The sequence below is a fragment of the Papio anubis genome, chromosome 9 (assembly GCF_008728515.1).
Source record: "Papio anubis isolate 15944 chromosome 9, Panubis1.0, whole genome shotgun sequence".
Classification (NCBI taxonomy): domain Eukaryota; kingdom Metazoa; phylum Chordata; class Mammalia; order Primates; family Cercopithecidae; genus Papio; species Papio anubis.
This window is the reverse complement of record NC_044984.1, coordinates 81,575,215-81,647,303: the sequence shown is the minus strand read 5'-3', so window position 1 is coordinate 81,647,303 and position 72,089 is coordinate 81,575,215. Positions and strand designations below refer to the sequence as shown.

Here is a 72,089-nt window from a genome sequence, read left to right as displayed (position 1 = left end):
CTATGTTCTGACTTTTGACCTACTAAATAATATAAGAAATAATTTAAGAAGGAGATAGTGATGGCATTTTTTTCTCAAAACATTCCCAAACATATTTTCCATTAGGTTATTTGGAAACTGATTTCAAGTTATAACAATCAGTTGTATTGCATGCTGGTAAACTCACTCCCTACAAAAGCAAATGAAACCTTGACTTGTAGCACTGAGTGATTTCCATCATGTAAATTTAAAAATACTGACATTTAAATGATTAAATCTTTTGTACTGAAAAGCCAGCTCAGCACACCACTGTTTGCTACTATCTAATCAAACTATTTTTTTTTGTTTACATTTAAATTAATTTATTCTCCTTACTGATTTCTCAGGAGCAAAAGAATATTTTTCTCACTACTCTAGTAATCTGCAGCACTTTCTCTTTACCAAATATCTAATGTTTCCCTCCATAATTCACATAACACAGTGTCTCTCATATACCTTTGCACTAGTCAAAGTAAACATATGTGCCATTTTCACTTTGCTTTTTCTCCTGATATATCAAGTTGCCATTACTCCTTTCTAATCCATGGCTTTCTCTACTTTCAGAGTTCATTTATAGGCTTACTACTTTCCTGAAATTGTTCCAAATAGCTACGTTTGTTGTACTTACCAAGTCACTCAGGAATTCCATTCCTCCTTTCAAAAATTCTTTTAAAATACATAGCACTTTTGAAGCTCAGTGCAACTAGTTTATTTTCAAAGCTTTTTCACATTGTTATATTAACATGTAATAAAAATAGAATTTTGTTTGGGGCACATGTGTATAGAAAGTATGTTACGTGCTTTTATGATATATGCTTATACCTTTATACTTGTATATGTATTATTTTAATCTGCTTTTGGGTTCCTCCTTTGATTAAAACTCCTAGAGGCAAGTGTTTCTCAGCTAAAACATTTCCAAAAATATAGTCTAATGTTGTGTTCACCAGAGGATTCTAAGTAATTCTCTGACTTTCTCTAAGTGTATATTTTTTCGTTTTCTTTATCAAGCTGAATAACCTATGCTGTTCATAAATCTAATTCCTGTTCATAAGCCCATTAGACTTTATTTTGTTCTCTGTTATAATATTTATTTAAGTTCCCTAGGAAAATTATAACATTTCCAAAGAAAATATCTGATTTTCTTATTTTAGTTTCTTGAAACTCTGAATTGACTCTGTTTTCATACCTGTTTATTTTGTATTTTACCTTGATAATAAACAGTAAGAAAACAACACCTCACAAAAGACAAGATTAATACCAACAGAACAACTAAACAGTGTATCACATCTGGTTTAATTCTAAAGCATATGATTAAATAGAATGCATCAAATATATTTTATGCAGTTTTATCCAGACTAGATTTTTATATTTTTACAAATAAAATATTTTCTGTTTCAAGAAAAGCTCTGGTCTGCAAAAGCAGCTTGGAAAACCACTGGCCCAGAATATCTGATTGGTAGTGGAAGCTAAGAGGCTTGTAAAATGCAAATTGGGTAAGCACTAGGAAGCATAGTGTTGATTTAGGACAAATGTCAAAATTATTTGGAGGCCCTTAACATCAGGGAAATACTAAACACAACCACAGAAACTGAGACGACTACGTTCTTCACATCTTTGAGATGAGTTATGCCACTGGATCAGTAAGAACCATATAGAGAGATGCGATACTGGATTTCAGCACGTGACACTGGAAATGAATCAGGCCAAAAGCTGTAGGGGAAGATTCTGATATTCAACAGTACGAAGAGACAACTAAGCTGCCAGTTATTCTCCTCTGAAAGAGACCATAGACCTACAGGGACAAAAGTGTATACAGATCCTGCAGAACTGATTTCAAATTCTGCGACAACCATTTAGCAACTGCGTGATATAAATAGGAGTGGTAGGTAAAACATAGAACACCCAGTTCAGTTTGAATTTCCGGTAAAAAATGGAAGATTATTTAATATAAGAATATCCCAAGTACTTTTACATTAAAAAAATGTGCCGGGCCCGGTGGCTGACGCCTGTAATGCCAGCATTTTGGGAGGCCAAGGCAGGCGTATCACGAGGTCAGTAAATTGAGACCATCCTGGCTAACACGGTGAAACCCTCTCTCTACTAAAAATACAAAAAATTAGCCGGGCGTGGTGGCGGGCGCCTGTAGTCCCACTACTCCGAAGGCTGAGGCAGGAGAACGGCGTGAACCCGGGAGGCGGAGCTTGCAGTGAGCAGAGATGGCGCCGCTGCACTCCAGCCTGGGCTACAGAGCGAGACTCCGTCTCAAACAAACAAACAAACAAACAAACACAAATTCATATCTGAAAGTCAAATTTAGCCAGACATCTTATATTTTTATTTGCTAAATCTGGCAATCCTGGACCTAGGCAAGTTACATAATATCTCTAAGTCTGATTTATCTTATCTATAATAAAGTAGCAATCAATATCAAATGAGACAAAAGTTATGAGGATGAGTACATGTAAACATGTAAATACACACAGGTTCAAATGATATATAAAAATATTTGGGTGATGCTTGATACAAAGGAGTTCTAATTCTTACTTAAACAAGCACTGTTTAATCATAAAAAGACTTCAATTTTTTTCCCCTTACACCTTGATGTTTATTCTCTGACACTAGTTCTTCACCATACTTTGGCTGATATCTAGGCAAATGCTATTACTGTATGGTCAATTCATGGTAGCATTTCTCCAGGCACTATTAAATATCCAGTTCTCTTAGTAGTCTTGAGGTAGGTCTTGGTTTCACTTTGAAATCCCTCCCTTTCAGCTTGGTTTTTGCCTTAGGTAGAAGCTGGGAATGATGGGCTTTTTTTTTTTTTTTTTTTTTTTTTCCTTCATCATCTCTTTGTTTCTAGTCGCTTTCTTTCCATGTTGCAAAATTGGTGTCTGACAAAACTAAGTGAAGTGAGGGTGGGAGGGAGTTAGAGATGAGAACTAGGACTGTCTGGAAGAAATCAAAGTGGAAGATTTTGAAAGACCTTATTTAACTGATTACTGTCCTATTGTTATGTAGACTATTACTCCTCTTATGAACACTTTCAAAAGCTGTTTTCAACCACTGCAAAAATTTATATGCCCATTCCAGCGTATCTGTTACTGTCTCTTCCATCTCTTATTTTACTTACATATATTATTTTAATAATGAGGCTAAGGTCTCACATGTAAAATTTCATATTGAGGAAAAAACATTTAATAAATTCAAGATCTGATAATTATTGTTTATTGTGGTATGGTATTATAAAAACATGCATCTTATTTTAAATAACATACTTTTTGCTTTGTTAGTATATCACCAATAAATATCATTTCATTTGTATATAAAAATTCTAAAATAGCACTTATGTTTCTTAAAGAGAAATATTTCTGATAGATTTCACCCATGCTTAAAAAGAAAGTAAAATCATAAAGATATGGTTTATTATATAATATTACCTTAATTCAGTGTCAGCTTTCTGACTTTCATTATTCTTAAAGTAGAAAATTCAACTCCTGGCATATTTTGAGGCGTTAAGGTATTGAGTTCTAAATAATAGATGAGTTTAATTCATTTAAACAAAGACTAGTAGAAGATGTCTTTGCTTGGGCTACTATAACAAAATACCATAGACTAGGTGGCTTAAGCAATAGATATTTATTTCTTACAGTTCTAGAGGCTGGGAAATCCAAGATCAAGGCACTTGTGAATCTGACTTCTGGTGAGGGCTTTCTTCCTACCACAGAGGTAGCTGGCTTCTCACTATATCCTCAACATGGTGGAGGGGGAGAAAAATACAGCTTTAGTCTCTCCTTCTCTTACACAGTTGTTAATCTCATCATGGAGGCCTTACCCTCATGACCACATTTAAACCTAATGATCTCCCAAAGAGCGCACCACCAAATACTATCACATTGAGGGGTAAGTCTTCAATATACGAATTTGTGAGAAACATTTAGTTTATAACCAAAGGGATATTTTACTCAGTGACACAACATGAATAAAGGAATTCTGAATTTTCAGTTTGATCTGTTCTTACAATCCAAGTCACATGGGATATCTGCTAGAAAGGTGAATGGTTTAGAGTTTACCTATTCTTTTACTGCAGGTCTCTTGCAAAAGGAAGAATAATAGGGCTCATTAAATATTTTCTGGCCAATAAAGGCATATAAGCATGAAAATGTGAATGGATGAATAAAAGGATGGATGATTCAGCCGTTTAGGCTTAAAGTTAAATAGAAATAAATCAACCATAATTGATTTTAAAATAATTATTAAAAGGTTTCTATTTACTTGTAAAAACATTTTAATTAACATTACATAATATTATTTGTATATGTATATATATTTTTGCCATATCTCTGCAAATATTATCTTTTATTCAGGTATTTAGGTAGTTTGTTTTTCCTCTAAGGTAAATTAGTTTCCTTTGACCTCAATACTAAAACTTATCTTGTTGACATCCTCCTACACTTTACCTTGTCAGGTTATTAAAATTTTATCCTATTCTCTAAGGTGCCACCAATCTCATCCAAATTAATGTTGTCAGTAATTTAATGAATAAGCTTTCTGCTCTACAATCCCCAAACTCTGAATATATTTCTCACAGCAAACATCTACCTGAATGGCAGTAAAATGACCTCTAATCAATTATTTTAATGACAGTGTGGAGTCAACACCTGTATTTCATATTTCCAGGTTATTTTCTCTCATAGGTGAAACAAATATAAGTTGGACAGAGCCCAACCTCACTCTAATGCCTCTTATTGTGTGATGTCTCTTGTTTACGACCAATATGTTTTCAGTTAATGCAGAAACAGCATTTGAGACTGTCCCTTATTCACTTAGCAAAGCAGATGTACTGACAGGATGTTTCAGGCACTTAAAGAACAGATATAATCAGCCTTAATTCCAAAGCTGTATTTAAAAATAATATTGCAAATAACTTTCATTGCATTAACATATAATCACTCAACCTTGGAAGTATTCCAGAATCACTTTATATATAGAAAGGTAATAAAATTTGTGTACAAATTAGGAAGTAGAGACTTGATAATGCTTTATTAAGCTTACTCTTCTGAAACTGGAAAATAATTTTGTAAAAACACAGAAGGATAAATTTTGATGCTACAAGACTGATAAAAGGAAAAAAATACAATTATATAATAAGCTTTCTTTAGAGTCCTTAAAAAACAATATGACACTGAAGATTTTTTAAAGGAAATGTTATTAGACTAATGAACAAGGAAGAATTTGTACTTCTGTAAATTTAAAACATTAAAAAATTATACCATGAATACATGTGCACATGAAAAAAGCCAGTTTATAAGTAATCTTGTATTCATGAGATTAGGATCAGTGACCTCTAATGTTTCAACTAAAGCTAGTATTTGTGATTATTTCAACAGCTTAGATAGTTGAAATAATTACCATAAACATTAAATTGCGAATTGCTGAAAGATTTTTTTAAAATTATTTCTTCCCCATTTCCTACTGGATCTTTGAACGCCGACCAGAAAAGATAGTTTAAAATAATTAAATTTCTAAAAACCTTCCTATTGTAACTTTTATGAGTCTACTTATATTTCTGTTTTGAAAGTCAATCAATCATTCTGCAAATATTCACTATCTGTTTACTTGAGCTTTGCCAGAGTATAATTGGAAACAAACATAACCAGGTACTGCATAATGAGTGGGAAATGGAAAATGATCAAAGTTGCAAAGCCTGATTTATATATTTATGAAGCTTAAAATCAAGTTAATTGAGATAAAATTTTGAAGTAATTATGAAACAATTAGGAGAAGAACTCTAAGACTGTAGTTGATGTGAAGGATAATATCCTGTAGTTAGCTGGATACAGATGGAGTAGGGAAGCTCACTGCCTTGGTTTACCTTCTGGCTTATCTGCTTACTGGCTGTGTGATGATCTTGGATCAATCTACTCAGCTTCTCTGTGACTCAATACATCTTACCAAGTTGTAGAGTACTCAGGCCAGTGATCCACGTCGTGATCTTAAAGTGTTTGTTCCTGTTGTAGGGCATGAAGTCTTACAGTTTGTTTTATAATAGTGGTTTAAACTAAAGATTGGGAGTAAAAATATTCAGTCTCTGAAAAGTTATTTGTAACTCGAGTGAAGCATTTTGTTTAGAATATGAATTTATTTGTTAGAAAAACTGAAATGCTAGATGTATAAGAGAGAAAGAGTGAGAGAATGGCTTATTGCTTTCATTATACTGATTTTTTAAATTGTAGTAAGAATGCTAAACATGATATCTACTCTCTTAACACGTTTTTAAGTGTACAGTACAGTGTTATTAATTATAGATGTGTAGTATTCATTACTTTTCAAAGTATTCAAAACACTTTCGAAAAATTATTTCTTGAAAAATTAAATTATTTCTAAAGAAATAAAAATAACCCCTATCTGTATGCATATTATGTATATTAAGGCAAAATAAAAAAATGAGTTTTTATATTGTTTTCCTAAACATAGGCAGAATAATTATGCCTGGGACATATGCAAGTCTTAATAAGTTTCTTAGTCACATCTGTCTCTAGCACCACAACACTGGTATTTTTCTGAAAAAAGTATTTTTTTAAAATATGGGCACATTATTTTTGTTTCAGGTAAAAATATCTGCAACACTTTTCAAAATTTTATTCTATGATTAATAGATTTAAAATTTGAAATTTCTAACACCTTCAACTGATCTTTCTTGAAAGACTAATATTTTGAGATAACATTTTCTGTATCGTTGCTGAAGAAATTCAGCTAAATGGAAAATATTTTAATCATACATGTGTTACTAAATTTTATCAATATTTCAGCACAATTGTTTTAAAAAATATCTATTGCAAATAAAATGGTTTACATTATTTCTATTAGGATTTTTAAATGCTATATATAGATGCTGTAAAATTAGATTTTTTTTCAGTTTTTTTTTCTATCAGGTTCCAGTTACAAATTTATCCAATTAAAAACAGGAGTTCCTTCTTACTGTAGGTTGAAATATTAAAACTTAATTACAGACTTTCAATTTAAATCATGTACATTGTATACATTCTCATTATTAATTCTTTTCAGTTTCATCCTTGTTTTAAAAGAATAAATTTCTGTAACTTCTTGGCAGAGTTTGTTTTAAATAATTACAATTTAATAAAAGATTCAAAATCTGAAGTGTTGAGGCTTCTTTTCATTGATTACTTTGATTAAGCATTTCCAACTGATTATAAATAAGATGTAATCAACCCTAGTGAACTCTTTAAATATTTAGTACCATTGTTATGGAACTGCTGATTTACAAAGCAGTTCTTCAAAGGCTGAAACATTTCTGAAACCTCTCAGTGATAAGTAGCAAATAAAGAAAGCACTTGTCATGTCATTCTTTTTTAAAGTTTAATGTTAGGTTTTTCACACTTAATTTTCTAGTTTAATTACTCTGTAATTATACTTTTAAAAAAATCCAGGCTTCACGACTATGCAACATATCCAGGTAAGAAAACTACCCTTGTGCCCTTTACATTTACAGAAATAAAAAAATAAAGAAAAAAAGTCAAATGTACAAAAAAAAATTTTTTTTTAATTTTATCTTCTATTTAGATTGATAGGCTATTCCAAGTTCGATTGTTGCAGTCATAGATTATATATAACCCATGGGCAATTCCAACTACATTTCTTAACCACTTTCATCTAAATTAGTTAAAAAAAAGTTATATGAAAATAATCTCCACCAAAATATGTGTTAATAATGCATAAATCTATTTCAATACAATTGGATTTGGAACATTGACCTAATGTCAAAAATTTTACCTTTGAAATATTGGACTTTGAAAAGTATTATTTATTTCTATCAATTGGATGAGAAAAATAAAATCTTTATTAAATTAACTTCAGTGATTTTCTTTCTTAATTTTAATTTTGTGGATACATAGTATGTGTATATATTTATGGAGTATATGAGATATTTTGATACAGTCATATAATGCACAATAATCATATCCGGATAAATGGGGTAGCCATCACCTCAAGCATGTATCCTTTCATTGTGTTACAACAATCCTCTTAGACACTTTTGATTATTTTAAAATATATACTAAATTATTGTTGACTGTAGTCACCTTGTTGTGCTTTAAAATGGTAGATCTTATTCATTCTAACTATATTTTTATACCCATTAACCATCCCAACTTTCCCTCGCTCACTTTTGTATCCTCACTACCCTTTCCAGTCTCTGACAACTGTCATTCTACTCTCTATCTCTATGAGTTCAATTGTTTGAATTTTTAGCTTCCAGAAATAAGTGAGAACATGTGAAGTTTGTCTTTCTTTGCCTAGCTTGTTTCACTTGACATAATGTTCTCCAGTTCCATCATGCTGTTGCAAATGATAGGATTTTATTTTTATGGCTAAATAGTACTCCATTGTGTATATGTACCACATTTTCCTTACATGTTCCTCTGTTGATGGACACGTAGGTTGCTTCCAAATCTTGGCTATTGTGAATGGTGCTGCAATAAACACGAGAATGCAGATATCTCTGATATACTTGTTGCCTTTCATTGGGATTTCAGTGGGATTGCTGTATCATATAATAGTTCTATTTTTAGTTTTTTTTAGGAACCTCCAAACTGTTCTCCATAGTGGCTGTACTAATTCACATTCTCACCGACAATGCATGAGGGTTCTCTCCTCTCCACATCCTTGTCAACATTCGTTATTGCTGGTCTTTTGGATAAAAGCCATTTTAACTGGGGTGAGATGATATCTCATTATAGTTTTGATTTGTATTTCTCTGATGGTCATTGATGTTGAGAACCTTTTCATACAACTTTTTGTGAGTTCCATGTCTTCTTTGAGGAAACATCTATTCAGATGTTTTGTCCATTTTTCAACCAAATTATTCTATTTTTTCCTATAGAGTTTGTTGAGTTCTTTATGTATTCCGATTATTAATCCTTTGGATGGATAGTTTTCAAATATTTTCTCCCATTCGGTGAGTTGTCTCTTTGTTGATTGTTTCCTTTGCTGTGCAGAAGTTTTCAATTTGATGTGATCCCATATGTCCATGTTTACTTTGGTTGCCTGTACATGTGGGATATTACTCAAGAAATCTTTGCCCAGCCTAATGTCCTGGAGAGTTTTCTTAATATTTTCTTGTAATAATTTCATAATTCGAGGTCTTAGATTTAAGTCTTTAATTCATTTTTTGTATGATTTTTGTATATGACAAGAGATAGGGATCTAGTTTTATTCTTCTGAATATGGATATGTAGTTTTCCCAGCACCATTTAATGAAGAGACTGTCCTTCCTTCAATGTATGTTCTTGGAACCACTGCCAAAAATGGGTTCATTGTAGACATATGGATTTATTTCTGGGTTCTCTATTCTATTCCATTAGTCTAAATATCTATTTTTATACAAGCACTATGCTGTTTGGATTACTGTAGCTTTATAGTATAATTTGAAGTCTGGTAGCATGAGTCCTCCATTTGTGTTCTTTTTGCTCAGCATGGCGATGGCCATTCTGGGTCTTTTGTGGTTCCTTATAAATTCTAGGATTCTTTTTTCTAATTATGTGAATAGCGTCATTGATATTTTCATGGGGGTTACATTGAACTTGTAGATTGCTTTTGGTAGTATAGACATTTGAACAATATTGATTATTCTAATCCATGAACATGAAATATATTTTCTTTTTTGCTGTCCTCTTCAATTTATTTGATCAACATTTTATAGTTTTCATTGTAAAGGTCTTTCACTTCTTTGATTAACTTTATTTCTGGGATTTTATTTTAATTGTAGCTATTGTAATTGGGATTACTTTGTTAATTTCTTTTCCAGATTGTTCATTGTTGGCATACAAAAATGCTACTAATATTTGTATGTTGATTTTGTTTCAGTCAAATCTACTGAATATGTTTATCAGTTCTAGTAGATTTTTGGTCAACTCTTTAGGTTTTTCCAAATATAAGAATCATATCATTTGCAAACAAGGAAAATTTGACTTTTTCCTTTCCAATTTGGATGCCCTTTATTTCATTCTCTTGTCTGATTATTCTAGCTAGGACTTCCAGTACTATGTTAAATAAGAGTAGTGGAAGTGGGGATGTTTGTCTTGTTCCAGATGTTAGAGGAAAGGCTTTCCTTTATTTTCTCCTGTTCAATATATTAACTGTGAGTCTGTTGTGTATAGTTTTTGTTGTGTTGAAGTATGTTCCTTCTATACCCTGTTTTAATGATTTAATGATTTTTAATCATAATGAAATGATGAATTTTATCAACTGCCTTTTCAGCATCAACTGAAATGATCATGGGGTTTTGGCTTTCATTCTGATATGATGTATTACATTGATTGATTTGTGTATGCTAAACTATCCTTGCATCCCTGGGATAAATCTCACTTGGTCATGATGAATAATCTTTTTAATGTGTTGCTGAATTGGGTTTGCTAGTATTTTCGTGAGGGTTTTTGCATCAGTGTTCACCAGGGACATTGGCTTGCAGTTTTATTGTTTGTTTTTCTTTTTTGATGTGTCTTTGTATTGTTTTGGTATCAGGGTAATACTGACTTCAAAGAATGAATTTAGAAGTATTTCCTAATCCTCTATTTATTGGAATAGTTTGAGTAGGTTGCTATTAGTTCTTCTTTTAATATTTGCTAAAATTCAGCAGTGAAAAAAGTAGGTCGTGGACTTTTCTGGGAGGTTTTTTGTTCATTACAGCTTCAAGCTCACTATTTGTTATTGATCTGTTAATGTTTTGAATTTCTTCATGGTTCAATCTGGGTAGGTTGCATGTTTATAGGGATTTGTACATTTCTTCTAGGTTTTCCAATATATTGGCATATAGCTCTTCATAGTAGATGCTAATAATCTTTTACATTTATTTGATATTTGTTATAATGTTTAATTTTTTCATCTCTGATTTTATTTGTGTCTACGCTCTCTCATAGTCTGGCTAACGACTTGATAATTTTGTTTATCTTTTCAAAAGTCCACCTTTTTATTTCATTGATCTTTAGTATTCTTTTCAATTTTATTTTTTTCTCCTATCTTCGTTATTTCTTTTCTTATACTAATTATGGGTTTGGTTTGCTCGTGCTTTTGTAGTTTTTAAGACACATTTTAGCCTGTTTATTTGAAGTTTTGTTAATTTTTTGACGTAGGTGCATACTGGTATAGCTTTCCTCTTTGTATTGCTTTTGCTGTATCCTACGGGTTTATGCATGTTGTGTTTCCACTTTTATTTGTTTTAAGAAATTTCAAAATTTCCTTTTTAAATGTTTCATTGACCCACTGGTTATTCAGAAGGATATTGTTTAATTTCCATGGGTTTACATAGTTTTTAGATTTCCTCTCATTATTGATTTCTAGTTTCATTCCATTGTAGTCAGAGAAAATACTCTATATAATTTAAATGGTTTTTAAATTTTTTAAGATGTATTTTGTGACCTAACCTATGGTCTATCCTGGAAAAGCATCCATGTGCTGAGGAGAATGCATATGCCACAGACACTGGATGAAATGTTCTTTAAAATATCTATTAGGTACATCTGTTCTATAATGCAGATTAAGTCCAATGTTCCCTTGTTGATTTTCTGTCTGATGATCTGTCCAACTGCGTCCAGAATTGGTGGGTTCTTGGTCTCCTTGACTTCAAGAATGAAGCCACAGACCCTCGCGGTAAGTGTTACAGTTCTTAAAGATAGTGTGTCCAGAGTTTGTTCCTTCAGATGTTCAGATGTATCCAGAGTTCCTTCCTTCTGGTGGGTTTGTGATCTCGCTAGCTTCAGGAGTGAAGCTGACAACCTTCGCAGTGAGTGTTACAACTCATAAAGGCGGGCGGGGACCCAAAAAGTGAGCAGCACCAAGATTTATTGCCAGGAGCAAAAGAACAAAGCTTCCACAGCCTTGAAGAAGACCCCAGCAGCTGCCTGCTGGCTCAGCATCCTGCTTTTATTCCCTTATCTGACCCCACCCACATCCTGCTGATTGATCCATTTTACAGAGAACTGATTGGCCCATTTTACAGAGAGCTGATAGGCCTATTTTGACAGGGTGCTGATTGGTGCGCTTACAAACTTGAACTAGACACAGAGTGCTGATTGGTGCATTTACAATCCTTTAGCTAGACACAAAAGTTCTCCAAGTCCCCACTAGGTTAGCTAGCCACAGAGCACTGATTGGTGCATTTACAAACATTGAGCTAGACACAGGGTGCTGACTGGCGCATTTACAATCCTTTAGCTAGATACAAAGTGCTGATTGGTGCATTTATAATACTACAGCCAGGCATAAATGTTCTCCAAGACCCCCCTCACTCAGGAGCCCAGCTGGCTTAGCCTAGTGGATCCGAGGCCGAGGAGATGCCCGCCAGTCCCCTGTCGCATGCCTGCACTCCTCAACCCTTGGGTGGTGGATGGGACCGGGTGCCATAGTGGGTAGGGCAGGCTGCAGGTCCCGGGCCCTGCCCCACAGGGAGGCGGCTGAGGCCTGGTGAGAATTTGAGCGTGGCAATGGCGGGCTGGCAGTGCCAGGGAACCCAGTGCACCCTCCGCAGCTGCCAGTCCGGGTGCTAAACCCCTCATGGCTCGGGGCCGGCAGCACCGGCCGGCAGCTCTGAGTGTGGGGCCGGCCAAGCCTGTGCCCACCTGGAACTAGGCCAGGGAGCGCCATGCGCAGCCCAGGTTCCGCTGGCGCTTCTCTCTCCACACCTCCCTGCAAGCAGAGGGAGCCGGCTCCAGCCTCTGCCAGCCCAGAGAGGGGCTCTCACAGTGCAGCAGTGGACTAAAGGGCTCCTCAAGCACAGCCAGAGTGGACCCGGAGGCCGAGGAGCTGCCGAGAGTGAGGAAGGGCTACTAGCACGTTGTCACTTCTCACAGAGTTGGAAGTAGGAGGTTGAAAGTCTTGATATACAATTGTACTGTTGTCTATATGTCTTTAATAATATTTGCTTTATATATCTAAGTGGTCCAACCTTGGGTGCGTATAGATTTACAATTGTTACATCTTCTTGCTAAATTGACACCTTTATCATTATATGATGACCATCTTTGTCTCTTTTTATAGTTTTTGTTATGAAATCTATAGTGTCTGAAAAAAGTATAGCTACCTCTTCTTTATTTTATTTATATTTGCGTTGCATATCTTTTTCCATCCCTTTATTTTCAATCTATTTGTCTTTGTAGGTGAAGTGTGTTTCTTGTAGGAAAAAGATCCGATTTGCTTTTCTATTCAGCTATTCTGTCTTTTGATTGGAGAGTTTACATGTGATGCTACTATTGAAAAGTAAGGACTCCTGCCATTTTGTTATTTGTTTTCTGGTTATTTCTTCTGTGTTTGCTTATTTCCTGTCCCTCTTTTAGTGAAAGTGACTTTTCTAGTGGCATGTTTTAATTTATTCCTTTTTGCTTTTTGTGCATCTGTTGTAGTTTTTTGATTTGAGGTTGCCTTGGGTCTTGCAAATAATGTAATACATTACTTAAAACACATGACAACTTTGATTGCATAAACTTATAAACAAATTAACAAAGAAGCAACAAAGTAATAAAACCTCTACATTTTAACTTCATCTGCCCATTTTTTAACTTTTTGTCATTTCGATTTATATTTTATTGAACTATGTCTTAAAAAGTTGTTATAGCTGTTATTTTGATAGTTTAACTATATATTCCTTCTACTTAAGATGAGTAGTTTACATACCATAACCACAGCACTTTAATATTTTGTGTTTTTCTGTGTACTTACTATTACCAGTGAGTTTTCTACCTTCAGATTATTTCTTATTGCCTATTAACATCATTTTCTTTCAGAATGAAGAACTCCCTTTAACATTTTTCATAGGACAAGCATGGTGTTGATGAAATCCTTAACATTTGTTTGTATGGAAAAGTCTCTATTTCTCATTCATGTTTGAAGAATATTTTCACTAGATATTCTATTCTAGGATTAAAGGATTTTTTCCTTCAGTACTTTAAATATATCATGCCATTCTCTCCTCACCTGTAAATTTTCCACTGAGAAGTCTGCTGTCAGACACATTGGAGCTGTTTTGTATATTATTTGTTTCTTTTCTCTTGTTGACGTTAAGATCCTTTTGTTATCTTTGATTGTTGGGAATTTGATTATTATACATCTTGAGGTAGTCATATCTGGGTTAAATCTGTTTGGTGCTCTAGAACAATCTTGTACTTGATATTGATATCTTACTCTAGGTTTGCTGTTATTATCCCATTGAATAAGCTTTATGCCCCAATATTTCTCTACCTCCTCTTTAATAAACGCCAATAACTCTTAGATTTGTCCCTTTGAGGATACTTTCTAGATCTTGTATGTGTTCTTCATTCTTTTTTTCTTTTGTTTCTTCTGACTGTGTATTTTCAAATAGCCTATCTTCAAGCTCATTATTTTTTCTTCTGCTTGATCAATTCTGCTGTTACATCTCTGATGAATTCTTCAGTATGTCAATTGCATTTTTCAGCTCCAGGATATCTGTTTGATTCTTTTTAATCATTTTAAGTTATTAGTTAAATTTATCTGATAGAATTCTGAATTTCTACTCTGTATTATCTTGAATTTTAATGAGTTTCCTCAAGACAGCGATTGTGAGTTATCTCCCTGAAAGTTTACATACATCTGTTGTTTTGGGGCTTGGTCACTGGTGCCTTAAATAAGTTAAAAAAAAAACAAACTAAATAATTTGGTGAGGACACGTTCCTAAATGGTATTGTTGCTTGTTGTTCATTGATGTCTGGGAATTGAATAGTTAGGTATTTATTGTAATCTTTGCAATCTGGGCTTGTTTGCACCTGTTCTTCTCAGGAAGGCTTTCCAGTATTGAAAGGGACTTGAGTGTTGTGATCTAATTTGTTGGTCACTGCAGCCATATCTGCATTAGGGAGAACCCCAAATTAATTAATGCTGTGTCTTTTCCAGACTTGTAGAGTTACCACCTTGATAGTCTTGGATAAGATCCAGAAAAATTCCCTGGATGCCCAGGCAGAGACTCATGTTCTCTTCTCTTATTATACCTCAAACAAATTGACTCTCTCCCTCTGTGCTGAGCTGCATGGAACTGAGGAAGAGTTGACATAAGCACCTTTGTGGCCATCACCTCTGAGACTGTTCTGGGTCAGACCAAAAGCCAGCACAACACTGGGTCTCATCAAAGGTCTATTGTGACCTCTGCCTGGCTACTGCCTATGTTCACTCAAAGCTCAAGGACTCTATAATTAGCAGGTGATAAATCCAACCAGGCGAATGTCCTTCCCTACAGGGCAGCACATTGCCCCCAGCTCTCAGCTGGTCTACATATGCTATCCAGTAGCCAGGACCTGGAGTTGAGAACCCTAGGAATCTACCTGGTGCTCTATTCTACTGTGGCTGAGCTGGTACCCAAGCCACAGAAAAAAGTCCTTGTCACTCTTCCTTCCCTTTTACTGAAGCAAGGGAGTCTCTCCCTATAGTCATACTGCCCCGGGCCCATGGGAACTACTGCCTGGCAACCACCAATATTAACGCTAGGGCCAAAGGCTCTTCAGTCAGTTTTTGATGAATGCTGCCAGGCCTGGGTCTCTCCCTTCAAGGCAGTGGGCTTCCTTGTGGCTCAGGGTCCAAGGCTTGGAATCAGGGACCCCAGGAGCCTGCTTGGTGCTCTACCCCACTGTGGCAGAGCTGGTACCCAAGCTGTAAGAAAAATACCCTTTTTTTTCTTCCCTCTTCTTTCCTCAAGCAGGAGTCTCTCTCTGTGGCTACCACAGGTGGGAATATGCTAGGTCACTCCAGAAGCCAGCAAGACTCTGAGTCTCAGTAAAGGCCTACAGGGAGTACTGCCTAAGACTGTTCATTATTCAGGGCTCAAGAGCTCTTTAGTAGGTAAAGAGGCAATAAATCCTGCCAGGACTGGGTCCTTCTCTTCAAGGTAGTGGGATCCCTTCTGGCCCAGGATGTTTCTAGAAATGTCTTCTGGGAGCTAGGACCTGGAATGGGGGCCTCTAACTGTGCCTGCTGCCCTATGCTACTGGGACTGAGCTGGTATCCAAGTTGCTGTGCTGTCCAGTGTTGGAAGAGGTGTGACACAAGCACTACCTCGGCCACTGAGGATGGTGTGTTACTAGATCATATGTACCCTAAGTCCAGTGGCTCTCAGTCCAGCACAACATGAGGACTTGCTCAGGAATGGCAGTGCCTATGCCTGCCTTTCAAGTTTACTTAGGACCCAAGAGTCCTTTAGCTTGTGGTGGTGGAGCCTGCTGGGATTTGGGTTCTGAACCCTGGAACAAACAATTTGCCTCTGGCTAGGGCTGGTCTAAATGTAGCCTCCATGGGCAGAGACTGAGTTCTGCTACCACATTCCTTTCTACTGTGACAAGACAGCACTGAGTTTGTATGCAAATTCCCACCTCCAGGCATACAGATTCTCTCTTGAAACCACAGGGCTGCTCTCAGGGACGGGGAGAAGGGGAGAGAGGTAGTTTAGGTGATTCAAAACTGTTTTTCTACCCACTTCAGTGTCTCTTTTCTAAATATGATATTAAAACTAGGCACTGCGATCACTCATCTGACTTATTCTTCTTATAAAGGCACTTTTTGTATGGATAGTTGCTCCATTCGGTGTTACTGTGAAGGGCACAATTATTGGTTTGTTTTATTCAGCAGTATTGCCCCACTCCCCTCCTGCTTTTCTTTTGAAATATCTAATGACACAGATATAAAACTGCTTTTCTTTAGAAAATTTTAGTTATGACCTTCTTTATTCTTTAGTAAATACTCCAATACACATATACACACTAAGGAATTTGATGTTTTCATAGTTATTTCTATGTTCAGCCCTGAATATTTTGAGATGGTATGAAGTTAAATGCTTGCAGATTAAAACCCACTTACAGTGGCATCAAGCGGTGAGTGTTCTCTTTCTGAGTGTTGATTACTGAGAGTTACTTGGAACACACTGGCTGAAAGCCCACTTATCTACTGTGGAAACCTCCCCATATATAAGGAAATGACAAAAATATTAATACAATTTGGTTTTATTTTCCTTTTATAGAAATTGGAGGGCAGAGTTTCCATGTTCAAATAATTAGTTCCCACCTTTTTTTGAAGCTATATATATCCTTATACATGTAATCTTAAATTTATTCTTCCTGGAAGATAGACACTGAAAAACACTTCCTTTTTTAGTTTCACAGTGTCACCGACTGTCATCTAATCATGTTCATATATTTCTCTGAAAAAAGAAAACACATTTAATCTTTAAAACAACCTGCAACCTATAATCAATCTCAAATGGTAGGTAATTCAGTTCAACTTTGATTTCTGAATGGCAGCCTTATTTTCTCTTTCTGCTCTTCCCTCCCCTTGGGGTTGTCAATTCATTCTTCTTCTTTTGTGCTAATTTTAAATGAAGCATGGAATCATCTGTGACATATTTCATGTGAAAACTCTGTGAAATAGTTCATTTTGCTGCATCCTTACAGAGCCAAATTACTTATTTTAGGTATGAATTAGCATCTGCCTTCTTCTATCCTGTCTGGGTCAGTACTTCTTGGTCTTTTGCTGTGCCTGTTCATTTTGGCATTGTAGACGCAATTTGAGTTTTTCTATAGCATCTGTTTTCTCAGAACTCTTAAGGCTAACTGTTTGCATAGAGTTTTGCTTAAGTCGGCACCATCTTTCATTCTCCTAATCTGTATATTGATAGGAGTTAGATTAGTTGAATCTTAGGTCCTATCTAGATTTTAAAAAATAAGAAAATAAGGAAACAATAAGGAAGGAAGGGAAACAAAATGAGAAAAAAGTATAGTAAAAACTAAACAAAAATGTGTAAATGTGTATTCTGAAATACTAAAATGGAAATCTGTAATACTTTTAACAGAGCAGCACTAATCTTAGGCTCAGGCGAAGTTGTGCCCTCTCTGCCTCATTCAGAGTGTCCTCTTAAAAATTTTTCATCCGGGCTACCAGATCCCAAGTACCTCTTAAAAAGAGTGCCCAAAGGTCAAACCTGATTCTTACTGGGTGCTGGATTCTTACTGGTTGGTGAAAATGCCAACCGAGAAATTATTTAACTTCCCAGCTAACTTCTGGAAGCTCTGTGGTTCATCTGTGACACCTGGATAGAATGCTTTAAACCGCACTGAGTTCTGTGTGAACCTATTTCTCCCCTTCAGGGCACTCTGTGACTCTCCACATTGTTTCCTAACCAGCCTGCACATGCCTTCTGTTGACCTGATACACTGGGGAGATCCAGGTCTAGTGCCCATAAAGATGTCACAAGTCCTGAGGCTGAGCCCTTTTCCAGGAGCAAGCCTAGAGAGGATCATGCCTGCTAGAGGGAACCTTTTTTTTTTTTTTTTTTTTTTTTTTCACTCTCAGAATGGTGCCAATGACTTGATTTAGGGTCTCTCATTCTCCCTGGACTCAGGATGAGTAAAGATGAATCTTACTTTCCATATTTTGCCACCGATAACCAATAATACTTGTTCTTTTGCCTCGCAGTGCCTCTGAAGTTACCTTAGGTGTATAGTACCAACAGGTGGAAATTTTTCAACCTGTGTGCCTCCAGACACTGACACCAGGGTTTTCTTCCCATCTCCTTTACAGGATCCACACCATGTGTCAGGCATTCTTCTGGAGTGGCTGTGACTCTATGGTTTATAAGATATTCACTTCACAATGCCAGTGGACGCTTCCAATATATTTTATCTGTTGCTTCTCTGCTATGTGGTAGCATCATGCTCTCCTGGGTGAGAAACATTCTTTTGGCAAATTGGGCTGTTCTTTTGATTCAGCTTCTGGGCCTCTTTCTTATTCTACCTACTAATGGTGGTAAAAAGATGGAGTTACCACTGGAGATTATGTTCCAGGGGTGAAGTGATTGTAGTCTAAAACGTTCAAGAGAATAAGATATGGTTGGAGGATGTGTTATACTGTGTTTACACTACAGAATCCCCAATAACAAATTTAACATAATACTAAAATGAATTATAATTTACTTTTTTTTTTTTTCTGCAAAATCTGGATAAGACTTGCATTTTTGGTTATCATCAGCTGTCTATCAATGAACAGTTACCACCTTGGAGAGTCACTGAAATCCATTATTACTGGCAGCATAATAAATGAAGCAGTCATAAAAAATGACACTAAATAAATCATATTAGGGTAATACTAATATATAGAAAGTATATTATTTCAATATAAACAGATTCCAAAGAGTCATTTCATTGTGGACATTAGCACCATTATTACCTTTTTCTTACAACAAAGATATGAAATTAGACAAAAATGGTGCACTTGTCAGTAAAGTAGGTAAAGAGATGGTTGTCCTAGGTATTAAGGTGAAGAGATGGGGCCCAGACAACATAAAGGACCTTCATGTGTACTAATAAGGCAAAAAAGCAAAAGGGCAATTATTTATTTCCTACTAATTATTCTCCCATCATTCTAAATCCTCATTGATAAATTACTATGCTGCATGTAGCCCCATGAACTTTGAAATATTTTTAAAAATCAAATTGTATATATTGACAGGGGCCTCACAGAGTGAGTTTTATCCACTATGTATACCATACAATTCAATTGAGCTACCTTTAATCATGCATTTGTTTTTTGTTGTTGTTTTGGTTTGGTTTGGTTTAGGTTTTGGTTTGACGATAGGCTGAAATTCTAGTAATTCAGTTGTATTTAATGTGTTTCTAGGGATTGAAGAACATCTTTCTTCTTAAGAAGGGTCACATTGGATCTTATTACAATCTCCTTGTTAGGCATCAAGGACATTTTTCTTATTACACTTATTATTGGAAGAAAGCAAACTTGGAATTGCATTAGAAATTTCTGAGTTTACTTCTGCAGATCTAGAACAATGTCAACATACACTCAGAACTCAGCAAATGTTCACTGATGATATTGTGAACACATTTAAAAAACACTGAACATAAATAATGAAAGAATGTTGTCTTTTTATAATATAATGTTTATGATGCCTGATTATTTTTATAATGCTTTGGGTTCAATAAAATCAGAATAAGAATGTATTATTTCAGTGCAAGGATTTAGTTATATTACTTGGAGTCAATAGTATTCCTGTTTTTCTAATGTGCAGAGACTTCCTGCTGAGGGGATTCTGGCTAAGCACAAACTCTGTTTTTCTTGTTTGCTTGTGTTTATTTTACCATTAATGAAAGACATATTTTAAAACACATTTTTTACTAAGGCACTTCAAAGAGAAAGAGGAATAGAAGGAAATCAGGGGGAGGATGTAGAGATTCTACAGGAGGCTGGTTGTCTATGCTTCGAATATGAACAGAAACCAAGAGATGTTCTAGTGTTTGGCATTATAAATTATATACTTTTAATCTTTCACATGCATGGGTCCTTTCAGAGGAACCATCTGGCTCAATGCTGACTGTTAGTGTTGTACAGTATCTCAATTAATTATGGCACATTTATCTGATAACCAACAGTTGCTTCTATTTTGTGTGTCAGAACTCAAACTACAAACACTTGTAGTAGACATATGATTTACAAAGTTGATCATACGTCTATTCTCTGAAAATATCCATGGGTAGTTAAAAGTACACTAGGATCTCCTGAGTTTTCAAGCTTTCATTATGGAAAGCAATGAAAAATGGGTGGCTGAAATTGTTCTACTGAGAAGATCACACAAAGAAGAATCATCCATAAATAAAGATCTGGGAACTGAGAAGTTGGGAGTGGGGGAAGGGTATGGGTTTTGGCCAGTCAAAAATATGACAGATATAAGACATAGAAGGCAAGTTTGTCTAATTAAACTCTGTATTTAATTTTAGGATGCTTGAGTCCTACACTGCATTCTACCACTGATTGGAATATTACTTCATTTTCTAAATCTCAGTTTTCTAATATTTGAAAAGAAGGAAAAGAAGAACAGGTAGGAAGTTTGAATTAGATGCTATCAATAATAAATTCCACTTCTAAAATGGATTCAGTTTTATGTAATCTTTTCACCTTATATTTTCCAAACCCATTCTTGTTTATCACTTAATGTCAACAAAAAGAGCAGCAGCTTCTAAGATTAAATTTATTCAGAACAAAAGCACATCAATGCAACTTTAATTAAAGGTGAGATCTTATTTGCACATGCTAACATGAACAAACAGTGAAAGATTTCTGCGGCCAAGCTACAAGATGTTGTTTTACCTAAAGGGAAAAAGTCTTCTAAAAAAATGCATCAGTGACTGTTCATTTAATCTCTATTATTTGAAAAAAGAATGTCAAGGAATTTTGGAGCTGTCAGAAAGTTTATGATAGTGGCAAGCACTGTATTCTTGAATAGCCTTTGCAAACTCTCTGAGTTTTGCTTATATTTATAGTACAATTATAGTAAGTTGTATTTAGAAATATGTTGATGTAGAATTTTTTTTAGTCCTAGTGCGAGCTTAGTATATAGAGATACTCAACATATATCTGTGGAATAAATGAATAAATGCATTCAAAAGGGTAAATCAATGAGTGTTTAAAATTTTGATTTAGTTATATATTCTGGATGCAGAGCCACACAATTTTGAAAATATTTGGGTAACAGATTGATATTCAGGTTTCATCTGGATCCTCTTCAGTATGTAAACTTCAGAATGAGTGCTACAAAACTGTTGTTCCTTATACAACTATTTAAAAAATTCATTGGACAAATATTTAGTAAGAATATTGTAGGCAATGGGGAAATGAAAACAGTAATGCTCTTTTGCAGTAGAAATAGCATGAACTATGTTCAGGATCTACTCCTTATAAATTATTCCAAGATTAAGAAGCCCACCAAGGAAATCATTGGCAAATGCTATAATTCCTTACTGAAAAGTTTGTCATTATGAACAGACAGAGCCAAGAAGCATGAGAACAGATGGTGAAATGCCAAGTATGAATAAATTCATGCCTCTCTCTAGTATCCTAAGCCTAAGGACTTGGATATGGACCAACACATACTGCTGTGGGCCCAGTGAGGAGCAAAAATTATTCAACAATCATCACAGTTAGGAATGGAATCCTGGAGAGTAATAGCAACACTTCAGCTATCTCCATTACAAATCCTTCATGGTCTCTAGAAGGCCATTTGTAACACCGGAAGCCTGCCAATGCCCTTACTTAACGTTAGCTACAACTTCTGAAGAAGCCACTTGTAGGGCTGTTCAGAACCTTTGCTTTTCTTTTTCCTTTTAAAAATTTTCTTCTCATCTATCCCCATACATTATTTTGAGGATTAAATTAGGTAGTTAAATACAATTACTTTGAAAGATTTATTAATAAAATGCTAGTTAAGAGTTATTTGTATATGCTACTTTATATTATCATAAGTTTATTAATTAAACTCCAATTTTTGTATCTGTGGAGATGTCTCAGTGATGATGTTTGCACAAATGTTATTTTCTCTTTCTTTAAAATAAATATTGGTTTAGATAAAAATTCCAAATATTTTCTAGAATAAAACTGGAAATGTACTATTTCACCAGACGACTTGTCTTTTAAGTTGATTATGTTTGGTAAATTTTATCAATATTATGTGAAACAAGCCAGAATTTTGATTCATGGGATTCTGAAATAGATAAACTACATTAGAATCACTTAATTTAAGATGAAACATAGTAACATAAGCTTAAATGATCAAATGCAATAAACAATGATTATATAATGAGGGTTCGCCTCATGAAAACTAGACCCATCAATGCAAAGTATATAAATTTAAAATAATTTTCCAAATTGGACCAATAATCCAATATTGAAATTGAGTGCTGCTATGTAAATAGGAAAAAATAATTTATCCAGGTAGTTTTATCTAAAGAAACTGAAAACTTAGGGTTAGAGATTTCCCATTAACTACTGAATTTAATAATTTTTAGCCACTTAGCAAATGACCCATGTCTAGGGATATGGCTTCAAAACATTTGCATATGTTTGAATATATACAAAAAAGAAACTATGGTATATAACCTTTTAATATTATAGAAAACATAAAAGAAACATCAATAAATTGAATAAAAATACTTTCATTAGAAAACATAAAAGAAACATCAATAAATTGAATAAAAATACTTTCATTTTTGTATAATGTATTACAGTATTTCTTAATTTATTATTTATAATCTTATATTCAAAATTAATATTAAAGGCTTATTTTGGAGTAATTTAACAATATTAATTTTACCTTATTAAATGCAAAGCAAAATTTTATAAGATTGAAAAACAATTATGGATTTCTATTAATTTTTGTAAGCAGTTTGTGTTAAACTACACTGGTACACAGTCAGTTTGTTATACAGTGGCACATTCATGTAACAAAACTTTATAAAATATTCACACATACCAGGTACTGTGCTGGGCAGTCCCAAAGATAAGATACTGCCCTCAAGGAGTTAATAGCCTAATTGGATTTACTAATGTAGCATGAAATATATAAAGCTAAACAAAGGAATTGCGAAATACGCAAGTTGGGCAATTAATAGTCAAGTTATCTAAAGACACCATTTCATTAATTAAATAGTAAACTGATCCATCAGTATATAATATCAATTAAAAATGAAGTTTAAGAGTTCTCAGTAGAAATGCTTATGAATTTAAAACACAAATGATTATTGTTTCCATCAGTGGTATTTGTCCTCTGCATATTTGTATTAACATTAAACTTTGTTAATTGATTTTTTAACAAGGTTGGAAATCTTTAGGAGATGCTAAGAAATTATTTTTGAGTTATCTTAACCCTTTAAAAAAAAGAAGAATGCATATTGCTGAGTTTCATACTACTTTGTCATTTTTTTCCCAAAATTTTCTTATTTCTGGGAAGACAATCATAAAAATACAATATTTGTTCACAGCCAAAGACAATATTGAGCCAGATGGAATTAATATAGACACATGGCATATGATACAGTCAAAATTTGTACTAGTTCCTTAACAATCAGAAGACTAGGAACAATGACATATAATAGTTTTCTTCAACTTACGAAACATAGAAAATAAGAAAATTATTTTTATTAATGTTGTTCTTTCTTGTTCAATATGGTTCCCCAAAATAGAAATAAGAATTGTCTTCCTTCTTTGGATTATTTAGACAGTTAATCATAAGTCCTTGCATGTATGTGTGTATGTGTATGTATTTGTACATGTGATGTATATAATACTTATGTACTGTAATATATATTATATGTAACGTATATATTGCCCCCACACACACGCAGATAGGCCTTGGCATGTGTATGTCAGACAATAGTACATTATTGACAATATATCACAATTCTAATTCACTTGAATGTGAAGATACTTTATCATTAGTACATTAAAGTATTCAAATTTGTTTATTTAATCATTCAATCATCCAAATTACATTGACCATCAAATTAGTGCCAGAATTAAGTTAGATATGGTACAAAGATGAATAAGAACTAGCCTGGGTCTTCTAAGACCTTAACCTGTTTTTATAACAGCAACAAGGACATTATAGTGTAATGTTTTTACAGAGATTAAAGGATAACTGCCTGCACATTTTGGAGAAGGCTTTGCAGATATTTATCTGATTAATTTCTTAAATCTTGACATATTTTAAATATATGAAATAGTCATTCAGACTTAGCAAACTTGATAAGGTTAACTCACATCCTTTGTTTTTATTTTTATTTTATGTTACTTTATTTTGAGACAGGGTTTCTCTCCCATCTCCCAGGCTGGAGTGCAGTGGCGCGCTCTCTACTCACTACAGCCTCTGCCTCCTGGGCTCACGGGATTCCTTCTGCCTCAGCGTGCTAAGTAACTGTGACTACAAGCACATGCTACTTCGCTCAGAGAATTTTTGTATTTTTAATAGAGATGGGGTTTCACAATCTTGGCTAGACTTATCTCGAACTCCTGAACTCAAGTGATCTGCCCACTTTGGCTTTCCAAAGTTCTGGGATTACAGGCGTGAGCCACCACACCCAGCTGAAATCCTTTGTTTTAAAGAAAAATTATTTAACAACAGAGTTTTCAGCCCCCTTAGTGGTCTTCTTGATTCTATTCCCCCGACTTTCTCCATACAAGTACCTACTCTCCCAGGGTTTTGGGCAATATTTCCCAACAGATTTTAATATTTTACCTGTGTGTGTACATATGTGTATACACATGTACAATATATTTTGAAATATTAATCAATGGTCTCATATTTCACGTCTCCTACAGGTTGCTTTTCATTTAACATTATATATATATATATATATATATATATAAACACACACACATATATATATTCATGTTAATACATGTAGACTATGTTCATTAAGTTGCTGAATCAAAATATGATATATAGCATATTTTTAATCTTCATGTCTAATAATTAACACTTAAGATACCCTATCTGTATTACTGAAAATAATGATCAAATGAACATCATTTTGCATGTCTCATTATGCACCTATTTAAGTGTTTTTTTTTTTTTTTGAGACGGAATTTTGCCTTTTTTACCCAGGCTGGAGTGCCATGGCACGATCTTGGCTCCCTGCAACCTCTGCCTCCCAGGTTCAAGCGATTCTCCTGCCTCAGCCTCCCGAGTACCTGGGATTACAAGCATACACTTCCATGCCTGGCTAATTTTGTATTTTTTAATAGGGACAGGGTTTCCCCATGTTGGCCAGGCTGGTCTCGAACTACGGAGCTCAGTTAATCCACCCACCTCGGCCTCCCAAAGTGCTGAAATTACAGGCATGAGCCACAGCTCCCAGCCCATATTTAAGCTTTTTTACTAAAATGCATATTTAGAAGTGGCATGGCTATCTCACATGAAACACATCGTGAACTATTTCAGATATTGTGAAACTGTGTTTCAGTTTTAGAGCTCTTTCAGCATTGCCGGTACTTTTGATACTCACCTCAACCTTTAATGATGTCAGTCAGATAGGTTTGAAATAAAATGGCATTGTTTTAACTTGCATTTCCCTCAATGGTAATGTGGTTGAGCAAATGTTCTTATGTTTGTTACCAGATTTCCTTTTCTGTGAATTATCTGTGCATACGTTTTGGCTAACTTATTTTTTCTTTTCCTTTTCAGCTACAACTCAAATGTTAATCCATTGTGACATATGTACATATATATAGATATTCATAAAATAAAAATAGCTATTTTTACGCTTTGGTTATAGTTTTCTTAGCCATATCAAAGTTGAGATATTTTAAATGTCTGTCATATGTATCAATCCATTTTTAAAGGTTTCTGAATTTTTATGATTTTAAAATACTTTTCTCTCATAACGTCGTGAAAATATTTTCTTCTAAATTTTTGACAGTTTGTTTTTTACATATAATTATTAATCTAACCTGAATATATTAATTTGTATATCAGGTATGAGAGTGTGTGGCTGTTGTGTACAGTGAGAAGGAATTATCTATTTTGTTCTGATTTTTTTCCAACTAGATTGTCCAAGAATAGTTATAAAATAATGTATATGTTATTCTTCTCATTTGAAATGCTCGTTATATTATGTATCAAATCCCATATGTGCATAAGTCTGGTTTGAAAAATCCTAATATTGTCCCTTCCATCTACATTTATTTTTCAATTCTACTGCAAATACCATATGACTTTAGTTATTATGGATTTTAAGTATTATTTTCACGTATCTCCTCTTTTTAACTAAAAAATTATTTTTATTTTCCATGAATATTTTCCTTCTTATAATGTTCCTCCTTTTAAATCTAAGTATCATCTTGATATTCTTATTGGAACTGATTGATTCTGTATTCATTAATAATCAATTGACTCATAATATCGAGTCTTCATATTCATTAATATTTCATTTATTTATTTGGATTTTTCTTTAATATCCTTCAATAAAGTTTAAATTTTATATTAAAGCTTTGCATATATTGTCTTAGAGTTATTGCTAGGTACTTGTGATGAATGGTACAGTTTGATTTAAAATCATTATTCCTAATGGGTCACAGCTAGCTTAAAGGAATAATGTTGTCGTGTTTTTCTCTATTTTATTATAATTTATATTTTTTAAATTTATTATTATTATTGTTTGGTTTCTTTTTTCCAAATCTTTCATTTTTATAAATTCTATCTGCTAAGACCTATATTTAAATATAGAATAGCAGTTGTGGGGATGGACATCTTCCTGTCTATAGTCTTTATAGAAACGCCTGATTTTCTCTTGGATTCCCTTTCTCCATGCTAATGCTGGAAATTCTTTTCAGACAGTAAGCTAGAACACCCCTAGGACTCACTGTACTTATTTTTCTTCTCTCAAGAATCACTATCTCACACTGTTTTGTCCAGTGTTTGGAAAACATTGTTTCATATATTTTGTTGGGTTTCTCATTTCTAGAGTGGAATGGTAAGTTTGTTTTTTGTTATTCTATCATGGCCTGAAGTCGATGTTCTTTTTCAATTTTTAAAGTAGTATATTTCTACTTCTTGCTTTCTTGGGCTGGCTAGAAGCTTCACTTTAATTTTAAATAGAATCAGTTATTTGGTGTACCCTTGTCAAGTTTTCCATCCTAAAGCAAGATGTTTAATGTTAGAAGTGGAAAATGTTTGCTGGAGACTTATAGCAGGTTCCATTTATGAAGTTAGAATGGAAACTTTTATTACAGTTTGTTGAAAACTTTTATAATTAGTGATTTAAATTTTATCATATCAGGGTGTTTGACAACTATGATTTTGTATTTTAATCTGGTAGTAATCTGAACGACATTTGTTTTCTAATTTTGAACAATAAACATCCCTCACCCTAAATATTTATACGTAAAATAAATTTCAATAAGGAATTATTTACTTAATTATTTCTGAGTATATTTTGCTGGTGTTTTGCTTAGGATATTGACATTTACATTTATGAGTGTGAAATTTGCCTGTTTAGTATCATTTAGGTCAGGTTCAAGATTTGTCATTTTTAGCAATTTTTTAAAGAATCAAATTTAATTATTTTCTGTTAAATGTGTATGTTATGGTTAATGAACTTTTGTTTTCTACTTAAATTCTTTGAATTATCTGTGAATTTATTCTATTTTTCTGCTAACTCCTTAAGATTTGGGGGTATATCTAATTTAAGACTTAGAGTTTTTTTAAAAAAATATAAGCATTTAAAATCATACATTTCCTGTATTGCAGTTGAATCGCGTAAGTGACTTGTTGTACAGTGACTGTCATTCAGCTATCTATTCTATTGACATCATGTTTTTTCAACTTAACACTGTTTAAATATTTGATTTAATTTTTGGAGTTGGAGGCCATTATCTTTAGCAAAATAACACAGGAACAGAAAACCAAATACCACATGTTCTCACTTATAAGTGGGGGCTAAATAATGAGAACACATGGACACACAGAGGGGAACAGCACATAATGGGTCCTTTCAAAGAGTGGAGGGTGGGAGGAGTGAGAGAATCAGGAAAAACAACTAATGGGTAGTAGGCTTAATGCTTGGCTGATAAACTGTACAGCAAACCTCCATGACACAAGTTTACCTACGTAACAAACTTGCACTTGGACCCCTGAACTTAAAGTAATGTTAAAAAATTTAAATACATGTCATTTTATGTTATGTTTTTCTTATTTGTTATTTGAAAAATATTGAGATGTGCTTCATTGTGATTTGTATAAGCACTGTATATATGCTAAAAAAGAATGTGAATTTTCAGAGCTGGTTGCAGCATTCTATAAATATCTGTTCACACAAGTTTACAAAAGCTTTTTATTTAAAGAGTTCAAATCTCTATTTTCACTTACATCAAAAATACACAAATATACATAGCATTATGTATAATGTTTACATACAGAGATAATTATGTATATTATATATACATAGAGATATATGTCTTATAAATCATTAAATAATGATATTTATGTAGTTCCATATATTTGTTCCTATGAATATACACATTCTCATATACATCTGTTGATCTGTTAAATAGTCATACATGTGTTTTGATATCTCTGACTTTGTTTCTGACAGAATTATTTGTGACAAATCGGGTGTCGTTTGTTAGAAAAGATGAAAACAAGAATTTCTGCAGGATTTTATTTACTTATGTATTTATTCATTACTTATCATTGCAAGTAACTGGAAGTCTGCATTGGCATGAGTGATGAGGAATTTCCCTGAATGATGAGGAAGACTGCAGATGAACCAGCTTTGGCAGAAAGGTTGTGTAGGTTTTGACGTCATCATTCAGAGTAGATTTGTACATTTTAAAGTTGGGAAGTAAACTAAAATCCCCCGTGGAAATGTTGAACAGGCAATTAGATATGTCAGTCTGAATTTTGACAAATAAGTGATTTTGTGTTTTTCAGAGTAAGATTTACTTCAGAAAAATGAGACTTTCCTCATTGTTGTGTTGAAAATTACACTCTCAGTTCCCCAGCAAATTTTGTCGCTCTTTACTACCATTTTTTAAAATAAAACTCATCACATTTTAATATACTATTTATTTACTTTAAAATTTTGTTTTGCAACCTTCCCTGATAGAATAAAATCTCTAAGACATTTATCTTTTTAAAAACTATTTTAAATAAGTGCCTAGAATATTGCCTGGTACATATTAGGTGTCCAATAAATGCTTGTTATTTGAATACAGGAATTATGCTTTCTTTTTGTTTCTGGCCTATCATAGTTTCTTCCATGATTATTTCCTTTAAACTACGCTTGCGAAAGAAATCTTCCCTTCTCAAATTTATAATTGTCTGTGTAATAAAGTATTACTCTGTGAATATAGTTTTCTATATTGTCCTACTTGATTGTTCCTTTGTTTTACATTTCACTATTTGATTACTTTATTATTTTGTTTTTTAGTTTTGATTTTGTTGATTTGAATTATGTCTTAGTAATTTTCAGTTTTTCTAGTATTGAAACTTTTTGTTACAAGCTGTGTATTTGCCTCTAAATACTGCTTAGCTATATTTCACAAGATTGAAATAATTTACTTTCATATCTTTCAGTTTAAAGCATGTCATAATTTCTCTGATTATTTCTTGTTTTCTTTAATGAACTATCTTGAAGTGTATATTTGTTGATTTCAAATATAGATCACTTTTACATCTATTTCAAGTTCAAAGGTATTATTTTAGAGAACACAGTAGATCATAGTGATAACCTATGTATATATGTTTTTACCTAACAAATCATAAGGGCATACAGTCTATTTGATCTTTATTGGAGCATTACACAATAGGTAACGCAGGTAAAATTAATTTAGTCTATTTGATCTTTATTGGAGCATTATGCAATAGGTAAGGTAGGTAAAATTAATTTATTATTAAGGAACCTGGGATTCAGGAAGATAAGGGAAGTAGTATGCATTTGAGTCAACTAAGACTTGAAGTCAGTTATTATCATCTTTTAATTTGGATCATTCTTTTTTTATTTCATGTATTAACAACATGGCTCAAGTACAGTTGACCATTGTACAAGGAGGGAGTTAGGGGAACCAACCCTGGAAGAGTTGAAAATCTACATATAATTTTGACTCCCCTAAAACATAACTACTAAAAGTCTACTGTTGAATGGAAACCTTACTGATAACATAAACAATCAATTAATAAAATATTTTGTATGTTGTGTGCATGCATGTATTAGTCCGTTTTCACACTGCTGATAAAGACATACCTGAGACTGGGCAATTTACAAAGAAATAGGTTTAATTGGACTTACTGTTCCATGTGGCTAGGGAAGGTCTCACAATCATAGCAGAGAGCGAAAGGCACTTGTTACATGGCAGTGGCAAGACAGAATGAGGCGGAAGCAAAACCAGAAACCCCTGATAAACCTATCAGATCTCATGAGGCTTATTCACTATCAAGAGAATAGCACGGGAAAGACCAGTCCCCGTAATTTAATTCTAACCTACTGGGTCCCTCCCACAGCAATTGGGAATTTTGGGAAGTACAATTCATTTTGAGATTTGGGTGGGGGCACAACCAAACCATATAATTTCATCCCTAGCTCCTCCCAAATCTCATGTCTTCACATTTCAAAACCAGTCATGCCTTCCCAACCGTCATCCAAAGTCTTAACTAATTTTAGCATTAACTCAAAAGTCCACAGTCCGAAGTTTCATCTGGTGTTAGAATCGAACTCTCGATTCCCTCCTGGGCAGGGGTCGCCGCGAAGGATCACCGACACGAGGTTCACAGCAGAGAGTTATTTATTACTAGCGCGCTAGGGTCCCAAGCTCTAAGTTGGCCCTGGGACCCTGACTGCTTGTTACAGGCTGTTTATATAGGCAAACACAAGTTCAAACACAGCTTATGGCGCGAAATTTAAACAAAGCTTAAGGCGCAAAATAATTGGGTCTAGCTATGGCCTGAGCAAGGTGTCTTGTTCTAATTGGTTAGAGCAGGACCTTATGAGGTTCTTTCCTGGAGTTGTTGATTCTGGGAACTTCGAGGCAGGGTGGGACCCCCGGAATTGGCAGGGTGGGACCCCATGAGGTTGTTTCCCAGAATTGGCAGGGTGGGACCCTATCAGGGTGGGACCCTATCGAGGCAGGGTGGGACCCTATCTAGGGCCACCTGGTGCTAATTTTTTAAGTTTTATGAGGCCTAGTTTCACTGGGACCAGTCCCTTCTGCCTATGAGCCTGTAAAATGAAAAGCAAGGTGGTTAATTCCTAGATACAATGGAAGTACAGGCGTTGGGTAAATGCAGCTGTTCTAAAAGGGAGAAATTAGCCAAAACAAATGGGCTGGGGCCCCACGTAAGTCCAAAATTCAGCAGGGCAATCAAATCTTTTTTTTTTTTTTTTTTTTTTTTTTTTGAGGCGGAGTCTCGCTCTGTCGCCCAGGCTGGAGTGCAGTGGCGCGATCTCGGCTCACTGCAAGCTCCGCCTCCCGGGTTCCCGCCATTCTCCTGCCTCAGCCTCCCAAGTAGCTGGGACTACAGGCGCCGCCACCACGCCCGGCTAATTTTTTTGTATTTTTAGTAGAGACGGGGTTTCATTGTGTTAGCCAGGATGGTCTCGATCTCCTGACCTCGTGATCCACCCGTCTCGGCCTCCCAAAGTGCTGGGATTACAGGCTTGAGCCACCGCGCCCGGCCAATCAAATCTTAAAAGCTCCAGAACGATCTCCTTTGACTCCATGTCTCTCATCCGGGTCATGCTGATGCAGAAGGTGGGTTCCCATGGTCTTGGGCAGCTCCACTTTTATGGCTTTTCAGGGTACCACCTCCCTCCTGGCTGTTTTCCAGGGCTGGTGTTGAGTGTCTGTGGCTTTTCTAGGCACACAGGGCAAGCTGTCTGGATCTACCATTCTGGAGTCTGGAGGACGATGGCCCTCTTCTCACAGCTCCACTAGTCCGTACTCCAGTAGGAACTCTGTGTGGAGGCTCTGACCCTACATTTCCCTTTGACACTGCCCTAGTAGAGGTTCTCCATGAGGGCCCTGCCCCTGCAGCAAACTTTTGCCTGATCATCCAGGTAAAAGTAGAAGATTTCATCTTCTGAAATCTAGGTGGAGGTTGTCAAACCTCAATTCTTGACTTCTCTGTACCTGCATGATCAATACCACGTGTAAGCTGTCAAAGCTTGGGACTTGCACCCTCTCAAGCCATGACCTGAGCTGTACCTTGGCCCCTTGTAGTCACGGCTAGAGCAACTGGGCCACCAAGTCCCTAGGCTGCACACAGCATAGGACCCTGGGCCTGGACCACAAAAACATTTTTTTTCCTCCTATGTCTCCAGGCATGTGATGAGTAGGGCTGCCTTGAAGACCTCTGATATGCCCTAGAGACATATTCCCTATTGTCTTGGGGATTAACATACAGCTCCCCTTTCTTATGCAAATTTCTGCAGCCAGCTTACATTTCTCCTTAGAAAATGGGATTTTCTTTTCTATGCATTGTCAGGCTGCAAATTTACCAAACTTTTATACTCTGCTTCCCTTATAAAATTGAATGCCTTAACAACACCCAAGTCAACTCTTGATTGCTTTGCTGCTTAGAAATTTCTTCTACAAGATACCTGAAATCATCTCTCTTAAGTTCAAAGTTCCAGAAATCTCAAGGGGGGCAAGATACTGACAATCTCTTTGCTAAAACATAACAAGATTCACCTTTGCTCCAGTTGCCAACAAGTTCCTCATTTCCATCTGAGACTGCCTCAGACTGGACTTTATTGTCCGTATTGCTATCGGCATTTTGGGCAAAACCATTCAACAAGTCTCTAGGAAGTTCCAAACTTTCCACATTGTCCTGTCTTCTTCTAGCCCTCCAAACTGTTCCAGCCTCTGCCTGTTACCCAGTTCCAAGGTCACTTCCACATTTTCAGTTATCTTTTCAGCAATGCCCACTCTACTGGTACCAATTTACTGTATTAATCTATTTTCATGCTGTTGATAAAGACATACCCAAGACTGGGCAATTTACAAAAGAGGTTTAATTGGACTTATAGTTCCATGTGGCTAGAGAAGGTCTCACAAGCATGGTAGAGGTTGAAAAGCACTTCTTACATGGTGATGGCAAGGGAGAATGAGAAGGAAGCAAAAGCAGAACCCCTGATAAACCCATCAGATCTTGTGAGACTTAATTCACTATCATGAGAATAGCATGGAAAAGACTGATCCCCATGATTCAACTACCTCCCAGTGGGTCCCTCTCACAACACAAGGGAATTCTGGGAGATACAATTCAAGTTGAGATTTGGGCAGGTGCACAGCCAAACCATATCAGTGTATTATGTACTATATTCTTACAATAAAGTAAGCTAGAGAAAAGAGTTATTAAGCAAATGATAAAGAGGAGAAAATATATTTACTATTAATTAAATAGAAGTGGAGCATTATAAATGTCTTTATCCTTCTGGTGCTCACATTTTCTAAGCTGAGGAGGAGGAGGAAAATAACGGATTGGTCTTGCTGCTCGTTGGTGGCAGAGGTAAAGATGACATAAGGGGAGGCAGGAGAGGCAGATACACTCAGTGTAACTTTTACTAAAGAAATCTACATGTAAGTGGACCCCACATTTCAAACACTTGTTCAAGGGTCAACTGTATTACACTTTTCTTTCATAGTTACAGAGAAAACATTTTGGGTAGCTATATCTTCTAACTGCAGTATTGTAATGCATACAAATGTGTGTGTGTGTATATATATATATGTATGAACAGATATACATTTCTCATCTTCTGTTCAATTTTAATAAATGCCCCTCTGACTGCCTCATGGCCTTTTAATGTTCTTAGGCAAGAGAGCATGAATCTACATTATTAGAATACCACGCTGTATTGCATTTATTATGAATTATAGTTATTAAAACTAACTGAAGCATGAGGAGAGATTTTATTTATAAAACTGTAATTGTTTCCAACTTTATAACTGTTAAGGTATTCTAAATATCTTTCAAAGAAGTTGGACATTTAAAAATGATCGACTTTTAGGTTTCTTAAATCTCTTAGAGGAAGAACTTATTTACAAGCACTTTCAAGCTTATTTCTGTATTATTATGTGAAGATATTAATATCAACATTTGATTCGTTCTGTAAAGTACTGAAAGTATTAAAGTCAAATCACCTAAGTAAGGTAGAATAGTTTTGCCTTTTTGAGAATTTTTTTTTTTTCTATTGCTGCTGTGGAGTTTTATAAAGAAGGTAAGTATGTTACAGTGAAATGCATGTTGATTTTATGGTCCAGATATTGGATTTAGCATTTGGCTTTAGATAACCTTAGGTTTAATTTCTTTGAGCTTTAATTACTCACAGGTAATAAAAATAAAATGAAAATGTACAAATGCATATTAAAATGGGATAAACACCCATTCAGCAAAAAGAAGAAATATTAACATCTTTTGCTCCACACAGCTATCATGACCTTGGCATTACTATATGCCAGTCAAAGTATAGCACAGGAAATGACAGTGATGCCGCATCAGGAATACCATCAGGAGTACTGACTCCAATTTACATATTCACTGGAGGTCACCCGTTGTCTAGTAATCATTACAATTTCATCTTTTTGCCTTTATATTTTGTTCCCATATAAAATACAGAAGGTTAAACACATTAAATGGAGAAGGATGAACTATTCATTTATTCTACTGTGTGAAGGCAGAAAAGAAGACATTAATCAGGAGGAAAGGAAGAGCACAACTTTTGGATTTTAATGTCCCCAACTTGGGAAATTTGTATAGACAGTATCACTAGTGGCACCAAAAACTGGTCCTGGTCTTATAAGAAACTTATTAAAAGAAAACTTTTGACAGAAATTATTACAGCAAATAATGGCTCTATAACTGAATATCATTAAAAATTAACCTTAATAAAAGTTATCTTTTGCCTCTACATTCTCTTTAGCTACATTTCACATTTGAAATAAAATAAATGGTGATAATATCTTTCATTTCTAATTTTGTAATAATTTACTGATTACTTTTCTTCCATGAACTATTTTGAAGCTTATTTCATCATAGAGAAGGATATAAATGTATGTATATGTATAATTATAGAAACACCATGTGGAAAATGTTTCTTCAGAAGTTAAGTTTGCATGTCAAAATTCAGGATGGTTATCCTTTGAAATAGTCAAAGAAAGATTTGTTACTTACAGCAGCTGTCAGTCCCGCTACTAGGAGGCAAAAGAGGAGCTCCATAGAAGGAAGTTTGGAAAGAGTAGATGAGTAGGATGTATGCAGCCTTTCATGAAAAATAAAAGAAAAAAAAAACTCACCTTCATTAATTTTCAATGCATATATTATAAATGTAATGTTTTTTCATCCCTATGAACACCACTTAATGGTATAATACTGTGTAAATTTTTATATGGTTTGCTCCTTTCCCTTAATGTTATGTTTTGAGGCTCAATTACATTACATGCAAATGTAGTTCATTTATGTCCTTCACTTTATACTATTCTACTGCATTAATATAACACCGTTTATTTACCCATTCTTAACTTGAAGAACAGCTGTATTCCTTACGATTCTGAGTTATTTCTAAGAAAATTCTTTTCTTCATCTTTTGATCTGAGACATGTTATGTGCAAGATTTTCTCCACAGTATATTCTTAGGAGTAGAATGGTGTATGCATATGTTTAACTTTATTCAAAAATATTGTCTGAAATGTTTAATTTTACTGAGACACTCATACTCCACCACTATCACCATCACCACACAAGAAATATATGAAGGTGTTGCTCCACAACTTCACAAAAACATATCTCTTTTAAAAGTCTATTTCAGTTAGACAGAGAGAATAACTCAGAAGAAATATTGTTCAACATGTTAATTACAGTTAATGTATTGTGTAGACTTGGAGATTTTTAACAGTAGATAGTAAATGTTCTCCTCAAACACAAAAAAATGACAAGTATGTAAAATGGCAAATGGTAATTCAATTGATCTATTCCACAAAGTATAAAAAACAAAAATAAAAATAAATTCACGCAATTTTTTTGGCTATTGTGGGAAGGGATGCTGATAAGTGGAAAAGACAACAAATGAAATGAAAAAGGAAAAAAATCTCTTGATTTTCCTTTTTACTTGCTTATATTTTTTGGAGGGTGCTTCTGGTGGTATTCTTAATAATTGCTTGTTAAGAAAAGAAAAATAATTTTTAGAAAAGGACTAACCACAAAAGAAGGATTAAATAATTATTGAGAAACAAATAAAATACTAAGTGATGTAAAAAGAGTAAAATGTAGACATGCAAATCAATTTGTAGAAACGGATGATCAAAAATGATTATAAATCAGAAAACCCATACACTAAAATGTATACATGTAAATATTAAAGTTTGCTGAATTAAACACTGCTGATTAATATTTCAGATAGAATTAGAGCATAAAAATTCGTATAAAATTGTGGGGGAAATGCCCTCCTCAAAAGACATAGACTTTATTCTAGCTTTTCTTCTCATGGAGAAATTTTTTAAAAATGTGTTTGATAATACAGGTAGATTTTTTTCTTTATGATGGTTTATTACAGTATAAAATATATAGAGTCATTAGAAGAGAGTGGGGAAAACATTTGTGGAATGTCTGTGACATCCATTCTTTTTTCTCTTTTCTATGTAGCATCCCAAATTTCAAAGTTTTACAGTAAGATAATTTATTAGAATGTAGTCCTTTTTGTTGTTTGTTTTGTTTTCTCATTGATGTATTTCTATTATCATATAGTGGGCATTTGGTAATATTTGCTGATTGAATTCATTGCTTTAGATCCGACCAAAGCTAAAGCCATTCACGGTAGATAATCTTTCTAGCTATAGTAATTGGTTAGAAATGAACACACTCCCAAATACTGATAAACAAGAAAAAAAGAGACTAACAATTTAATTCCAGAACTTTGATAATCTATTAGGAAAATGACGTTTGTCACTTTTCATAATCAGATTGAAAGGGCAATACTTTTTCATGAACTGTGACTTTGATGAACTGCAGTTTTTATCTTTGGAACAGAAGGGTTAACCTTTCTGAGAACATAGTGAACAATGAGGAAGTTGAGCCAATACTTGAAAACAGGGAACTCTCCTTTAAATCAATGGTTTCCTCCTTTAAACAATGGGTAGAGACCTTTCTGAAGAAAAAATAAACCCTTTAGAGATGATCATTTGAATTGGAAATCTTCCTCATCTCAGCAAAGGGTACAATTCACCAAAAATCTGGGGGTCAATTTGATTTTTTTTCTCTTTTCACCATTTTCCAGTTATAATCCAATATAGATTTCAATATAGATAAATATATTTTACATTTTTTTTTTGTTTTTCTTGATCTTCATGGTCACTTCCCCAGATAAAACCATTATTATGTCTCATCCGGACAATGACAATAGAAGCATATGCTTTATTCCAACTCTTTTGTACCAACAATCCATTCTCTACACTGAAGTATGTGCTGTTAAACTCTGTCCTCCCATTCTCACCTACATGTGCTTCAAGCTCTTGCCTGGATATCTATTTCATTAAATATATGACTTTTTTTGCATGTTCACTGAAGCTTTTGTTTTTATTTTATTTGAAGTTACAATTGCACATAATTCAAAGAGTAAATATTTCTGCAGAACTTCCTGAGAAAAATGAGAGTCCTCTCTTCCTTTCCAGGGAGAGTCCTCTGTTCTCTATTTTTTTTTTTTTCTTTTTTTGAGATGGAGTCTCGCTCTGTTGCCCAGGCTGCAGTGCAGTGGCATGATCTCGGCTCACTGCAAGCTCCGCCTCCCGGGTTCATGCCGTTCTCCTGCCTCAGCCTCCGGAGTAGCTGGGACTACAGGCGCCCGCCACCGTGCCTGGCTAATTTTTTTGTATTTTTAGTAGAGACGGGGTTTCACCATGTTAGCCAGGATGGTCTCGATCTCCTGACCTTGTGATCCGCCCGCCTCGGCCTCCCAAAGTGCTGGGATTATAGGCGTGAGCCACCACACCCAGCCATCTTTCTTTTTTTAAAAATTTATTATACTTTAAGTTCTAGGGTACATGTGATGTGCACAACATGCAGGTTTGTTACGTATGTATACATGTGCCATGTTGGTGTGCTGCAACCATTAACTCGTCATTTACATTAGATATTTATCCTAATGCTATCCCTCCCTCCTCCCCCAACCCCATGACAGGCCACAGTGTGTGATATTCTCCACCCTGTGTCCAAGGGTTCTCATTGTTCAATTCCCACCTATGAGTGAGAACATGTGGTGTTTGGTTTTCTGTCCTTGTGATACTTTGCTGAGAATGATAGTTTCCAGCTTCATCCATATCCCTACAAAGGACATGACCTCATCTTTTTTATGGCTGCATAGTATTCCATGGTGTATACGTGCCACATTTTCTTTATCCGATCTCTCATTGATGGACATTTGGGTTGGTTTCAAGTATTTGCTGTTGGGAATAGTGCCACAATAAACATAAGTGTGCATGTGTCTTTAGAGCAGCATGATTTATAATCCTTTGGGTATATGCTCAGTAATGGAATGGCTGGGTCAAATGGTGTTTCTAGTTCTAGATCCTTGAGGGATCACCACACTGTCTTCCACAATTGTTGAACTAGTTTACAGTCCCACCAACAGTGTAAAAGTGTTCCTATTTCTCCACATCCTCTCCAGCACCTATTGTTTCCTGACATTTTAAAAATCGCCATTCTAACTTGTGTGAGATGGTATCTCATTGTGGTTTTGATTTGCAGTTCTCTGATGACCAGTGATGATGAGCATTTTTTCATGTGTCTGTTGGCTGCATAAAGGTCTACTTTTGAGAACTGTCTGTTCATATCCTTCACTCACTTTTTGATGGGGTTGTTTGATGTTTTTCTTGTTAATTAGTTTAAGTTCTTTGTAGATTTTGGCTATTAGCCCTTAGTCAGATGGGTAGATTGTAAACATTTTCTGCCATTCTGTGTGTTGCCTGTTCACTCTGATGATAGTTTCTTTTGCTGTGCAGAAGCTCTTTAATTAGATCCCATTCGTCTATTTTGGCTTCTGTTGCCGTTGTTTTTGGTGTTTTAGTCATGACGTCCTTGCCCTTGCCTATGTCCTGAATGGTATTGCCTCAGTTTTCTTCTAGGATTTGTATGGTTTTAGGTCTAACATTTATGTCTTTAATCCATCTTGAATTAATTTTTGTATAAGGTGTAAGGAAGGGATCCAGTTTCAGCTTTCTACATATGGCTAGCCAGTTTTTCCCAGCACCATTTATTAAATAGGGAATCCTTTCCCCATTTCTTGTTTTTATCAGGTTTGTCAAAATTCAGATGATTGTAGATGTGTGGTGTTATTTCTGAGGCCTCTGTTCTGTTCCATTGGTCTATATCTCTGTTTTGGTACCAATACTGTGCTGTTTTGGTTACTGTAGCCTTGTAGTATAGTTTGAAGTCAGGTAGTGTGATGCCGCCAGCTTTGTTCTTTTTGCTTAGGATTGTCTTGGCAATGTGGGATCTTTTTTGGTTCCATATGAACTTTAAAGTGTTTTTTTTCTCCAATTCTGTGAAGAAAGTCATTGGTAGCTTAATGGGGATGGCATTGAATCTATAAATTACCTTGGGCAGTATGGTCATTTTCACGATATTGATTCTTCCTATCCTTGAGCATGGAATATTCTTCTATTCGTTTGTGTCTTCTTTTATTTTATTGAGCAGTAGTTTGTAGTTCTCTTTGAAGAGGTCCTTTACATCCTTTGTAAGTTGGCTTCCTAGGAATTTTGTTCTCTTTGAAGCAATTGTGAATGGGTGTTCACTCATGATTTGGCTCTCTGTCCCTTATTGGTGTATAGGAATGCTTGTGATTTTTGCATATTTATTTTGTATCCTAAGACTTTGTTGAAGTTGCCTATCAGCTTAAGATTTGGGGTTGAGGCGATGGGGTTTTCTAAATATACAGTCATGTGATCTGCAAACAGGGACAATTTGACTTCCTCTTTTCTAATTGAATACCCTTTATTTCTTTCTTTTGCTTGATTGCCCTGGCCAGAACCTCCAACACTGTATTGAACAGGAGTGGTGAGAGAGGGCATTCCTGTCTTGTGCTAGTTTTCAAAGGGAATGCTTCCAGTTTTTGCCCATTCAGTATCATATTGGCTGTGGGTTTGTCATAAATAGCTCTTATTATTTTAAGATACGTACCATCAATACCTAGTTTATTAAGAGTTTTTAGCATGAAGGACTGTTGAATTTTGTCAAAGGCCTTTTCTGCATCTATTGAGATAATCATGTGGTCTTTGTCTTTGGTTCTGTTTATGTGATGAATTACCTTTATTGATTTGCATATGTTAAACCAGCCTTGCATCCCAGGGATGAAGCTGACTTGATCGTAGTGGATAAGCTTTTTGATGTTCTACTGGATTAGGTTTGCCAGTATTTTATTCAGGATTTTTGCATCAATATTCATCAGGGATATTGGCCTAAAATTCTCTTTTTTTGTTGTTGTGTCTCTGCCAGGCTTTGGTATGAGGATGATGCTGGCCTCATAAAATGAGTTAGAGAAGAGTATCTCTTTTTCTGTTGATTGGAATAGTTTCAGAAGGAATGGTACCAGCTCCTCTTTGTACTTCTGGTAGAAATTGGCTGTGAATCCATCTGGTCATGGACTTTTTTTGGTTGGTAGACTATTAATGATTGCCTCAATTTCAGAGCCTGTTATTGGTCTCTGCAGGGATTCAACTTCTTCCTGGTTTAGTCTTGGGAGGATGTATGTGTCCAGGAATTTATCCGTTTCTTCTAGATTTTCTAGGTTATTTGCATAGAGATGTTTATAGTATTCTCTGATGGTAGTTTGTATATCTATGGGATCAGTGGTGATATCCCCTTTATCATTTTTTATTGCATCTATTTAATTCTTCTCTCTTTTCTCCTTTATTAGTCTTGCTAGTGGTCTATATATTTTGTTGATCTTTTCAAAAAACCAGCTCCTGGGTTCATTGATTTTTTGAAGGGTTTTTTGTGTCTCTATCTCCTTCAGTTCCTCTCTGATCATAGTTAATTTTTGCCTTCTGCTAGCTTTGGAATTTGTTTGCTCTTGCTTGTCTAGTTATTTTAATTGTGATGTTAGGGTGTCGATTTTAGATCTTTCCTGCTTTCTCTTGTGGGCATTTAGTGCTATAAATTTCCCTCTACAAATTGCTTTAAATGTGTCCCAGAGATTCTGGTATGTTGTGTCTTTGTTCTCATTGGTTTCAAAGCACATCTTTATTTCTGCCTTCATTTCGTTATGTACCCAGTAGTCATTCAGGAGCAGATTGCTCAGTTTCCATGTAGTCATGTGATTTTGAGTGAATTTCTTAATCCTGAGTTCTAATTTGATTGCACTGTGGTCTGAGAGACAGTTTTTTTTTTTTTTTTTTGGAGTGTAGTTGTTTCAATACCATTCTTGCCAAGCAATATCAAAGTTGTCCATATTCTCCAAGTTTGTCATATTTTTTATAGACAATATTAAAATTTTTGAAGTATGTGTTTAGAAAAAGACTAGTCACACCTCTGGGGATTTAAAAATGAGAAGCCACATAAATTCTCTTCCTTAAAAAACAGCCATTTCAAAAGGTTTTCTTTAATATCATAAAATATTTTCATGGACAATTGAGCTAGCCAACACACATGCACCAATGTGCGTTTTGACAAGAGTACCCCCTACCCCAACTCCCACACCAAAGTGGACATGAGACTGGAGAAAAGAATACAACAGATGGAACAGAGAGAAGAAAAAAAAAATCAGTAAAAAGGGTAGAATATAACTTTGTGCTTGGTTATTTTCCTATGTCACAACAAAATAAGACATTTCGGTGCAAATAGTTAATCTTTCCTCTTTTTTTCCATTTGGTGGAGAAAAAATACTTTTTCTATAATAAAATACATAGTTTTTTGTTTTTTAACATAACTGTTTTTTTCTTTTTTGCAGAAAATAATTTTGTAAACTGTCACTTCCCAGGCAGGGAGGCTGGATACCACGTGGGCCCCAGCTCGCCCGATGGAAGCTGGGAGCTGAAACCAAACCTAGGCAGGAGATGGGTGATGGTGGAGGTGCAAGGCAGGGCATGGCGCATGGGACGAGGGCGGCTCGGCGGGGTGGATTAGAGGTCACTCTCGCCATACGGCACTGTGGGGAAGGACATGTAGTCCAGAGCACCTGGCATGGAATTGGGGCCAGTGTTGGGGGCCATCCGTGCGATGCAGTACTCTGCCTGCTCAGGCGGCAGCTCATGATGCAGCTCGTACACGGTAATGTAGTCCTTGTCCCCAGCCAGGATCTTGAAGGAAGCCATGACTTGGTCTGCTGTATCTGTATTGGCTGTCTTGTGGGACATGAAGTCGATGAAGGCCTGGAATGTCACTACCCCCAGCCAGTTGGGGTCCACAATGCTTATGATGCAGGCAAATTCTGCTTATCCCTGGGGGTCATTGCCAATATCATAACCCGAGCCGATGAGGCAGGCTTTGAACTCCTCGGGACCCAGTGTGCAGAGTGATCCCAGTCAACATGGTTGAAGGAGGCCTGGAACTCATTCATCTGCTCCTGGCTGATGCCCTTAGCATCCCGGGTCAAGATCTGGTTCTCCACCTCATTGATGGTCCTGGCGATGGTGGTGAGCAGCTACTTCCAGCCCACATGGATGTGCTCCATGGTGTAGTTGGTGTGCTTGTTGCCAAAGATGAGTGCCTCCTGGATGAGCTGGTGGTCACCCTCCAGCTGATCCATCTTTGGCTTATAGTTGAGGATGCTCTTCTCATACTGCCGCAGGTAGCTGAGCTGGTCCTCCAGGGTCCCCTGCATGTCAATGGAGATCCTCCCGATCTGAGAGACAGTTGTTTTGTGATTTCTGTTCTTTTACATTTCCTGAGGAGTCTTTACTTCCAACTATATGGTCAGTTTTGGAATAAGTGTGATGTAGTGCTGAGAAGAATGTATATTTTGTTGATTTGGGGTGGAGAGTTCTGTAGATGTCTATTAGGTCTGCTTGGTGCAGAGCTGAGTTGAAGTCCTGGATATCCTTGTTAACCTTCTGTCTTGTTGATCTATCTAACGTTGACAGTGGGGTGTTAAAGTCTCCCATTATTATTGTGTGGGAGTCTAAGTTTCTTTGAAGATTGCTAAGGACTTGCTTTATGAATCTGGGTGCTCCTGTATTGGGTGCACATGTATTTAGGACAGTTAGCTCTTCTTGTTGAATTGATCCCTTTACCATTATGTAATGTCCTTCTTTGTCACTTTTGATCTTTGTTTGTTTAAAATCTGTTTTTTTTCCAGAGACTAGGATTGCAACCCCTGCTTTTCTTTGTTTTCCATTTGTTTGGTAGATCTTCCTCCATCCTTTTATTTTGAGCCTATGTGTGTCTCTGCACGTGGGATGGGTCTCCTGAATACAACACACTGATGGGTCTTGATGCTTTGTCCAGTTTACCAGTCTGTGTCTTTTAATTGGGGGCATTTAGCCCATTTACATTTAAGGTTAATATTGTTATGTTTGAACTTGATCCTGTCATTATGATGTTAGTTGCTTATTTTGCCCATTAGTTGATTCAGTTTCTTCCTAGCATTGACGGTCTTTACAATTTGGCATGTTTTTGCACTAGCTGGTACCAGTTGTTCCTTTCCATGTTTAGTGCTGCCTTTAGGAGCTCTTGTAAGGCAGGCCTGGTGTTGAGAAAATCTCTCAGCGTTTGCTTGTCGGTAAAGGATTTTATTTCTCCTTCACTTATGAAGCTTAGTTTGGATGGATATGAAGTTCTGGATTGAAAAAGTCTTTTTTTTTTTTTTTTCATAAGAGTGTTGAATATTGGCCCCCACTCTCTTCTGGCTTGTAGAGTTTCTACCAAGAGATCTGCTGTTAGTGTGATGGACTTCCCTTTGTGGATAACTAGACCTTTCTCTCTGGCTGCCTTAACATTTTTTCCTTCATTTCAACCTTGATGAATATGACAATTGTGTGTCTTGGGGTTTCTCTTCTCGAGAAGTATCTTTGTGGTGTTCTCTGTATTTCCTGAATTTGAATGTTGGCCTTGCTAGGTTGGGGAAGTTCTCTTGGATAATATCCTGAAAAGTGTTTTCAAACTTAGTTCCATTATCCCTGTCACTTTCAGGTACACCAATCAAACGTAGATTTGGTCTTTTCACATACTCCCATATTTCTTGGAGGCTTTGTTCATTTCTTTTTACTCTTTTTCTCTAAACTTCTCTTCTCGCTTCATTTCATTCATTTGGTCTTCAATAACTGATACCCTTTCTTCCACTTCATCAAATCAGCTACTGAAGCTTATGCATGCATCACGTAGTTCTCGTGCCATGGTTTTCAGCTCCATCAGGTCATTTAAGGTCTTCTCTAGGCTGTTTATTCTAGTTAGCCATTTGTCTAATCTTCTTTCAAGGTTTTTAACTTCCTTGTGATGGGTTCAAATATCCTCATTTAGCTTGGAGAAGTTTGTTATTACTGACCTTCTGAAGCCTACTTCTGTCATCTCGTCAAATTCATTCTCCATCCAGCTTTGTTCTGTTGCTGGCAAGGAGCTGTGATCCTTTGGAGGAGAAGAGGCACTCTGGTTTTTAAAATTTTCAGTTTTTCTGCTCTAGTTTCTCGCCATCTTTGTGGTTTTATCTACCTTTGGTCTTTGATAATGGTGACCTACAGATGGAGTTTTGGTGTGGATGTCCTTTTTGTTCATGTTGATGCTATTCTTTTCTGTTTGTTAGTTTTCCTTCTAACAGTCAATACCCTCAGCTGTAGGTCTGTTGGAGTTTGCTGGAGGTCCACTCCAGACCCTGTTTACCTGGGTATCACCAGCAGAGGCTGTAGAATGGCAAATATTGCAGAAGAGCAAATATTGCTGCCTGATCCTTCCTCTGGAAGCTTCATCTCACAGGGGCACCTGGATGTATGAGGTGTCAGTCAGCCCCTACTGGGCAGTGTCTCCCAGTTAGGCTACACAGGAGTCAGGGAACCACTTCAGGAGGCAGTCTGTCTGTTTTTAGAGCTCAAACTCCATGCTGGAAGAACCACTGCTCTCTTCAGAGCTGTCAGACAGGGACGTTTAAGTCTGCAGAAGTTTCTGTTGCCTTTTGTTCAGCTATACCCTGCCCCTAGAGGTGGAGTCTACAGAGGCAGGCAGGCCTCATTGCACTGCATTGGGATCCACCCAGTTTGAGCTTCCCGGCCACACCTTTTAACTACTCAAGCCTCAGCATTTGCGGATGCCCCTCACCCAGCCAGGCTGGCACCTCACAGTTGGATCTTGCAGTGCTGTGCTAGCAGTGAGAAAGGCTCCGTGAATATGGGACCTGCGAGCAAGGTGCAGGATATAATCTCCTGGTGTGCCGTTTGCTTAGACCTTTTGAAAAGCACAGTATTACGGTGGGAGTGTCCAGATTTTCCAGGTACCATCTGACACGGCTTCCCATGGCTAGGAAAGGGAAATCCCCTGGCCTCTTACACTTCCTGGGTGAGGTGATGCCCTGCCCTGCTTTGGCTCACCCTCCATGGTCTGCACCCACTGTCCAATCTGTCCCAGTGAGATGACCCAGGTACCTCAGTTGGAAATGCAGAAATCACCCATATTCTGCATCGATCATTCTGGGGGCTGCAGACTGGAGCTATTCCTATTCAGCCATCTTGGAATGATTCCCAACTATTTTTTTAGTAAGCTTACAAGTCTTAGGCCATATTTCGTCTACTCACTTTCCCAAACTCTACTGCTGTTTTGTCCTTCATTTTGCTGTAGCCAGTGCCTACCTGCCTGCCTTCTTTCCTTCCTTCTTCCTTTCCTTCTTCCCTTCCTTCTTCCCTCCCCTTCTTCCCTCCCCACCCTTTTCTTCCCTTCCCCTCCCCTTCCCTCCCTTTTTTATCTCTCTCTGCTTCGCTTGTTTTTTGGGACAGGCTCCCTGTCATCCAGGCTGAGTGCAGCCATGGTGCAATCCTGGCTCACTGCAGCCTTAACTTCCTGGATTCAAGTAATCCTGTTGCCTCAGCCTTTCAAGTAGCTGGGACTACCAGTGTGCCACTGAACCCAATTAATTCTTAATTTTTTATTTATTTATTTTTTTGTAGAAACAGGATCTCACTATGTTGGGCAAGCTGGTCCTTAGCTCTTGCTGTGCCTCTTTTCTGTGTGCAAACACAATGTATTATTTCTCCTTTCAACCTTTTCCCTAAAGGCTCCTCCCTCCTATAACTGGTTTCTTCTCCTCATTCACATTTCAGAATGGAGGTCGATTCCTCCAAGGTCTCTTTTATCAATTTTAAAGGGAATTTAAGGCCTTAATCTTGGTTTCTCTCCATTCTCTATCTTTCACAACACTTTTTGTAATCAATAATCTTCTTGTTTAATGATAAGGGAACTCATTTATGCTCTGTTAATCTCAGTAGAATTTAAAGGCAATCAACACTTACTTATTGCTGTTTGCTCAGCTGTGGGCACAAAGAAAATGTTCAACTCATATTTGCTGAAAAAAACATATTTACATGATATTATTCAAGCCTACCATATGTACGTTTGTGATGGGATAGCAAGCTTGCCATATTTACATTTGGGGTGGGATAAGAGAGCTTTAGGTGCCTGGTAGTGTGGTGCTGCCATAGTCTCTTCACTGATAGTCTCACACACTTACTCAAAAAAATATAGAGCCTTTTCACAAGATGATGAAGAAAGAAGCTCCTGAAGCCTCCTAAAGCCAAAGTGAAAGCAAAGGCTTTGAAGCTCAAGAAGGCAGTGCTGAAAGGAGTCCACAGCCACAAAAATAAAGAGGATCTGCACATCACCTACCTTCCAGTGGCCCAAGATACTGAAGCTCCAGAGGCAGCTCAAATATCCTTGGAACATCATCCCCAAGAGAAAGAGACTTGACCACTATGTCGTTATCAAGTTGCTACTGACCACTGAATCAATAAAGAATATAAAAATCAATAAAGAAAATAAAAGATAATGCACTTGTATTCATTGTGGATTTTAAGTCCAAAAAGCACCAGATTAAGCAGGCTGTGAAGAAGCTCTATGACACTGATGTGGCCAAGGTCAACACCCTGTTTGGGCCAGAAGGACAGAAGGAGGCATATGTTTGACTGACTCTTGATTACAATGCTTTGGATATTGCCAACACAATTGGAATCATTTGTATTGAATACAGCTGGCTAATTCTAAATACATATATATATATCTTTTCACCAGAAAACTAAAACATAAATAGGAGAACTGTTGGCCATATATTTGTCTTTCAAATGACACTTTCAACTTGGTCATGCTTGATTAGACAAAGGTATGTAATCAGGCTGGGCTAAACAGTTTATTTCTTTTGAGAATTTGCAGTGAGACAGAAATGTGATGTTAGAACCTGAGACACATTAATAATGACACTTCAGATTTAAGGATTACAATACCCTATTGCTAATGTAATGGTGGCTTACTTCATTTTTGAAGTCTTTCTATTTTCATTTTTCTTGAGTTTTTTTCCCACTCTCTTTAATATGTTTCAATAAAATTTATTTTTTTCTGAAAGTTGTGTTGAAGTGGGTTTATGTTGCTTTAAAATAAGAAAGTCCTACAAAAAACAAAAAGCAATTAGAAAACCTATAAAATTTCTATTTAAGTATTTATATGAAGAAGGTTTGAAGATAAAATAGATTCACTCGCTAGTGCAAAGAGGCTAAGATATCTTAATATTCATAAATATTCAATATTGCTTTGAATATATCAAGTTATGCGGGAATATAATTATCAAAGGAAGTAAGCTAAATGGATTTACAAATGTATCTGTACTACATTTAGAAGTATTCTAGGTTAATTCTTTTAGTTTGATGGTACTTACTTTTTGGAATTTTGTATTAATCGTTTAAAAATGCTGCCAATGCTATTTCATTTGAGAGTTGTTGCTAAGGAATATGGGAATCTAAAAATATGGACAGACTGAAGAAAATTAGATTAACTTGTACAAATACACGTTAATATGTCTGGGGCATTATAATGTGAAACAGATTACATGAGAGGGAATTGTTTGGAAAACAGTAATGCCAAAAAATTTCCCTCAAGGATGATATGTAATAGGATCTTTTATATACAAACACATTATAATATTGTACCAACTACATCCATTAGTTGGAAGAATAGCAAGAGAAATCATATCATGGAGTACAAAGCTATGGGTCACTTTTATGAAATGAGCAAGTAAATGTAAGTGATAATGAGAATGTTACTTATTTGAATTTATATGGCATATCCATCTGAATTGACTATATAACTACATAGTAATATATATTGTCTTATCTTTATTATAAAATTGTGATTAATATAGTTGATAAGTAGGGAAACTGAGTCATAAAGTAAAAGCTCAAATGTCACCTTGATGTACTGAGGAAGTTCTCTTAACTATATTGCCCCCAATGACAATAGAGCCAATGCCTCCAAATGATAAAGGCACAATGGAAACAAAAAGATAATTAATAATAACAAAATCACATAATCACCATTTATTGGTCCATTATATATAATCAAGAATTTCAGTAAAAAATATAATCTAAATTGTACCTTACCTGAGGTTTACCTTACATGAATGAGCCCTTTCTTACTTCCATAGAATATTTAAGAATACTTATTAGAATAAAAAAAACACATAATACAAATAAAATATTAAGATGGCTTAAATATAGTAGATCAGATTGAATAGTGGAAACAAGGATAAAATTGCATTAAGTTACTGAAGTAGTAAGAGAAAACTTGTAATAAGGAAATCTTTACCAGTAGAAACCTGATGTGTAGAGATATGAGTGTATATGAACCATGAATCTAATTTATAAATGGTGGGTAGGAGAAATTAATTTATTTTAAATAATTGGAAATGTTCTTTCTTCTTGAACAGTAGCAGTTTGAATGTGAGCTACAAAATTTGCTTGTTAAATATGACTAACAATTTAGTGCTTTGCAGCTACAAACATTAGGAAGCATTTCTGAAGTGTAGACAGACACTAACATGTAGTTCTTTGTTTCTCATCCCATGATATAGGATATGACTATTTCCATGTCTGTTACCCATTTATGAGCCCAGGTATCTTGTTTTCTCTAGTATCTTAGAGAAAATGTCTTGGCACAGAATAGCCTCCAATAACTGCTGTTATCACAAATAAACATCACTTTGTTCCTTCTTATCTAATTTTATGTTACCATATATATTGATTCTTTAGTATTATTTTTTCAATTAATTCGAAGTTTACAGAGATATTTTTCACCAAAAGTATAACACTAACAGTATTTCCTTTATATATATATATATATAAAATTTAAAAAATGGACTGAGGAATTTAAATTATATATATATATTTATTATATATTTAAATATATATTATTTAAATTAAATTTAAATTTTATATATATATATAATTTAAATTCCTCAGTCCATTTTTTAAATTTATTTTGTTGCTGGACTCAAGTTCTCATTTATTTTGTTTTCATAACTGATAGTATGAAACAATGAGGTGATACTTCCCAAATCAGGTTACTGACCCATTCTCTTTAAATCTTATCATAGTAAGGTAAAAGACAGAGGAAGTGACAGATAAGGAGAAATGATATAACTGGTTTTCTTAAGCATATGAAATTTATTGTTCCTTTTCTTGCATATGACTTTCTGTGAATGTTTCCACAGATTTTTAGATTCGAACTTACTCTTTATTTATATTTTACATTTTTTACATTTTAGCAATAATGACCTTTAATTAAGAGAAAAAAATTCCATGAAATTTTTAAACAAATAAAAATAGTCATGTAGAAGTATAGAGTATTACATTTTTTAAGGGTCTCACTTTAGGAATTGGCTGTGGGTAACATGACTGTGAAATCTATCATCCAAAGAGGGATGATTTTGAGAGTAAAAGATGTTATAAATTTTGTAATTTTAAACCTCAGTAGTTCTACTGGGGAAATGGAAATATTTGGTCACTCTTGCTTTAGGGGATGGCCTTGACTTTGCAAGCTGAGAGGACTCAGAGATTGATTTAAAAGGCAGTGATATATTTAGGCTCTTTGTTCCACCCAAATCTCATCTTGGATTGTAATCCCCATAACCTCCATGATTCTCACATATCAAGGGAGAGACAAAATGGAGGTAGTTGAATTATGGGGGTGGTTTCCCTCTTTGCTCAGCAATTCTCCTCCCTGCTGCCAGGTGAAGAAGATACTTTGCTTCCCTTTTGACTTCCACCATGTTTGTAAGTTTCCTGAAGCCTCCTGAGCCATGATGAATTGTGTCAACTAACCCCCAACTTTTTTAAGAAAATAAACTACCCAGTCTTGGGCAATTCTTTATAGCAGTATGAAAACAGACCAATATGGTAAATTGCTACAAAGATACCCAAAAATGTGGAAACAACTTTGGAAATGGGTAACAGGCAGAAGTTGGAAGAGTTGGAGGGCTCAGAAGAAGATAGGAAATTGTGGGAAAGTTTGGAACTTCCTAGAGACTTGTCAAATGGCTTTGACCAAAATGCTGATAGTTATGTGGACAATAAAGTCAAGGCTGAAGTGGTCTCAGATGAAGATGAGGAACTTGTTGGGAACTGGAATAAAGGTGACTCTTGCTATGTTTTAACAAAGAGATAGGCAGCATTTTGCCGCTGCCCTAGAGATCTGTGGAACATTGAAGTTGAGAGAAGTGATCTAGGGTATCTGGTGGAAGAAATTTCTAAGCAGCAAACTGTTCAAGAAGCGACTTGGATACTCTTAAAAGAATTCAGTTTTATGCATTCACAAAGATATTGTTTGGAATCAGAACTTATGTTTAAAAAGGAAGCAGAGCTTAAAAGTTCAGAAAATTTGCAGCCTGACTATGCAATAGAAAAGAGGAGAAATTCCTCAATAGAAAAGAGGAGAAATAGAAAAGAGGAGAAATTTTCTGAGGAGAAATTCAAGCTGACTGAAGAAATTTGCATAAGCAATGATGAGCCTGATGTTAATTGCAAAGACAATAGGGAAAGTGTCTCCAGGGAATGTTGGAGGTCTTCACAGCAACCCCTTCCATCATGGAGCTGGAGGCCGAGGAGGAAAAAATGGTTTCATGAGCTGGTCCCAGAGACTTGCTGCTTTGTGAAGTCTCAGGACTGCACTGTGTCCCAGTCATGGCTAAAGGGGGCCAAAGTGCAGCCTAGGCCCTTGCTTCAGAGAGTGCAAGCACCAAGCCTTGGTGGTTTCCACATGGTGTTGCACGTGCAGGTGCAGAAAAGTCAAGAATTGAGGTTTGGCAACCTCCACCTGGATTTCAGAGGATATTTGGAAATGCCTAGATGTCCAGGCAGAAGTTTGATACAGGAGTGGAGTCCTCATGAAGAACTTCTGCTAGGGTAATGCAGAAGGGAAATGTGGGATCTGATTTCCCATACAGAGGCCCGGCTGGAGTATGGCCTAGTGGAACAGTGGAAAGAAGACCAGGCCACCATCCTCCAGATCCCATAATAGTAGATCCATCGACAGCTTGCGCTGTTAACCTGGAAAAGCTGCAATGGGAGCCCATGAAAGCAGCTGAGAAGTGGGCTGTACCCTGCAAAGCCACAGGAGTGGAGATGCCCAAGGCCATGGGACACCACCTATGGCATCAGTGTGACCTGCATGTGTGACATGGAGACAAAGAAGATCATTTTTGAGCTTTAAGATTTGACTGCCTTACTGGAGTTCAGACTGGCATGGGGGTTGTAGCCCCTGTGTTTTGGCCAATTTCCCCCATTTGGCATAGATGTATTTACTAAATACCTTTTTCCCCCGTTGTATTTAGGAAGCAACTAACTTGCTTTTAATTTTAAAGGATCATAGGTAGAAGGGACTTGCCTTGTCTCAGATGAGTTGGGACTTGGACTTTTGGGTTAATGCTGGAATGAATTAAGTCTTTGGGGGATTGCTGGGAAGGTTTGATATGATGATTGGTTTTGAAATACAAAAGGAACATGAGATTTGGGAGGCACCAAGGGTGGAATAATATGGTTAGACTTTGTGTCTCCACTCAAATCTCATCTTGAATTGTAATCCCTGTAATCCCCATAATCCTCATGTATCAAGGGAGAGACCAGGTGGAGGCAACTAAATTATGGGGGTGGTTTCCCCATGCTGTTCTTGTGATTGATAGTGAGTGAGTTCTTACCAGATCTGATGATTTTATAAAGGACTCTTCCCCCTTTGCTCACCACTTCTCCTTCCTGCCACCTTGTGAAGAAGATGCCTTGCTACCCCTTAACCTTCCGCCATGATTGTAAGGTTCCTGAGGCCTCCTCAGCAATGTTAACCTGTGAGTCAACGAAACCTTTTTTTAAAATAAATTACTCAGTTTCAGGTAGTTCTTTATAGCAGTATGAAAACAAACTAATACAGGCAGTTATTTAAGATGCATTTTGAAAAGATGAGTAGTGATGAGTTAGACAGATTTAAGGTTGAAAAGTGTGGTGAGAAAGAAAGAATCCAAGGCATGATCATGTTTGTTGCTTGTTCACAAGACACAGAATAATGACTGTTGCATAGTAGGTAGTTAATTGTTGGAAAAAAAATGAAGAAATGCTATGATATTATGAAGCAATTCAATCTTTTGGCTATTTAAAAGAAATGAAAGTAGGGACAAAAATAGATAGGTATTTGTACACTGATGCTCACAGTAGCAGTATTCACAACAGCCAAAAGGCAGAAGATATCAAAATATTATGGATTGAATGTCTTGATCTCTTCAAATTTCATATGTTGGATGCCTAATCCTCAGTGTGGCTGTATTTAGAGATGAAATCTTTAAGTGAGTAATTAAAATTAAATGAAATAATAAGGGTAAAACCCTGATCTCATAAGAAACACAAAAGAGCTTGTTTTTTTGTTTTTTGTTTTTGTTTTTCTCTCTATGCATTCCAAAAAGAGACCAAGGAAGGGCACAACAAGAAAGCAACTGTCTACAAGCCAGGAAGAGTGCTATCCCTAGAAACCAAACTGACCAGAATCTTCTTTTCTCCAGAATCATAAGAAAATAAATGTATGTTTTTTAAGCCACTCAGTCTATGTTTTGTTTTGGCAGTACCAGCTGACTAATAAATTTTGGTATTGTAAAATGGGGTGCTGCTGTAACAATTACCTAAAATTGTGGAGGTGATTTTAAACTGAGTAAAGAGTAGAGGCTCAAAGTGTTTTCAGGTGCTAGAAAAAGCCTACCTTCCCACATAGGGACTATTGGTAGAAATATGGATGTTAAAGTCAGTTCTGGAAAGAGCCCATGAAGAAAAGAAGAAAACTATTGAAAAAGCTTCTATTGTCTTAAAGAATACATATATTATCATGAACAGAATATTGATAGAAATGCCAGAAATCATTCAGGTGAAATCTCACATGGAAAATGGGGAATACATTATTGGAAAATTTTTCTTTTTTGAGATAAGGTTTTGCTCTGTCACACAGATTGGAGTGCAGTGACATGATCATAGCTCATTGCAGCCTCCAACTCCTGGGCTCAAGCAACCTTCCTGTCAGGTTCCTAGGAAGTAGCTAGGACTACAGGAGCATGCCAGTAAGCCCGGCTAATTGATTATTGAGGAATTGAGGAAAGAATATATTTGCTATAAACTGTTAAAAAAAAATAAGGCTGATTTGTGTTCTAGGTTTTTTGGAAGGTAGAATTTGTGAGCAATGAAATTATATATTTAACTGAGGATATTTCTAAGCACAGTGTTGAAGGAGTAACTTGCTTTCTTTTTACAGCTTATAGCAAAATGTGAGAGTAGAGAAATAAATAGAAAGAATTGTTAAGCAAAAATGAACCAGAACTCATACATATAGAAAATTTTCAGCCTATCCATCTTATAAAATATGGAGTAAGTGTGTTCTGAAGAGAACACTAAGCATGTGGCTGGACAACCATTCGATAAAATATGATAGGTATGACTCACAGATGTGATCAGTCACCTCAGCAGACGTCAGGGATTATACCAGCAAATACACTGCTAGTTTGAACTAAATAGTACAGAGAAAGCACGGTGGAATAAAGGCTGTTAGACTTCTGAGATTCCATACAATGGGACAATAGAGCTATTTGCCTGTGAACATGCTTGAGGGATACTTCAAGAAAGGGGCAGAATGGCCCACAAGTCAATTCAGAGATCATCAGAGCTGCCACTCCCATCAAAGGCTCAGAAGACAAGGCTGCTTTCTCCCCAGTTTCATAGGATGGGATCCCCCTCTCAGTTAAAGCTGGGCAGACAGCTATGGGGGAAGGGTAGCCCCACCAAGCCAAAGGGATAGGGACTTCTTGAAGAGCTATAGGGTTGATGATGCCAACTCAATGGGGCTGAAGGGCAAATCATCAAACCAAAGAAGGTTATTCTTTTCCCTTAAGATTAATGGCATTTGTCTTGCTAGGGTTTGGACTTGCTTGGGACATATCACCCCTATCTTCCTCTCAATTTCTCCCTTTTGGATTGGGAATGTTTATTCTATGCCCAACTCACTATTGTATTTTTGAAGCATAAAACTTATCTGATTTTACAGGTTCACAGCTGGATAATTTTTGCCACGGGATGAATTATGCCTTGAGTCTCACCCATTATTTGATTAAAATATTTATATGAGACTTTAACAAAAGAAGATATACAACCAACCAACAAATATATGAAAAAAATCTTAAACATCATTGATTATCATGGAAATGGAAATGAAAACTACAATTAGATATCACTGTACCCCTATAAAAATGGCCGTAATTAAAAATTAAAAAATAATAGGGGATAGAATGCATGTGGTGAAAAGGGAACACTTTTACACTGCTGGTGGGAATGTAAACTAGCACAACCACTATGGAAAATGTATGGAGATTCCTTAAAGAACTAAAAGTAGAACTATCTTTCATTGGATTCAGCAATCCCACTACTGAGTATCTACCCAAAGGAAAATAAGTCATTATATGAAAAAGGCACATCACATGTTTATAGCAGCACAATTTGCAATTGCGAATATATGGAACCAACCATATATTTGCAATTATTTATGATGGGCATATATAAGTGCCCATCAACCAATGAATGAATAAAGACAATGTGGCATATATACACCATGGAATAACTACTCTGCTATAAAAGAATAAAATAATGTCTTTTGAAGCAACTTGGATGGAGCTGGAGACCATTATTCTAAGTGAAGTAATTCAGGAATGAAAATTAAATATTGTATGTTCTCACTTATAACTGGGAGCTAAGCTATGAGGATGCAAAGACATAAGAATGATATAATGAACTTTAGGAACATGGGGGAATTTTGGGAGGGGAGTGAGGGACAAAAGACATACATATTGTACATATTGGGTACAGTGTATACTGCCCAGGTGATGGGTGCACCAAAATCTTGGAAATTACCACTAAAGAACTTATCCATGAAACCAAAGACCACCTGTACCCCTAAAACTAGTGAAATAAAACTTTTTTAAAAAAGAATATTTACATAAGACTTTGGACTTTAGAGTTTAGAGTTGATGCCAGGTTGAGTTAAAACTTTTGAGGCTTTTGGGATGTATCTTGCATGTTAAAAGAGCATGAATTTTTTGGTGGAGGCAGTGACAGAATTGTGTCCCTCCAAAATTCACATATTAAAGCCTTAATCCTCAATGTGACTATATTTGAGATAGGGTCCTTATGAAGTAATTAAGGTTAAGTGGGATCATGAAGCTGGGTCTCTAATCATGGAAGATTGGTCACTTCACGTGAAAAGGGAGATAGAAAGAGGCAGAGAGAGGTCTCAGAAAGAAAAGGTTATGTGAGAATACTGTGAAATAGTAGCTGCCTTCAAACCAAGAGTACAGGCCTCGGACTGAAACCTATCTCACTGGTACCTTGATCTTGGACTTCCAGCCTCCACAAACCGTGAGAAAATAAACTTTTAGTGTTAACATTAGCCTGTGTATGGTATTTTGTTATGGCAGCCTAAATAGTCTAGGATACCACTTAATATATAGTTATCTTTAACCTAACATATTTTTATTGCAGTTTTATTTGTATTTTATATTCAATAAGTAATTGCTAGAACCTATTATAGGACAAATGCTCTACCTATGCCCTCTAAGTGTTTTTTCTGCTGCTTTCATTACTCATTCTTGGTATTTTTCTGCCTCTTTAATCATTCTGCCTCAGGCAAAGGACAGTCATTTTTCTGACTTGTAAATTTAGGAAAAATAAACTGGGCATGTTCAATTCAGCTTCTACCTTTTTCTCTTTGGGAACAAATTGCTGGTAAGAGTACTTCCTCTCTACTCCACTTTGCTGTCAGTCAGATCTGGACAGGTTCCTGTGCCCTACAGAGTGGTGGGACTTGCCCCAATCTAGTATGCTTAAGTTGGGATAGCTGCCTGTTTATAGGGTTCAGTTACCAGGACATTGACTCTAACACAGTCTTAGAGCCTCCAACATAGTATATTTCAATAATAAAGACTTGTCGCAGGTGATTAAACTGCTATTCAATATCTGAAATTTAAAAAAGAAAATTTAAATATATTGCTTGGTATACTAAGGAAAAGATATATTAGCCAGGCACAGCTCCAAGGCAGAGCAGAGTACTGATGTTACAAGTGTTTGGGGTGGCATGAAGTACTAACCTGCTAGGATTAGTGGATTTTGAAAAGCTTATAGGTTTGATGCCATTTTTTGGAGGGGTTACTCAGGTGAGACTGTTGTGGATAGGCTGGCAGTCACAGATGTATATTTGTAGAGGGTGCTTTCCTGACTGGCGGATTTTCAGAAGGGAGTGTCTAATACTGACTGTTTGGTTGCAAAACCTAGTTGACATGATTATTCACAGAAATATCAAAATGGTATAAAACTTTTGATGAAACTGTTCTTGGCTATTTGTTGACATGGCTACAGAACAGTCTCTTTTTTTATTTTTTTAACTTGTGAAAACTTTTTAAAAAAATTAACCTGGTAACATTTTAATCTTTCTTCTACTTTTATTCATTCTTGTATTTTTAAATTTGTTCAGAACTTAGTTCAGAAAAAGGGAGATTATTTATTGGGCTCCCATAAACCACTAGCAAACCCCAGTAATGCATTTTAAATGTTTTCTAAGTCACAGAATGGTGAAGGCCATAGAAAATTTTAGTACTATGGTTATAAAAAGAACTTTTCCTAAACGAAGTGTCTTTTGAAAATAGACTTTTAGATGGAAATTAATCACTAGGCTTTTTCAGCTCTTTGTAATTTCCCACAGCTTTTTCTTGGTCTCTTGATGATGCTTTCCATCTTTTCTTCTTACTCCATCAGCCTGAGCAAAGTTAAATTGTGTCAATAGCTTTCTCAAGGTTTCAATTTTTTTTCTCCCTCTTTCATATTCTTTTTATTTTGCTTGTGGCAAAATCATTTTCTTCATTGGGAATATAGATGTTTTTAGCAAAAAATAATCTTACAGTTTGCTTTGTTGCCTAGAAGCGTCAATGTTTTTCTTCCTTCTTTTTGATTCTTTTCATTGTTTTAACTCAGTATTCAATTTTTTCCAGTTTTCTAGCTTGTTGTTTTCACTTTTATAGCCAAAAATGTTTGCTTATATAACAAGTTTGAGAGCCTTAATTCCAAATCCAGCATTTCAGTGACTCCTCATTTCTCAGCTTATGATGTGTATCGTTTTTATATTTTCAAGCTCATTCTCACTTTTATACTCCTCATACCCAAGATTGGAGACACATTTTTAAATTTACAGTTTCTCCCACCTGGAAATTGCCCAACACTCACCCAGGAGCCATTGGTGTTGTTTATTTCATCATGTAAGTGTCATCTCATAGTTCTAAAATCAACTCAAGACTCACTACCACCTTCTATCTTTCTTGAGGCTTCCCTAATCCTTAACCCCTATCTCCAAGTAATAAAGTGAAACTGTATAGTAATTAAGATGTAGACTCTGGCTTTGTCACATGAGATCTATATGACACTTGGGATAATTGCTTAACATCTTTGTGATTCAGTTTCCTAAGTGTTTCACCAGGAATATATCCTAAGAGTATCTTCCTTATAGGGTTGCTACAAGTATTATTTGCATAAATATAAATTTAGGACAGTGCATAGGTCAAAATAGTGCTTGACAAATGTTAAGCATTTGTTTAAAATGTTCCCACAGCAAGTTGCACATAATTTATTGCAATTTCTATATTTTAGTATATTAAAACATGTATTGTTGATGTTTCTCAATGTCAATTTCCTTAAATGTTAATCTCCTTGGATGTCAGAGAACCTGTTATGTTTTTGTATCATCTGCACCAAGAATGTGGCTTCACATGTAGACAGGTTCAGGGCAAGTTTATGGATATGATAAATACATACATATAAAATAAATCAATTTTAATACATATTGTAATTCAAACCAATGCAATTCAACAAATAGTTGTGAATGTCTGTTCATACAAGGCCCTTAGACCATAGGCTAAGGTCAACAATGAAAAATTTATGTATCTACTTTTAGGAAACTCACAATTTAGTGGATAAAACAGATACATAATTATTAAAAACATAAAAGTGAATGTTCAGTGCTTTTACTATAGAAACCTAGATACATGTAGAGGAAGAGAATTAGTATATAAGATAATAAAAAACATAGAGAAGTTGACATTTCTCTGCGAAACTGGAAAATAAGCCATTCTTTAACTGTTGTTAGAGAATTTACTGGGTACTAGGAAGCTGGTAATTCCAGGGTAAAAGTAAAATGTAAGTAAATACATGGATGCATTAAATTATATATTATGTGCTAGCAGTGCCAAATTAACTCTGCAATGGGCGTATCAGCATACCCACAGATCACAAGATCCAAAGAAAATCATAATCATATATTTAAGTCAAATGTATGGGATGAGAAGTTGCTATTTTGACCCACATTACATTAGAAATATCAAGACAACATTAACTGAGAATAATTTCCGAATTAAAAACAAAACAAAAACAGATGTCAGAATTCTTTTTTTTCTTTTTTTTTCTAAGATAGACTTTCCCTCTTGTTTCCCAGGCTGGAGTGCAATGGCGCGATCTCAGCTCGTTGCAACCTCTGCCTCCTGAATTCAACCAATTCTCCTGCCTCAGCCTCCTGAGTAGCTGAGATTACAGACATGCACCATCACGCCCGGCTAATTTTGTATTTTTAGTAGAGATAGGGTTTCTCCGTGTTGGTCAGGCTGGTCTTGAACTCCTGACCTCAGGTGATCCGCTCACCTCAGCCTCCCAAAGTGCTGGGATTACAGCCGTGAGTCGCTGAGCCAGGCCCAGATGGCCTGTAGTCTTGTAAATTATCTGAAGGTTTTGCAATACGGTCAACATACTTGCAAAACAATTACTAAGAGCTGACTAATGCCTATTCTATCCAACTGGCCCAAGACAGCCCTCCAGCTCGCCAGCGTTAGGTCACCTCTTCCTCCCTTTTCTCCTTGACATTAGGAGGAGTTTTACAAGTTAGTTCATCAGCATGCTTGCAGAGTTACTTGCTTTTACATCAGCATGCTTTGCTCTTCTACTTAACTTTTTCTGTTCTTGAAGATAGTTGAAATTATAGCTGTGGTACAGTATAATCAATGAAAAAAGAATTTCAGAGGTCTATTAAGGACTATGAATTCTTTTCTTTACCTCTCTTATGCCTTTCAAAATATTAGAAATACTATGGTTCTTTAATATAACTACACTATTTCTTAATTACATGTATAAGTAATTGCATTAATTTTAAAATAATATTTTAATTCCTTTTTAGAATTAAAAATATAATGCTATTTTACATTTCCTATGAACTTTATAATTTTAATAGTTATTCCCAAAATATTACATTTTGTGATATTCATAATTTCTAATTGACAAATTTTATTTAATCTATTTCCAATGATAGAACTAACTAAAAGGAATGATGACACAAACTCCTTTACAAAGTTCTCCTGTATTAAAATTTAATAATAATGAGATGGCAGTCAAAAAAAGAATTAAAAATATATTTGAAGCAATAAAGTAATTTATTTATTTAATAGACATTCTAAAGAGAAAGCATTGATTGATAACATTTATACTTATCTAAATACCATAATTATAGAAAATATATACATAATTTAGTCTCACTTTTTCCTCAAAGTTCAAACAAATTTATAGAAGTATTGTAACTTACCTCATATGGAGTTTATTTTTTCTTAACAGCTTCACCTCCATTGTCTGACTCAATAAAACAAATGTACATTTTACTTTCCTGTTGTATAAAAAATGATGTTTAAATACAGAAATGTTAAAAATTTTGTCCAAAAAAATAATGAACTGTGGCTTCATACTTACACAACATTTCCCTCTTAAATCATAAAGATCTCTATATTTCTAAAATTAATGTATACTTTTACAAATATGTGAACACGATCTTCTTATTAATATATTGAGTATTATAAATAGGTTAATATCTTACTTGACTACTGCTTCATTACAGCTTTCTTCTTTTCAAAACCAGAAGAAAGTAGTTAGTTGTAGATCCTTCCAGACATTTTCCTACATGTTTGTAAACACACGTATGTGGTAATAAAAATAGAGATTTTAAAATAATTAATTTTTTAATTATGTCTTTTAATTATTCTGAAACTTGATTTCTGAAGTGAGGACAGAATGGAATCTCACTGTTTTCATTAAAATTTGCCTAAATATTCTAAGTTTGAACATTTTAAAATTTTCTATTGATTGTGTGTCTGTGTGTGTTTGTGTATTTCTTGGAACAATTTTGTTTATATCATTTATATATATTACTAGTTTGTAAATTTAAAAAATATTCTAATGCTCTTTGTTTTCCTTCTGTGTTATATGTAGTTTCCTACAGTATGTCTCTTGATTTGATCCTTTTCTATGGAGATTTTTGTCCTGTGTGTGTGCGTGTCTGTCTGCCTGCATAATTTGTACTATCAAATATCTAACATGAATTATTTTTGTCTTTTGCTTTTTAAATCTTATTTAGAACATATTGCCTGTCTAAGAACAGAAACATAATCTGTTAAACGAATTCCTATTGTTTTTATAGTTTGGTTTTAATAGCTAAAATTATTATAGTTTAGGTCTTTATTTCATATTACATGGCATATGAATGGTATAAGTAGGACATCTAAGTATACCTGACTTCTGGTGGAAAACCAAGTGTCCCAATGTCATTAACTTAGTTTAGTCTTTCCTTATTCAGTTCTAGTGAGTTATGTAACAATCCAAAACTTCATCCTTCAATGTGTCTCTGATATATTAATTTGTTCTAATAATTTGTTTTTATTGCTACAAAATTATTATGCTGTTGCAGTTTTGTTAGCTTAAAGTAACTTTAAATTTTTTAAATATATATTTTGTAACCCATTCGTAAATTCTATGGCAAGATTTTATTCATAATTTTGGAAATGTTTAACGTTTTTATCAGGTTCTTTTTCCAACATTCTCTAGGTAGTTTATGGTAATGTTGCAAAATCTACCTTAGTTGCCACATATTCAAAGATTTCCTTTGTAAGGACCTGGATGCAGCTGGAAACCATCATTCTTAGCAAACTATCACAAGAACAGAAAACCAAACACTGCATGTTCTCACTCATAGGTGGGAACTGAACAATGAGATCACTTGACTCAGGAAGGGGAACATCACACACCGGGCCTATCATGGGAGGGAGGAGGGGGAGGGATTGCATTGGGAGTTGTACCTGATGTAAATGACGAGTTGATGGGTGCTGACGAGCTGATGGGTGCAGCACGCCACATGGCACAAGTGCATAAGGCAACAAACTCCGCACGTTATGCACATGCAATTCTAGAACTTAAAGTATGAAAAAAAAGATTTCATTGACCCATTTCTCTAGTCTTGTCAGTAGTCCATGTGAGTCACATGTTCATGCCTAATTTCTTTTTTTTTTTTTTTTTTTTGAGATGGAGTCTTGCTTTGTCATCAGGCTGGAGTGCAGTGGCACAATGTTGACTCACTGTGACCTCTGACTCCCTGGTTCAAGTGATTCTCCTGCCTCAGCCTCCTGAGTATATGGGATTACAGGCACACACCACCATGCCCAGCTAATTTTTGTATTTTTAGTAGAGACAGTGTTTCGCCATGTTGGCCAGGATGGTCTTGATCTCCTGACCTTGTGATCCACCCACCTTGGCCTCCCAAAGTGCTGGGATTACAGGCATGAGCCACCACACCCAGCCGCCTAATTTCAGTTGGATGGGGAAGGGCATATGTTCCATATGCCTGGAAAGTGGAGCAGTAGAAACATTAGAAAATGGTATGACTGACTAACACAATGGGTTTGTGAGAGAGAGGAGATAAACTCATATGTTCATCTATCATATTTTACCAATCAATCAATCAAAGTTACATGAATGATTAATATACATAGTATTACATATGGAAAAAACTAATTCTATTCAAGCTTATGTAATCAAAAAGGTTACAAAATAGGTGATAATTTATTAAATACTATCAAATAACTTCTCATCTTCATCCACTTGGCTCATTATCTGCTGCTCTTAACTCTAAATAAATATAACCTCTTTATAGGGTAGTCCCGTAGCCTGGAAACCAGATGAACAACACAGTATCTCTTTCACAGTCACAGTACTCTTTTCAAATTCACATATGACTATATAATATTGTGGCATAAATCCATTTAGTGGTTTACCAATATTTTAGGACTGAGAACAATGCCCCGTATGGATTGTCCTTTGCTTACATTTCAGCTTCTTGTCTTATAGCTCACTTCTTTTTTCTGTGGCCTTCTTTTTCTTAAAAATGTCACACTTCCTCATAATATAGAGTATTTCTGTGTGTGGCTTAAAAGCTCTGACCTCTTTGCTCAGTTAACTCCTCTTCATCTTTGAGACTTTAAGTAAAGGGTTGCTCCCTCAGGTTTTTCATTTGAACCCCTGCCCCCTAGTCTAGGTCAGATTTCATCATATGTCTACACAGATTTTGTGTGTGTGTGTTATGCTTTTCCTTACATTGTGCCATAATATGATTAATATATTTTTCACACAGTAGATAGTACTCTATGGGAATGGAACAGTAGATATTTACTCTTAATCTACTCCAGTCTATAAGATGTTGCTTAACATACAGTAGTATTCAATAATATTTTCTTAAGTGATTAAACCAGAAAGAATATGTATTTAGAAGTTTATTATTATGCTCTCTCTGGTAGTGAATTGTATCCAGGAATAAAGAAATAAAAGTAAGCAATAGTATAAAATGTAAAATATTTTATCAGTTCACTATTAAAATTTGAAAAAAAATTTGCGATTTTATTCTTTCATCTTATTGTAATCTGTTATATATTATTTTTATACAGTCAAAATAAACAAGATCCCTTTTAAGTTAAAAATCATGATTGCATGATTTCCAGGGTATGCGACTATAATTTCTTAGACAAAATAATTTTTATATTACCTTGAAATACTTTATTAACTGATTGATCAGTTTGTATATATAGTGTACCAAAAGTAGTTCGAATTGAAATTACTATCTTTTTATATGGATTCAGAGTACTTTCTTGACATGAATCACAGAAAGTTCAGAAATGATTTTGGTCTTCAAAGTGGCTGCCTCGGTGGGATGAAAAAATAGAAATTATGAGAAAAGTTTAAGTTTTATTGTCTTCTTTTCATTACAAACCAGTTTGTGTATCTCTTTCCTTTTTTTTTTTTTAAAAAAAAATTTTGAGTGAGGGTCTCATGCTGTTGCCCAGGCTGGAGTGCAGTACCATGATAACGGCTTACTGTAGCCTTAAACTCCTGGGTTGAAGCGATCCTCTCTCCTCAGCCTCCTGAGTAGTTGGGACTATGGTGTGTGTTATCACACCCAGCTAAGGTGTTTTGTTTTGTCTTGTTTTGTTTTGTTTTTGTTTTTGTTTTACATTTTTTGCAGAGATGGGGTCTTACTATGTTCCCTAGGCTGATCTTAAACTCTGGGCCTCAAGTGATAATCCTACCTTAGCCTCCCAAAGTATTGGGATTACAGGCATGAGCCACTGTACTTGACCAGCTTCCTTATTTATATTCCCATTACCTCATTAGTTTAAACATAATAAAGTTTAACTTTCTTTTTGATATGAAGGAATTCCTGTAGAACAAAGAGTAATATAGTGGTATTTTTTTTTTTTAAAAAAAAAACCAACTAATTTCCTTTAAAGTCCAAAACATTACAACACCATTCATTTGTTTTGTATCATAACATAGATTATTTTTATGGAAACTGAATTGTATGTGAAAAATAAATATAGTGGCTATCAGTAAGATTAGAGCTGTGCAGTTTTCAAATTTGGTTGCAAAATATGTTACCTATTTGAAAAACGTGTCGTTTCTGTAATGAGTTCATCTCAGTACAAGGTGTCAGGCGAGTAGCTCTAGAGTGTGAAGTTCTGTTTGTTCACCTAGTTTGCATTTTATTTTGGTCTTCAAAAGCAGACTGAAGTGATATATGCATGTTATGATGCCATGGTTTTGGTACCTCTGACACTTCTCCTTATACACGCTTCTCAAGAATATAAAGATAACAGGAAAGAAAAAAGTCTTTTCATTATGGCACTGTTAGCACCACTACAAATACTGTGGAGAAAATGAAAAAAATAAAATAAAATAAAAAATCTGGACTTCTCACACAAAGCCCTTATTTCTCAGACATTTACATTTTCTTCTGCTTCTCCTAGAGATAACAGATGGCAGGGTGGTGATTTGGGATGCTAATTAGGCTGCTGTGTTTTTCAGCTAACCTTAGGTAGACACAGTCCTTTGAGGGCTGATTACTACTATGCCATTTAAAAATGCTAGAAGATAACCATTAAACACCCTTTAGTAATGAACTTTTTATAAACAATAAAACTATGATTAGCTCTAGTATAATAAAAAACTGTATAGCAGCAAGTCAGTAATTAAATGCACTGTGGCATTTTAAAAGAATAATTTCAAGTTTTAACTGAACTCAAGAATTAGTGGACACACAACAAATGAAAACTGGTAGTATTTTTAGGTGATTCATTGAATTCACTATAATATGGTAATACAAAGGGAACTTCTATGGAAGTAAAGAAATTATCCATGGGTAGAGTTAACAGATGGGAAAATTGAGTCTAACTCGATCACCTTGAATAAAACATTGAAAATTAGAGGAAAGTAAATAAACGTTATCTTTGGAAGGTATGCTAGGAAAGAACTATGTTTAGATTCATGGACAGTGATATTCTATACAAAGAAACATTTTTATCCTACTGGAGTGTACATATTTTTAAACTATTGCCAGAATTAGAAATGATACTGTTAAAAATATGCCCCTGGCTAATAGCAAAATGGACTCCCTACGGATAACTGAGAGGCACAAAGTTAAAACAGAGGAAGGCAGCTATGCTCTGAGAGAGAGTTCACAGGCCACGGCTGGGTGAGGAAGCGTAGTCAAGTACTCCGTGTTCTCAGAAAGATGTAAAAATGTAAAGGACCTTCCTTTCTAAAATCAACCAAATCAGTTTCTATTGTGAGTGTTAAGATAAACTGCAGGAGAATTTTGGGATCATGGCAGACGAGAGGCAGGACTAGATTGCAGTTCTGGACAGAGCAACATGCAGAGGCTTGCACTGTGAATTTTAGCTCCAGATCAACTGCAAAAACAAACCAGCAAACTTGAGAGGACCAACAGACCCTCTGAAGGAAGCAGACTGCCCCTTCAGGACCCGGGAGACACCCCAAATTCTGTGAGTGCCCCAACCTCGGAAGTGGGAAAGGGAGAGCCTCCTCTCTTGAACACACACCCCACTGGAGAAGTTGAAGGTCTGTTTGCAGGAGAAGTTTCCGACTTTACGTGGAGCTGAATCAAGTTAGAGAGCCAAGCCGAGTGAAACTCAAGGGTAGAGGAAGTTGCAGAAAGGCCCTGGGAGCTCACTGGGTCCCCAGGCAGCCCATTCCTGCCTGATACCACAGGGATCCATCAGGAGGGTGGCCAGAGGAGCAGGGGGTAAAACTCCACAGGCAGAAGGAAATCTCTAGCTGAGATCTGTAACAATCTGAACAGGGTGAGAAGCCTCCTGGCCAGAACTCTGGGGAGGGTGCAAATCTGGCTTGCAGACTTCACAGGCAGGGGAAGAATTCAAGCCCTTTTCTTTCACAGCTGGGAAGCAGAAAGCCTCGGGCAAGTTTTCAAGCTTGTCTCACCCTGGAAACAGACTAGGGACCCTTGTAGGGGGCATGGTGGGAGTGAGACTGGCCCTTCAGTTTGCATGGGAACTCGGTGAGGCCGGTGACTGCTGGTTTCCCCCACTTCCCTGACAACTTGCATGACTCAGCAGAGGCAGCCAGAATCCTCCTGGGTACACAACTTCAGTGACCTGGGACTCTCACCCCCATCCCCCACAGTAGCCACAGCAAAACCTGCCCAAGGAGAGTCTGAGCTCAGACACACCTAGCCCCTCCCGCACCTGATGGTCCTTCCGTATCCATCCTGGTAGTGGAAGACAGAGGCCATATAATCTTGGGTATTCTAGGACGCTGACCCCGCCAGTCCCTTTCCACACTACTACAGCTGATGCTTTCTGGAAAGTGCCACCTCCTGGCAGGAGGCTAACCAACAAAAAAATAGAGCATTAAACCACCAAAGCTAAGGACCCTCACAGAGTCCATTGCACCCTCCGCCACCTCCATCGGAACAGGCACTGGTATCCATGGCTAAGAGACCTGTAGATAATTCACATCACAGGACTCTGTGCATACAACCCCCAGTACCAGCCTGGAGCTGGGTAGACTCTCTGGGTGGCTAGACCCAGAAGAGAGGCAACAATCGCGCAATTTGGCTCACAGGAAGCCACATCCACAGGAAAAGGGGGAAAGTACTACATCAAGGGAACACTCTGTGGGACAAAAAATTCTGAACAGCAGCCTTCAGCCCTAGACCTTCCCTCTGACAGAGCCTACCCAAATGAGAAGGAACCGGAAAAACAATCTTAGTAATATGACAAAGCAAAGCTCATCAACACCTGCCAAAAATCACACTAGTTCACCAGCAATGGATCCAAACCAAGAGGAAATTCCTGATTTACCTGAAAAAGAATTAAGGAGGTTAGTTATTAAACTAATCAGGAAGGGACCAGCAAAAGGTAAAACCCAATGCAAGGAAATCCAAAAAATGATATAAGAAGTAAAGGGAGAAGTATTCAAGGAAATAGATAGTTAAAGAAAAAACAATAAAAATTTCAGGAAACTTTGGACACACTTTTAGAAATGTGAAATGCTCTGGAAAGCTTCAGCAATAAACTTGAACAAGCAGAAGAATGAAATTCACAGCTTGAAGACAAGGTCTTTGAATTAACACACTCCAACAAAGACAAAATAAAAAGAAGAAAATATGAACAAAGCTTTTAAGAAGTCTGGGATTATGTTAAATGATCAAACTTAAGCATAATCCATGTTCCTGTGGAAGAAGAGAATTCTAAAAGCTTGGAAAGCATATTGGGGGGAATAATCTAGGAAAATTTCCCTGGGCTTGCTAGAGACCTAGACATGCAAATACAAGAAGCACAAAGAACAGCTGGGAAATTCATCACAAAAAGATCTTTACTTAGGCACATTGTCATCAGGTTATCCAAAGTTAAGACAAAGGAAAGAATCTTAAGAGCTGTGAGATAGAAGCACCAGGTAACCTATAAAGGAAAACCTATTTCTCAGCAGAATCCCTACAAACTAGAAAGGATTGGGGCCCTATGTTCAGCCTCCTCAAACAAAACAAGTATCATCCAAGAATTTTGTATTCAGTGAAACTAAGCATCATATGTGAAGGAAAGATACAGTCATTTTCAGAAAACAAGTGCTGAGAGAATTCACCATTACCAAGCCATCACTATAAGAACTGTTAAAGGGAGCTCTAAATCATGAAACAAATCCTGGAAACACATCAAAACAGAACCTCTTTAAAGCATAAATCACACAGGCCCCATAAAACGAAAATACAAGTTAAAAAGCAAAAACAGAAAACAAACAAAAGTACTCAGGCAACAAAGAGCATAATGAATGCAATGGTATGCCACTTTTCAGTGCTAACATTGAATGTAAATGGACTAAATGCTCCACTTAAAAGATAAAGGACTGCAGAATGGATATGAACTCACCAACCAACTATCTGCTGCCTTCAGGAGACTCACCTAACACATAAGGACTCATATAAACTTAAGGTAATGAGGTGGAAAAAGGCGTTTCATGCAAATGGACACCAAAAGCGAGCAGGGGTAGCTATTCTTATATCAGATGAAACAAATTTGAAAACACCAGCACTTTGGGAGGCCGAGACGGGTGGATCACGAGGTCAGGAGATAGAGACCATCCTGGCTAACATGGTGAAACCCCATCTCTACTAAAAAAAATACAAAAAACTAGCCGGGCGAGGTGGCGGGCGCCTGTAGTCCCAGCTACTCGGGAGGCTGAGGCAGGAGAATGGCGTAAACCCGGGAGGCGGAGCTTGCAGTGAGCTGAGATCCGGCCACTGCACTCCAGCTTGGGCGACAGAGCGAGACTCTGTCTCAAAAAAAAAAAAAAAAGACAACAACAGCAGTTAGAAGACACAAAGAGGGGCATTATATAATGGTAAAAAGCCTTGTCCAACAGGAAAATATCACAATCCTAAACAAATATGCACCTAACATTGGAGATCCCAAGTTTATAAAACAATTATTAATAGGCCTAAGAAATGAGACAGATAGCAACATAATAATAGAGGGAGACTTCAGTACTCTATTGACAGCACTAGAAAGGTCATCAAGGCAGAAAGTCAACAAAGAAACAATGGATTTAAACTATACCTTGGAATAAATAGACTTAACAGATATATACAGAACATTTCATCCAACACCCACAGAATACACATTCTATTCAATGGTGCATGAAATTTTCTCCAAGATAGACCATATGATAGGCCATAAAGCAAGCCTCAATTAATTTAAGAAAATTGAAGTTATATCCAGCACTCTCTCAGACCACAGTGGAATAAAACTGGAAATCAATTCAAAAAGGAACCTTCAAAACCACTCACATATATGGAAATTAAATAACCTGCTCCTGAATGAGTATTGGGTCAAAAACAAAATCCAAATGGAAATTTAAAAAATTCTTCAAACTGAAAGACAATAATGACAAAACCTCTGGGATACAGCTAAGGCAATGCTAAGGGGAGATTTCATAGCCCTAAATACGTACATCAAAAAATCTGAAAGAGCACAAACAGGCAATCTAAAGTCACACCTCAAGGAACTAGAGAAACAAGAAAAAACCAAACCCAAACCCTGCAAGGCAAAAGGAACAGTCATCAGAGTACACAGACAACTCACACAGTGGGAGAAAATCTTCACAAGCTACACATCGGGCACATGACTAATATCCAGAATCTACAACGAACCCAAACAAATCAGTAAGAAAAAAACAATCGCATCCTAGTGGGCTAAGGACATGAATGGACAATTTCCAAAGAAGATATGCAAATGACCAACAAACATATGAAAGGAGGCTCAGCATCACTAATGGTGGGTGAAGTGCAAATCAAAACCACAATGCGGTAGCACCTTACTCCTGCAAGAATGGCCATAATCGAAACATCAAAAACAGTAGATGTTGGTGTGGATGCACTGACCAGGGAACACTTCTACACTGCTGGTGTGAGTGTAGACTGGTACAGCCGCTATGGAAAATAGTGTGGAGATTCCTTAGAGAACTAAAAGTAGAACTGCCATTTCATCCAGTGATCCTGTTGCTGGGTATCTACCCAGAGGAAATGAAGTCGTTATTTGAAAAAAATACTTGCACACGCATGCTTATGGCAGCACAACTCACAATTGCAAAATCACAGAAGCAACCCAAATGCCCATCAGTCAACAAGTGGATAAAGAAACTTTTATATATATATATATACACACACACACACACACATATATATGTATATATATATGTGATGGAATACTGCTCAGCCATAAAAAGGAATGAATTAACAGCATTTGTGTGACCTGGATGAGATTGGAGACTATTATTCTAAATGCAGTAATTTAGGAATGGAAAATCAAACATTGTATGTTCTCACTGATATGTGGAAGCTAAGCTATGAGGACACAAAGACATAAGAATGATAATGATGGAGTTTAGGGACTTGGGGGCAAGAGTTGTTGGGGCAAGGGATAAAATACTACAAACATGGTGCAGTGTATACGGCTCAGGTGATGGGTGCACCAAAATCTCATAAATCACCACTAAGGAACTTATTCATGTAACCAAATACCACCTATACCCCAATAACTTATAGAAAAATAAAAATTAAAAAAAATGTAAAGGTGAATGGTAGTGGTGAGTATTACTTCCAATTATGGAGAATTCTGTGGTGGATAAAGAATAGTTAACTGAGTAAAAAAGTCAAAGAAATGTAGAAAAAAAATGTTCTCCATTACTCAAGAAGACATTTCACTGCATGCTTCTGTAGATACAGTAATCATACTTAATTTTGATGGTTATTTGATGCATGTTAACTGATAATACTCATTTGGTTGAAGAACATGGAAGACTTGAAGCCCTAGGAGACCACCTTCTAAAGACTCTTATTTTTTGGTATGGATGATTCATTAAATGTATTTTTTGAATCTCCTAATGTATTATTATAAATTTTGTCTTTCTAAATAAGGTAATCTCATATTCAAATTCTAAAGTTTAATATACTTAAACATAAATCCTGATCATTCTTAATGTGTTTTTATTACTAGCTCTATAAAGAAGACAGACAGTATAACATTTCTTTCTGACTATATGATTTTCTGTGTTGTGAAAAATAGCAAATTTATTTAAGTAATTATTTCATAAATTATTGGCCATATCAAGAAATAGGTGTTTGTTGTTTACTTGAGATAATTCTGTAATTTAGTATTTCTCACATTTAATTAGTTGCATAATTAATTGTAACTTGGGGGACAAAACATGACACATAACATGTGAATTGTTTTCTGTTTGACTTCACTAAAACTCATTTTATTCTCCTGTGCCACATACATGCTGAGATCTCAAGTAATATTTGAGAATGATTTCTTGTTGTTATTTCCCTGAAGTTAGGTTTCACTTGCTTGCTTTTGTAAAAACAAACTTTGCTAGTATTTTGGCAGAGCTATATGCTTTCTTTGACAATAAGCTACTGATTTTCTTATTTCAAAAACCAACGCCTTTATTTCTAATTTTATGCTCTAATATTTTATAAAGTAGTTCTTTTTCTCCAATGTAAATTTAATTTGGTTATTCCATTTTTCTATCTTGATTGTCTATTGAAAATATTTCAACTGACTACATCAACTTTTTAATTCTTTCAATAAGCAGAGGACTATTATACTTTATTTTAGCTTTTAATTCTAATGATCAATCATTTGTAGCAAATCAAGTGATCAAATAAGATAAAACCACTAAGATTTCACTGAATTTCTGTATAGCAACAGTACTGTTGCATACGTTTTCTTTCTATTCTCATTTTTTACCGACCCCAGAATTTAAGTTAGCAGATTGAGATTCAGTACTCTGCCAATAGCCCATGTTGAAAGAAGCTCTAAGAAGCTCTAAGAAGCAACAATATGGAAGCCTTGCTGATTTTTTTCTGTAAATCTGTTACTGAAAAAAGAGATTATTACATTATAGGACATCTTTGGATAAGCTGATCTTTATGATTGTAGCCCAAGAAATACTTGAATTGAGCAACTGGCTTGTTTAATACTGGCTATTTGACCCTCTTTCCA

The 72,089-nt window shown here is 35.9% G+C and overlaps 1 pseudogene; it reads right to left on the bottom strand.

The window, feature by feature from the left end:
• Positions 1–41,748: 41,748 nt before the first annotated feature.
• LOC101008663 lies at positions 41,749–60,522 on the bottom strand (annotated as a pseudogene).
• Between the last annotated feature and the right edge of the window lie 11,567 nt (positions 60,523–72,089).